We start from the raw sequence: 72089 nt of genomic DNA, 5'->3' as shown, positions 1-72089 counted from the left end.
TTTTCTTAAAGCTTCAAAATTTTTCATTTTCTGAAAAAGTGTAACTGGCATTTTTGCACATAACACCCCCCCCCCATTTCTTCATTTGTATTTGTGTGTGTCTTTTAACAACTAATCTAAAAGGGCATCTATGACAATTTTTCCTTTGTGATTACTGGTAGTTGCTTGTAAGTTCAGGCATCACTTAATCTCGAGCAACTCTAGCAGAACCTTTGATTACTCAGGCATGCCTGGAAACAATCTCATAGTCTGGTATACCAAACATTTATAATATCTGAGGTCAATAAAAAGTTTTGGTTGTTAAGAAAAATGCTTCTTTCATCCGGTCCGATAACATGTTTCTAATTCAACAGATCGTATGGAATTAAAAAAAAAAACAACTTTGCACCATTGGTGATTTTTGTAATTTTTAAAAATCTCAAACTTTCCATTCTGTGAAAGAATTGATCTTCTTCGGTCATCGGTCGGTTCTTTCTCTTATGCAATGGACAGTCTGAGACTTTGAGATTGTCATCTTTGTTTCTTAGAAGACAGTCTTAATTAAAACATTCAAATTGACCAAAAAGCATTTAAAATTAAAAAAACAAAACAAAACAAAACAAAAAACAAACAAACAAACAAACAAAACAAAACTTTAAAACGAAAATCTTTTTTAAAATCTTTATTTTGTTATGTTTGACCCGATTTCTAATCTCTGCAAAAGTATAATACTTGAAATTTGCAAAATCTTTTTGTTAAAGTCGTAAAATGTGAAGAAACGTTCAATTCAATCTCTCCGACATACAGGAATTAAATCCCAAAATATGGGAAAGTCTTTTTTGAGAGCAAACAATTAGTGAAAACTAAAACACCTAGCCGAATTCTCTTAGTGTGAGGAATGATATTGCGGCCAAGGACATAATTACATACGTATCAAGATAATGCAGTTCATGTACTTTAAATTGCTCCAAAAATCAAATTTATGTATGAAAGTTTGAAAGCTTTAAGTAAATATTAAATTCTAAATGTTTTCATGACCGAAAGGACATTGATATTCTATTGCAATGGTCTGATACGCTTTAATGATATGGGTTTTTTTCAGTTCAAATTGACAGACTTGAAACATTGAATGATGCAAAGATATTACAAGTGACTCAGTAGATTATGACATTTCTTCACACAACGTACAGGTTTCAGCAAATATCATGTATGTTTGGTTTATTTGGTTTCATCCGCCGCTGAAGCTGGAGGGTGCACCCTTCCATGCTCTACGAATGTATTCACCCAACGGAGTGAAGATCTCTCTCTCTCGTAAAGTACTTATATATGCATTCAGTGTCATCGATTGTTCATACATTTTATTTTTGCATATATGACAATTTTTGATTTCAGGTACATGCTTACCCATGCAAATGAACATTCAATTCAGGGGGATAAACTGTTAAAAATACGTACGTAATGTCCCCCTTAATAAATAATGAATTGTGATACAAAGAGGGCGGGGGTGAACATGCTAACAGTTTTCGGAATCGGTCCCTGTTCAAGTACTGGTAAATTATGTGGAAATCCTTCGGAGTTTTCGGAAATGGCGATTTTCCTTTTAAGGTTCCTCTGTGCTCAGTTTTATAATTACCTAGAGACTCTCCTGTTTAGAGGACACCAGTAATTGAAAAGATGTTTATTGTTTGCATAAAACTGGTTGTTAAATTAATTAACAGCAACATCTTCACAATGAAATGAATCCAAGAGTTGCAATGTGGACGGGGGTTGGGAGGTAATAATCTGTCGAATTACACCTTTTTCTATTTATACTTGTATACATATCTTGAATCTGTTCACGTGTCTGACCATAACCTTTGCAAATCATTGCTGTTTAAATAATTTGTGTATTTTTTGGTTATCGTTTTTGTTTGGTTATCGGTTAAAAACTATTTTAAAGGTCGTTCCATCTTTTTATAGCACTCGTTTGTGTTGGGTATTTTTATGCCCTAGTAATAGAGGATTAGGGGGCATATAGTTTTTGCTCTGTTGTCCGTCTGTTTGTGTTTGTCCTCATAAACTTTAGCCTTGCCCATAAATTTTGATTGGTTGGAGCTATATGTTTAAATTTCCACTGGTGTATTCCTTGTGACAAGACCTTTCCATGGGTACAAGGATTTTGACACTTTGACCTTGGAGTTTGACCAACTTTTGAAAAGCTTTCACACTGGCACATAACATTTGAACTTTTGCTGTTAGGTCTTTTATTTCACAGGTGTATTTCTTGTGACAATTTAAGACCTTGCCTTGCGCACCAACAGTTTTGATCTTTATCATTTACCTTGGAGTTTGACCTACTTTTGAAAAACTTTAACCTTAGCTATTACTTTTGAATGGTTGGTGATAGACCTAGGGCTTTCCTATTTCACATGAGTATTCTTTGTGACATGACTTTCCCATGGGTACAACGATTTTGACTCTTTGATCTTGGATTTTGACCTACGGGTTGAGAGGGATGCCATGCTCATACTGGGAAAAGATATCCTAATCCTCCCATTGCCCAGATTTGGCAATTTGTGACAAATGGATTATTATTGTTATAAATAATAACTTGCATGGTAAGAAATATGTGGCAAGCTATTGACAAACAAGTGGATGAAACAAGGATATCAACAGTGTCGTTTGAAGTCATCTTTTGGCAAGTTTTACGGTCGATACAATGGCCTTGTCAGCACATACAACCTATCATTGAGTCAAATGCTGACTGACGTTTTTCATACTAATTGTTAGGCCATTATTTATGCACCGAATTGTCTACGGATTTTCCGGTTTTTTTTCCCGACAATTACAAGGAGCACACGGCGGGTGTGACCGGTCGGCAGGGAATGCTCACTCCTTCATGGCACCTGATCCCACCTCTAAATTTTGAGGTCCGTGTTTGTTCTGCTCCAAATTTGTATCGTTTCATTGAACTTTCGAGATTGAATACTGTTCGTTATCTTCATATTTCATATCTTTGGGCTGCAATGAACAGTACGCTACGGAACATGTTGCGTGACCGCCTGGACCACGTGTTTCGTGAATGGGCAGAACGGTGACATATGTGCATTAAAACTGGAGGGGATTAATTTAAAATATAATAAACACATATCAAATTTGATTTCTTTTATGAAAGTTATTCAATTAGTTTGCGAACTTTTTGATCACCCCTCATACTTTTAAAAACTTTAATCCCAAGGTCATAACTGTTGGACCTTTGGTGCTAGGAATTTCATATTTCACAGGAGTATTCCTTTCCTTGTGACAAGACCTTTCTTTGGGTACCAACATTTTTGATCTCTTGACCTTGGAGATTCACCTGCATTAGAGAAACTTAACCTTGGCTATAAGCCACAATACAGAGGTATTAGTGTTTCACAAACACATCTTGTTTGTCTTTGATATAGGTTTAACCTTGTAAAGTTAATCAAGTGAAGCATATCTTGTTTAAATGTCTAACAATTACCATATTTTTCTTGATATTCTAAATTCTTTATGAAAGAGAATGTACATCATATACAAAAACACGTATTCCTTTCATCGATGAGACAATACCACTAATGAAAGCTGGCATTAAAAAGATGAATAATGACACGGTTATTACATTCGCAAATGGGAAAAAAGGTCCTGGGTACCCTAAATCTACAAAAACGTACATATACGTGCTATATATCGTTTGCCACTCATTAAAACTAATAACCCGTAAGTTTTTCGACTTGCCTAGATTAACTATCATATCGCCTAGTAGTCACCCAGTGCTGTGTTCATACCAGTACAAATAAGGAACACAAGCACAAAGAAAAAAAATCGAAATGTATTCCGCTTTACTAGGGGAAAATAGGGCTGTACGTAACAAAGGGAACTGAAACTCACCGTTTTTAAAGTATTCTTTTTTTATTTACAAATGAATCCTGTATAGAGTCCTTCTTGTAATGTGTGATACTGTTTATAGTATGTCTGTACAACGTTAACTTTTTCCTTGTTTATAAATAAGAAAACAATACAAATTAATTTGAGAGAGTAGATACAGCTAGCCCACACAGTGATATTGAAAGAAATATTGAAAGAAATTTAGTGTTGAATCATGAATATTCGGATATATTGAAAAGTGACGGAGTAATCCTAATTCTTGCATCCGTCATGACACAGGTGATGATAAATCAGGTCAACCGGGATTCGAACCCAGGGCCTCTGGTGTACCGTGCCAGCGCTCTAACTAGTGAGCTTATTGAGACCCGATATATTGACTGACTTTCACGCACCTGTGAACCCGTGACATACCCCCCCCCCTTTGTAGAAATTTATCCTCGAATTCTATGAGTTTAGAAAATGCTGTAAGGCATGTTCCAAGGGAGTAGTGGGTATTTGTACGTAGGCGCCAAATGTTACAGGTGGTGAAAAATTAAATCTCAACCTGGACTCGAACCCAGGGCCTCTGGAGTACCGTAGAAGTGCTCTAGATAACCACTGAACTATTGAGTCCCGATATATTGACTGACTTTCACACAACTATGAACCCTTGACAGTCATTTGTCACAAGTTCTTGACATATCTCTCCTTAATAATGATGCCAAGACAACAAGGAAATTGAATATTGAATATTCCGATCCAGGAATGAACTTCTCTGATGCAGGACTGTCCAGTGTTTTGCTCTTGTATATCTGAATTTCAAAACTTTTCATTTATTTCTTCAGAAATTGGACCAATTTAAAGAACTTTAGCAAAATATTTTAAATCCAGAAAAGGAAATCTGAGAACTGAAATTAAATTACCTTGTGATAAAGGGGGAAGGTTCGTTTAAATAAATAACACTACCGAGGACGTTTTGACCTATTAACACAACGAAAAAGTACAATTGCACTTAAATTGATATTGCAAAAAAGAAGTTTGAACGTATAAAGCATTTATAACTTATACCCCAATGGAGCTTAACAGAAAAAAAATCCACCCTCCGTCAAATTAGTCTATTGCATCATGATGCTATCGAAAATTTCCGTGAAAGCTTCGGTATGTTCATCGAAATACCATGTTAATTTCATCTTGTTTTCCCAGTCACATACTTTAAAAAGCGCAGCAGATAGAAAAATAGATGCAGGTAATTAAATAGTAAATTAAATGATTTTCAGACAAATATGAACATTTTGATACAAACTACATTGCATATCCTTTTGTACACATTTTGTTGGTTAGAGTCAGGAGAAAAGTAAAAAAAAATCTTCAAAATATTTTGCGTAATTTCAGTATAAACAACAAATCACAATGAGACTTGTAATCTGAATTTAAAAAACGATTGTTTCATTGTTTATTATGGTCTTGAAGACAATTTGTATTTTTACTACACTGGATTGAGATTTATTTTTAATATTGCTTTTTAAACTCCATCGCTACATGTGCCGTGGATGTTGAAATCATTTTTGTTCGTGTACTTCTTAATATTCAACATATAAAAATTGATAAGAATACTGGTTTTATCAATTAATATGCTCCATTGAATACATAATCAAATGAAAAAGATGAATTCAAATCTAAAAATACATGTGCTACTATGTGTATGTATTTAACCAAAGAGTCGATTTGCATCCTTGGTAAAAGGATTGCAAGGGGGTACATTGTGATAATTGATCTTATATTTGTGCACAATGTTATGGTATTGCATTGGCATAAGACAATGTATACCCAGAAGTGCTAATATTTATGTATACAATGCTATGGTATTGTACTTGCATAAGACAATGTAGACCCATATATACACTCTTATTACACTAGGAAATGTGAACCACAAACAACAAAAGTTACTATTTCAGCATTTATTTTAGAAATGTAATTTTTCATAGTATCTGTAATTTAATATCTAGATCACTAGGTATATCAGTTAATTATTTGGAAAGATGCATGTTTCTCATTTGCTGTTCATTTTATCAAGGAATCTATTTGTCACATCCTTTATAATTTATGTTATATACTGAAACATTAGGATACTATTACTCCCCTGGATTATATATCTTCAGTACAGGTCATAAGTTGGAAAATTTTCTAATACTGCGCAGATACCCACTGCAACTTGTAGACGATGGGAAGAAAAGCAAAAGCTTTTGAAAGAGCACAATACTTACGGCAAGTGCACATGTCCACCAGGAAGAGAAACAGATAATTACCCATAATACCCGAAATCAAAACTCAACACCAGTGGTGAAACAAGCTGACTACTAATTCAACAAACAAAAAACATATATCAAAACGTTTAATTTATAAACAGTAAACACCAGAAATGTATATCTGCAGTCAAGGAAAAGAACTGTTCTGTCACAAAATGTAAAGACCCGAGAAGAGGAAATAACTGCAAGCATATTCCAGAGGGAACCGGTTTTAATTACCATGGACAACATTTCATATGTTTATATATGCAAAACGAAGGGCATGATCTAGCTGTTATAATGTGCCTTGGCTGATCGGAAAAACAGAAAACACTTCACGAGCCAATAAATGTTTTTTAAGCAGCAAATAAAACTCTGAACATAGGAAATCTCATCTTAGTGACCACTTCGGTGCGGGAGCAGAAAATGCACCTTATCCAGATTCAAAGACAAGTCAAGTCACAATCTCACACAATACACAATGTTCCCATCACAGGATGTTTCCATCACACCGCTCGCTAAAATCACAAATGCATAAACCAACGTCTGAGGACAGAAGATGCTTTCATACATATTTTTAAATTCTACATCCGCAAGGACTAAATCAGAAATAAGGCTAATTAAAAGTAAAATTCACCAAGAGGAAAAATCCAAATAATCCAGGAAAACCGGAATCAAACAAAATGGACATTCACTGCAATAAATGTAAACGTATATTCAAAGAACTAAGCAACGTAGGGAGGCATTATCAATTTCTTCACAACCCAAACATCACCAGATATTTCTGTGACTTATATGGGTAAAAATGATACTGCCGCAAAGATGTTGCAAAACGACACGTAATTAAGGAACATCCAGAAAGGGAATTCGGAGAATCTCTAACATTCACTTGCACCAATCCAAGGGAAAATTAACAAAAACCCCCAAGAAATACATTCCTCCATTTGAAAGCCGTCGTAAGTCAACCAAGAAAAAAAAATAATAATAAAAACTCTTGCTCAACGGAAAATCATATATCAGTTTTAAATATTTTTAATATTCCCAACAACGGTGAACCAAAATGAATTTCAATTATATCTATACTAGATTCCGAGCCTTACAAACGAAGATAGATAGCGGGTTCCAGTAAATGTTCGACAAAGCCTCGCCGTCACGGTAGCTCAGTCGGTAGAGCGCTCGCTCCGTGATCGGAAGGTCGTGTGTTCGAATCACGACCGCGACTGAACTAAGTCGACAAAAAATAGGTAGCAACTGTTCCTTCGCCAAGCGCTCGGCACTTTGAAGTGAAAGGTACGGGTCCTTCGGATGAGACCTTAAAAACGAGGCCCCATGTCACGGTAGCCGTTGGCACGATAAAGAACCCTCACTGCTCAATGGCCCTGAGTACCGAGTAAAGGTCTAAATTTGAAGCCCTTCACCGGTATATGATGAAGTCTCTATATGAGTGAAAATTCTCGAACGGGACGTAAAACAATATACAATCAATCAATTTACCAAGCCTCTTTCTTTACTCCTCACTAAAAGATAAACAGCAGTGAAGGAGAAACTTCAGAAGGACTGTGCAACAATATATTCGAGAAGGGTAAATCAGATGGTTATTCTTAAACATTCCAGGGAACTTTTGGAAAATTTGAAATCACAAAATTTTACCAAAGTCAATAACATCAAGACTTACGACTTTTCAATTCTATATATAACCATTCCCCTTGATAAATTAAAGTGTAGGCTTTTTGACATCATTGACAGCTGCTTTTTCAAATAAAAATGGAACTCGTAAATATGACCTTGTCATTGATCATTTGCAAAATTATTTTGTTATAAAACATTCTGATTGTACACATAAGTACTCTGAAGTTGATATTAAAAAGATGCTGAGTTTCTGATTGACAGAATCTGTGAGACCAGGTCTTCCAACAATCTGTTGGAATTGCTATGGGTACCAATTGCACCCCTTTGTTAGCAGGCCTATTTTTGTATTCATATGAAGCAAAATTTATTCAAAATCTTATACATGAGAAAAAGAAACCTCTTGCTGTGGCCTTCAACTCGAAATTTAGATGTATCGACGACCTATTATTATCAGTTAACAATAGTTATTTCCATTCATATGTCGACACGATATATCCCAGTGAGCTTGAAATAAAAGCTAACACAGAGTCTGACACATCTGTTCCATATTTGGATATTTTTACTAGAAAAAGGCGTTAATGGTAATCTGACAACCAAGCTGTATGATAAACGTGATGACTTTCACTTTTCAGCCGTCGACTTCCCTTACTTATGCAGCAATATACCATTATCACCTGCATAAGGGGTTAATTTCTCTCAGTTGATTCGATACGCAAGAGCATGCTCTAAGTATGGACAGTTTCTAAAAAAGAGGTAAGTTATTGACAAACAAGTTGATGAAACAAGAATATTAACATTCTGGTTTAAAATCATCATTTCGTAAGTTTTATGGTTGATACAATAACTTTGTCAGCAAATACAATCTATCATTAAGTCAAATTCTGACTGACGTTTTTCATGCTAAATGTAAGGCCATTATTTACACACTGAAGTGTCACCTGATCCTACCTTTGATGTTTTAGAGGTTTGTGTTTGCTCTGCTCCTGATTTAAATTTTTTAAATGGACTTCTGGGCTTGAATACTGTCCATCACCTCCATATATTTCATATGAAGATAGTCAAATAAAGTAATTGATTTGATACCTTTTATAATTTCTTATTGTTAGCACTCTATAGTGCTCTTTTTAATAGATTTTTCCTCCTAAAATTTTGATTCATGGACATTTTCATTCTTTAAACAATACTATTTTTGAAACAAAACATACATTAAAAGATTTGATGAAATCATCCAAGGTGCAAAATGACCTGGTGCCGTCAATTCTGAAGGCAAACCCCTAAGGAATAATGGATGCCATGTTTTTAGATGAAATATGGAGATAACAAACAGTATTCAAGCTTAAAAGTCCATTCAAACAATACAAAATCAGGAGCAGAGCAAACACGAACCTCCATAAACGTCAGAGGTGGGATCAGGTGCCATGGAGGAGTGAGCATCCCCTGTCGACCGGTCACAACCGCCGTGTGCTCCTTGTCATGATCGAAAAAAAGGAAAAATCTTGGGTCTACGATCACACGTCAGTTCTTTCTCTTACTCAAGGAACACTTTGAGACCCTCCTCTTTGTTTTGTTGAAGGCGAATAGCTTTCGTAAAAGAGATTTCTTTCTATATTAAAGCTGACCCAATTTCTTTAGAAACAATTTTTTTGCCAAATTTAGATTGCAGGCTACAATACATGTACCTTTATCCGAAATTTAAATAAATGTTAGAAAATTCCTAGTTTAAGTCGAAGTCCAAGTTTAAGATTAAAAAAAATTGTTGGGAAAGATAGTGTAATTCAATATTTCCGACGAGTTTAATCACAAAATATCAGCTAGGAAATTAGTTTTTTTGGTTCTTATAAAGCCAAAACAAATTAATTCAACCCAATTCTGTTAGCATGAGAAAGGATATTTCGGCCAGGACGGAATTAAGTACATACAATGTACTTAGATACTTAATGCAGTTCATGTACTTTAAATTGCCCAGAAAACTAATATATGCATTAAAGTAAGGAAAGTAATGATGCTTATATTGTTCATGACCGAAAGGACATTGATATTCTATTGCAATGGTCTGATACACATTAATGATATGGATAATTTTCTTTTCAGTTCAAATTTACAAACCTTGGAACATCCAGTGATGAGAACGATATTAAGCAATTTAAGAGATTAATTACATTTCTTCAAATAACGTCACTAGTGTCAGCAAGTTTTGGAGCGTGTTATGCATTTATTTGGTTTCATCCGCCAATAGAGCTGGATGGGCATATATGTGCTTTTTTTGGCATGTTTGCCTTTTTGTTGTCACCAGAAAATCATAGGCGCTCCCCATGTAAGTTTGTAGATGACGAAATGATAGTCTACATAGGTCTATCCCTCTATACTATAAAATCAACAAGGCCTGCAACTACCCGCCATGTTGGCTTTCGCCTGGGACCTATTACCGACTTACTTTAAGGGTTTCTTGTGTCAGTGGGGCTGTTCATCAGCATCAGATACTGAAATTTATTGAAATAAAATAATTGCAAGCGACAATCCTGCAGCATTCCGCCGTATTGTCGCGTTTATTGATATTTCTCTGACATCCAGCTGTTAACTACGAAAGCCGGATAGGCTCAATTTTGACAAGATAAAAAAAAATTAACTCGTTATAACGAGATAGTTATCTCGTTATAACGAGTTAGGATCTCGTTATAACGAGATAATTATCTCGTTATAACGAGTTGGTATCTCGTTTTAACGAGTTAGTATCTCGTTATAACGAATTAGTTATCTCGTTATAACGAGATAATTATCTCGTTATAACGAGATAATTATCTCGTTATAACGAGTTAGTTATCTCGTTATAACGAGATAGTTTCCTGAATAAAAATGGCTGTAGTTTTTAATGCCATTGAATTTTTAGCTAGTAATTATCAGTCAAACTTAACTTGAACAATTTATAAATGGTAGAAAATTTAATTTGCTCTGGGGTTTACTTAGGATTAAATCTTGAACTATCTCGCTGTCAATAATCATATTTTGATAAGTATAGCAACTCTAAGGCGAACACATTTACACATTAATTCTGAACGCCTCCTCAAATTGTTGCATTAGGACGCGATATTTTTCTTAAAATAATATTGCCAAATATACTTGCTTCAAACTTTGGCAATTTATTTATGACAACTATTTCTGATGAATGACACTATTTCGACATGTTTTGGACGACTTATACACTTTCATATATCAATTTCTATTCCGCTAAAATTAAATATCAGGGACAATATAAGTACAACATATCGCAGGCGTTTATGCAACATATATATATACGATTACAGTGCGATACATATGTTGTTTTTGAGATTCAGAAATGTTTTGAAGAAGAAAGAGGGTGGTGAGACATCAGCAGTTAGATCATAGGCGTAGTAATAGGGGGGGGGGGGTAATGTCCCCACCACCACTTTTGAAGAGGGGGCGGTCAAGAGTATTTTTGTGCTCCTTCCTCCAGATTTTTAATATCTCCCGAAAATAATGACGAATACTCGTAGTTGGAATATCAAATCTCTTTTTTTTCTTTTTGCTTGTCAAATATTTTACTTGGTTTAACCCCCCCCCCCCCCCGAACTTTTTAACTAAGCTTATGCAGATTGTCCAAGATGATGAGGAATGATGCAGCAAAAAAGATATTACGTCCTTCTAAGTAATAAGACGTTAGATTTGATCTGCTGATATTGACATTTTATCTAATATTCTGTCATGATTCACTGTTCATATTTTTTGCGGGGGGGGGGGGGGATTCCAAGCTGTGCAGATTCACGTAGACCTATTTGAGATTCACGTCTATTTGGCGGATCCTATGTTTACCACATGGTGACAAAACATCAAACCAGAGTTTACAACACACCAAAAAAAAGTTTACAGAGTTTACAAAGCCAGTTCACTTTTATAATCTTTTTAATTAGGATTGATCAACTAATAGGACTAATACTATACATGTATATTATTAATAAAACATTGAAGCAATGTCGTTAATTATTTTCCTCATCACAATATCACAATATTTATTATGTATACTTTGCATGCAAGCATATAATTTTTATTTCAAAAAGAGATTGATGATTTTTTTGGGGTGGGGTGGGGGGTTATAAATAGAGGATATTCAATGTTTTGTAGTTGATATGGAATTTATTTCAAGAGTGGGACAGGATTTTTTTATATTTTCACGAGTGAAAATATAAAAAATCCTGTCTCACGACACAATACATATTTCTAGGCATAATTTATGCTTGAAATACACCTTAATTAATGCGTATCATATTGTAAACTTTAGATATTAAACTTTCATTCTATCACAAACATATGTTAACTGTTTTTACTATTGTCAAAGTGAGGCATGTGAATTTCCTACATGCACTACATTTCAGCCTGGTGACCTTGATCTTTTTATTGTGGCTTCCGTAGAATAAAGAGCCCCAAAAGTTTTTTTTCTATCACATTGATAATAACGCTTAAAATACATATTGTACATGAGATTTCATGCCAAATTGGTAAATTAAAATGTTTCTTTCTTTTAATAAACAAAAGAAATATATAAATTATTAAGTGATAAGTACAGTATTAGTTCTTGAAATTCATCATATTTATTATTGCGGGGAAGGAGGGATTGATGATAAAAACAACGTGAATTTATTTCTTTGTCAGACATTGAATTTTGATCTTGTCCTGCCCCTTTAAGACGATAAAAATGAACTGGTATTTCTTAATTGTTAACAGGCAAGGAATTTTCAAAATACGGATGTTAAAGCCTAACAAATGGTATCATATCGACATTAGTAATTCGGAATATATAAAATAGTGGGATTATTTCTATGCATTTTTTATTGCGACAAATATTACGCAAAAATTATCATAATTTTAATATAGTCAAGAAAGCTTGAACAGGCCAGTTAAATCAGCCAGAATATATCATTTTTTTCTGATCTCCTTGTACAAGTTGACAACATTTTGACGTTATATCCATTCCATTTGAAGATGACACTAATTCTATTTTGCAATTTTAAGGTATAACACAACAACATGAGGCGGTCATAAGTTTCCGTATATTTGTCTTCGGTCTTTTCAATGAACAAAACTAATCAAAAGCATAACATAAAAACTAGTATACTGTTGTTCCATAAAATCTTTATCAGGCACACTTCAAACAAATTTGATCGACTCGCTTCTGTTTATTTCCTATAAATAATAGTACATGTATATTCTTTACTTAGATATATCAACTCTTTAGATCAATTTTTATCTCGTTATAACGAGATAATTATATCGTTATAACGAGATAACTAACTCGTTATTAGGAAATATTAACTCGTTATAACGAGATACTAACTCGTTATAACGAGATAACTAACTCGTTATAACGAGATAATTAACTCGTTATAACGAGATAACTAACTCGTTATAACGAGATAACTAACTCGTTATAACGAGATACTAACTCGTTATAACGAGATAACTAACTCGTTATAACGAGATAATTAACTCGTTATAACGAGATAACTAACTCGTTATAACGAGATAACTAATTCGTTATAACGAGATACTAACTCGTTATAACGAGATAACTATCTCGTAATAATGAGATAATTATCTCGTTATAACGAGATAACTAACTCGTTATAACGAGATAACTAACTCGTTATAACGAGATACTAACTCGTTATAACGAGATAACTAACTCGTTATAACGGGAAACTAACTCGTTATAACGAGATAATTATTTCGTTATAACGAGATAACTAACTCGTTATAACGAGATACTAACTCGTTATAACGAGATAACTTACTCGTTATAACGAGATACTAAGTCGTTATAACGAGATACTAAGTCGTTATAACGAGATACTGACTCGTTATTACGGGATAATTATCTCGTTATAACGAGTTAAATATATTTTTTGTCTTGTCAAAAATGAGCCTATCCGGCTTTCGTAGGTTAACCTTTATGAAAATTAAAAAAAAAAAACAAATTCTGAAGTTAGAGTGAGATTGGGGGACTGAACGTACAAACATTTGTTCCGAAGTCAGTACAGATAAATGTAGTAATCCCTCGGAGATTGTTGGATTTTGCGATTTTCTTTTTCAAAATGTTCAACTGTTTAGTAGTCGTACACACTCAATAATATAATGTTTATTGCTTGAATACAACTAGGTAATAAATAAAATAAACAGTCAGATCGGTGGATAAATGCCTACACAATGTAATCAAGAATTTTAAATGCAGAGCTTGCCAAGCAAATTTATTCAGTGTTTCACATCAACGAGTTTTCATTTGATGCTTCAAATATTTTGCAATGAAAAATAAATGATTGAACATCTTTGAAAAACCGAGGGTGATTTAATATTTGTGACGGAGAGTATATATCCCGATATGATAGATAATCCATACTGCACCAGCATGCGTATGTAAAAAAAAATTAAAATAATATAAATTACGAGAATCAAGATTAAGAGCTTTAAAACTAAAAAAAAATATAGATATTCTTAAAAAGAAGATTTTAATTACTTAAAACGTAAAACAATCTTTAGGATAATGATAAGTTCGGAACTGAATTTTAAAGCTCCGCTTGTGATTGAAAGAATATCAACCAGTACTTTGAAATTATTGGCTGAATTGTAACGTGTTCCAATGGTGCTTTTCGTTCTATTGAAATTTACAAAACTTCGAATCTTGTAAAAAAGAAAAAAGGAGTTTACTCTGAAAGGTGCGAAAGGTAAAGCAAAATGAGATTTCATTTCATGCAGCTTTATTTATTGGCAAATGAAACGTGAAGAGTTGTTCATGTAATGTGCGAAAAGTAGCGGTATGTGCAGCATCAAGTTTCTCATTGTAAGCAATAAATATTAATCTAAGAAAATAAAAGCAAACAGCCCCCGTAAAATATTGAAAGAACCAATTCCTTAAGCATGAATATAACATTTGGACATTGAGAAATAATAAAGTATAATCCAAACTCATGCAATCGTGTTATACCACCATGTGGATAAAGACATTTTTACTCTTTATAGTTATGATACGAAGACAATAACTAGAGGTACTGTGAGCACTGAGCCCACAAAATGATACCCCCCCCCCCCCCCGCCTCTCATATGAATACAATTGCAAAGTCAATGTTTTGCTTTGTGAAACCTGAAATAAGCGTCAAATCAAAAAATAAGATAAGAGGTACATAATGGCACTATGTAATAAAGATTCTGTGAAAGTATCATCAAATTTCATTCAGTGGTATGATAGGAGTTGCGGATAAGAGATTGGTACCCCAAAGCGTAACGTACAGCACGACGGACGGACGGACACCCCCAGCAATATACACTTCCTGCTTTTCAAGCGGGGGTATAAATATTGATTAAATACATATTGTTTTTGCTCATTTAAAACACTATCAAACTTGGAAACAGAATTTTAAATGAGCTTTCCTGGTGTAAGTTTGTCCAGTGTTTTGCTTTTGTATATCTATTAACGTTTAATTTTAAATTTTTATAAAGAAAATAAGACCAATTTAAAGTATTTTGGCAAAATTTCTTACATTCAGAGAAGGAAATCTTTAGAACTGAGTTCAATTACTGGAAAATACGTAATGGCGATGTGGGATAAATTGTTTTTCAAAAAAATAATTTAAAGAGATGGTGATCTTATGATTACTATTTGTTGAATGAACACTGAAGGATAACATTGTTCAAACTCTCTGCTTAATGAAGGAAAACAAATACAAACCACCTACCGAATGACGTGTTTAAAAAAGAAGTACAGTTCAATTACTTTTGATGAACGTAGATGTCATAATGGAAGAAAAAAGTTGAAACGTTTACAATGCTTATTGAACTAACAACCACTTGAACTTCGAGGAAACAAATTCAAACCCCAATTAAATTGGTAAATGCACCGTGAAGCTTTTACTTTAAAAGGCGATAGAAATCTATACAACCTTGACGAATATTATGGTGCAAAATGAAGTTTATTCATGTTCTAAATCTTCAAATCTTCCGTGAACTCGTGGTTCTGTTTTTCGTGCAAATCATGTAAATTTCATCTTGTTACATCAATCAAAATAAAAAAGAAAAAAATCACTTGGTATGGTAAGTAATTTTTGCCCAAAAAAATATTTGAAATGTTGATAAAGACTTTATTACACATTACCCTCCTTTCATGAATTCATGACATGCTACTCTATTACCTTTAGTGCATTTTTTAATGGTGAATATTAACTTTAAGGAAAAGTTAATCGTTTAAAAATCAGATTACTCACTTAAGTGCAATGGATAAGTGATGTACTTTAGAAGTTTATTAGAAAACCTTTCTACCATGAATTGCTTTAATGATTATTCAACACAATTTTTTAAAAGTTCAAATTTGCTCCTTAAATTTAATGCATACTTTATCGGTTTACATGTCGAAATTAATATAATTTTTCTTGTAAAGTACTTCAACCCTATTTTATTTTCAATCATAAATCAAAAAGCTTGTCATATTAATTATAAGTTCAATGCTCCGGCCAAGGTGACTCTGCATATCATTATAAGCTAAAACTATAGTTGATGCCTGTTTAAAGTCTTTCTCAAAAAAATTATGACCAAAAGACGTACATGTTACCCCTTCTGACAAACAGTAAAAAGATACTGATCTACCATACTTTTTACGTCACAGGAAACATTTTTAAGGTCTATTACCTAATTCATTTTTATAATTTTGGTTCTTCTAATGCGCAATTATTGCTTTCTTCCTTTATATTACTGTTGGTGTTTATGTTGCATATCAACATTTTAATAACTTCAAATTCATTTTTTCACGAGATCATTTATGTTTTAAGTTTCAGAGAATTTGTGTCCACCGCATAAGGAAAAAAGAAGAGAGTGGAAGAACTGGAAACATTTTGAAGACAGAGAAAGAAAAAAAGGGTCAACCTTGACCTTTCAGCTTATGAACTTAACGAGGTTCGCTCCTGAGCTTTTGAGCAGATTCTTATCTTAACCTATATTTAAAAAATTCTGCATAATGTTTTAATTCTTACAATAAATTTGGATTCTACAATGCCAATTTAACTATATTCAGTTAAAACTCCATGATTAAATTCCATACCAAAAGCATTAAGTGAGGAACTATATTTTGTGGCGGAAGGTTTTTTAGAAGAAAATGATCATTTTTTCTCTTTTGAAGTATTTAAAGTATGTTAAGTTTGGATTCCTATTTTTACATGCAGGCTGCACACATAGTTATTTTGTGCAGTGGACTGTTTTATACTGGTACTAAATTATCTATTAAATAAACTGTCATGAATTCTATCATCATATTTGATAAATATAGCAAATATATTGTGGAAATGAAGAAAAAAATAGCCCTAATTTAAGCTTAAAATTAGCACTATTTTAGTAATATCTAAAAATTAACAACACAGACCCCCACTTTTAATTTTCTTTTCTGAATATATACGATACTTTTAACCATTCTTCTTAAATTCAGTAAAATGTCATTACTTTCAAATGATTTTTTTTTGCTTGTTAAATTTTAATGCCAGAAAAATGAGAATGTTTGAGTGCGAAAATTTCTTCGTTGTTACAAATTTTAATGTGTCTATTTAAGATGAAATAAGACTGTGTTTGTTCAGCATAATTTATTTGAACAAAAAATATTGAAGGAAAAACTTTAAAAATTGATTTATGTGTAAGACGTATTTACAGTGCAAAAAGGTCAAACTAAATGCTCTGTAACGCCAAAAGAAGCGCATTGACCCTCATTTTTTGTTTTGATTTTTAATAAAGCTATGTGTATGAATTCTAAAAATATACTTCATAAAAAATTCTCATTACTTTTGATGGCAGGATCCAACCTCCTTAAAGTCAATAGGAGTCTTTTTTTTAAAGCATAAAGAAATTCATGACGAAGTTTCAATGCAAAAGCTTACAGAAAAACTAAAATTATTATCTGAAAACTATATATGCAATATATATTTCCAATCTTGACCTCTGGGGTCATGGGGGGGGGTATAAAATTTCATTGTAAAATTCAGTGAGACTTTCACGGATTCTTCATTACTTTGTTTTATTGTGCACCTCCTATTTTACGTGTTCATTGAACAGATATTTTGGGTTTCTCATAACAAAATATAGACCTTGCCATTATACTGGATAAAGGGGGTATCCATTTTGCAATTCTTCCTAAACCCCTATCAGTGAATGAAATTAAATGGAAATTTCATCTTTTACAGAATCTTTTTCACTTACTGCCAAGAAATGCACTTTGCATTACACTCTGGGTGCGGAGAGGAGGCATTTTGTGAGCTCTGTGCTTACAGTACCCCTAGTTTATAATGATTATCATGAAATTTTGTTTAGGTCCAATATTTCAGCAAAAGATTTGCCACGAAATTATTTAATGTTTTATGTTTCTTGCATTTTCATTTATTTTATCTTTTTTCTTTTTGTTATTAAGTAATGTAGCTAACATAACATAAAAGTGAATGCAACGGTTGAAAAACGTCAGTTCTAGTATCAATTTCAAAAGTGCTTTGATTCATACCATTAATGATTATAAGTGACAGCTGTTAAAAATTTATTTAAAGGGTCTGGAGCTGTAAGAGATGCATTTTTCATTTTTTTTTTTATCAATGACTGGGTTTTAAAAGAAAGCATAAATCCCTATGATTTGTTTGTTTCTTTGTTTAACGTCCCTTCGAGAATTTTTCACTCATATTGAGACGCCACCACTTGCCGGTGGAGGGCTGCAAATTTAGTCTTGTACTCTGCACTTACGGCCCTTGAGCAGTGAGGTATCTTTTTCTTTTCAGAATCTAGTGCGACACGGGACCTCTGTTTATATGGTCTCGTCTGAAGAACCGGTCTCCACGTCACGCAATGGGATTCGAACCGGCGGGGTAAGGATCAACCCCTTACCCAGCGACTCTAGAGCAAACATTCTAACCACTGCGCAACGCGGGCGACTCAATGAGAATGTTTTTAAACATTCCTCTACACAAGCATTGATTCCGGAATGCGAAGCAAATTCAAAGTCAAATTTTGTATGTCAAAAAATTAATATTCTTCACAATATGCCCTGCAAATCTGATAGCGATTGCACTATTGACAATGCAGATTGCTATTCTGGAATCTGCAAGTGTAATTTTCCATACAAGCGTGATATGAATGGAGTTTGTAAAGGTGAATCACATTCGTGTTTGTTTATTCCTTTTTTAAACGAAAATATGTAAAAAATAATAAATAAATGAAATAATTAATTATTCATCACTATATACCTCTATAATAATCAATTGTTTTCAATATTCTTTTGATAAGCTGCTGTTGTATGAATTTATTCCGTCCGATGCATACAGCAAATAAAACCCTTTAATATGTGCAAACTGCTGCCAACTACTTGGATATGGATTTTGAAGGTTCTTGCTTATGTTTTTAAGCATTTAACATGTATTAGTGGGAAGATTGGAAGTGTCGTACCAGTGTCTCTTTTCCTTCTTTTTTTATTCTTTTTTTTTTTAAATTATTATTTTGTTTTATACAAATTATCAATTTATTATTAGAATTATTAATAAATTATTACCAATAATTAATTTGTTTTAACAATAAGTACTTTGTTGTGACAAATTACTAATTCTTTATCTTATGATTTTCAAGTTTAATACAATCCTCATTAGCGGATACATTGAAAGGGATTGTTCGGAAGATGGAACTCCATTTCTATAGTTTTACTAAAATCAAAATATTATAAATATTTTATCACAGGGAAGTCAGCCAGAACGGGCTGACCCAAATCAATATCCTCCTTCAAATCTTGCTCCCTTTGGGCAAGGGTGGGGTCACTACATGGAGTAAAAAAAATCTTGGGAATACAAATCTTCTGACATGTTAGCTCTAAATAAGGAGAATTTAAAGTTACCTTTAAATGATTCAACATTATCTGCTTCTTATGGCAGGACAACAATTGAATTATTACCAATCAAAGTTCATTTTACTTCCCTATATCCGTAATTCGTTATATATAACGAATTTATAAAGTTTACATAGCGAATTCGCAATAGAGATGTTTTTTCATCCAATAATGACTACCAAATGTCTTTAGGGATGTATAAAATACAAAAATTACATTTAATTTCAAGTTCTCGGATGATTTCAAATATTAATACTTACAAAATTAATGTCAGTTTAATTTGTGAATTATTTAGATGTTTGAAAATTCGCTATAAAAGATATAAATTTCGTTATTATTACTATTATTATTATTTTGCTATAAAAGATTTAAAGGATGATTGCACTTGACGCCGATTTTGGGGTCTTTTTCGGTCGCTTCTGTTGCTTTTATATCTGATTTCACTTTTGTATATTTATTCAAGAATCCTGTCAATTTGGAAATTTAAATCAAATTTAAATGTTAAAATGATTTTAGACTGTAAAACAATAAGATAATTCTATGCTTGCTTTCAAATATGGAGAATTTACACTTACCTGCCCTTGATTGAATATTGTGTATGCATGAGAGGTGGAGTTAACATTGCAAGAATGGTCTAATATTAGACTAGACAAATAACAATGACATATACTGTATATACTCGCCTATAAGTCGGTTTTTTGGGAGTTAAATTTTGGTCCAAAACTATGTCCTACTTATAGGCGAGTCATAAAATATTGGCATTATTTTGAAAGGCAACATGTAGTATTTTATAAACGTGTCCGACGATTATCGTTGAATAAAGTCTGGATATATTATATCATTTTTGCATTCTAAGGTTATGCATGAAGTACAAGTATTTATATATTTCAATAATTTTATTTTTATCTTGTGTGCATTACTTTTTTTTATGATTTAAAATTAAATATTGGCATCATTTATAAAAAAAAAAATTAATTAAACCAGGTTAAATCATTATCAAAACATTGATTTGAAATTGTCAGCCGGTTCTTGCAAAAAGTTGTACTGACTTATATGTAGGTCAATGGCAAATCCCTCCAAAATAACCTCAAAAATTACAACCGACTTATAGACGGACCTTTGCGAGGAGCGCTGACTTTTACAGTTGACGGCTTACTTTTACACTAGGACAATGTACGGAAGCTCTTCTACGATATAAATATTTAGGTCAACATTTAATTAAACGAAAATAACGGGTTATTTCAAAACACAAATAAATTGCCCTTGAAGAAAACGACAATCACCCTACCCTTAACTTCCGGCCTTCACATGTTAGTGCCCCTAACACCATACCCATGACCACTAGAAATATTTCCCCATCTATTATCAATTCTGTACCTCCATACATGATACAGGTTTAAATATCAAAGTAAACAGTCAACTGTAAAAGCAGTGCTTCTCGCAAAAGTCCTATGGGCGGACCGACTTGCAGGCGAATATATACGGTATTTAAAAAACGTGATCACTCTTTCCCTCTCTATTCCCTCTCTATTTTGTATGGCAAAGGTTTCAAAACGAAATTAACAATATGAGCACGTCCATGTGAGTAACGAAGATATTAAATCAATGCAAGTCAATCTCTAGTGTTCGAACACAATGTCATAGTTAACAAAACATGCCACCTTACAAGTCACGTGACGGAATTTAGTATTCACAGAGTTACCTGTGGTAAAAAATCACTTGCTGAATTATAATATTTAACATGTTTTTCTATTAATCTCTTTTTGACACAGCATTAGTAATGCAAATATACTGTCACGTTGATTTTCTCGTCTAAACGTGAACTTGTACAATATATTTTAATGTGGGGAATTACTCGCTTGGTGGGGGATAAGGATATCTTTATTCCGTATTTGGATTGCTCTACTCGTGGGCAACTTCCAGGTTTGGCTTGGCCTCTACGGTGGCTGTAAATATGCAAAGAATAAAGAAATAATATATTTTATTTACGAAGTTTATTTATTGAAGTCGTCGATAGAAGTGTTAATAATTTTATAAACAAACAGTCACCAGTTACAAAAATAATTCGAAATATTAAAAAGAATACGTTTTAAAGTTAAACACGGTGACTGTACAGACTGTTTCCCTCTGTGAAATGAAAATCTAAAACAACATAGATACTAAATAGTCATAACACCAAATTTTCTATTTTAATAAAAATTTGTGGGAAGACAATACAAACACTGATAAACGAAGAGCAATAGACAAACATGCGCTGACTATGTATGAAGTCAGTAAGAAAGTGGGGGTCCTCATTATCGTACTGAGATTCAATAAATTATAATGGCCCCGCTTTTGCAAATTGATTCATACTTCGTAAATAAATACTTTTATGTAATGTTATAACGTAAAGTTGTAGATTGGATGTCGAGCATTCCTGCAATTAAAAGAAAAATGTTTGTTTTTAAAGTTTATTTTAGAGCAAATTTCCTATGTCCTTACGTACAGTCGTCATTTCATTATTTTTTACTACTAGAGGACACAAAGTCAGTTCGCTATAACCGTAAATTGGCTATATCTGAGTTAGTTATATCCATACAATTTTACAAGGAATTGTTAAGAATTTCACCAGGGATTGCAAAAAACTTCGCTATGTCCGTGTTCGTACTAAACGAGTTTTAATGTATACTAATTTTCCAATGACGTTTAAAATTGAGATGTGTTACATGAGATTTCTTCCTTATAATATTTCCAGTTCTGCAAAGGAAGTAATATTTTTTTTAATTTTATTTTTCTTCTCCTGAATTTTGAGTAGCAGAGACAGATATGAGGAAGATTTTTTCACTTCTGGAGTACATGTAGCCTACTTTTTTGTTTATTTTGAAAAGCTAAGTTTTTGTAATTGTATCAGGGAGAATAACTCATACAAACATCAATGCTAGGAGAAAAGTAAATATATCCTGAGATTTTCTTAGTTTTTGTGAATTTATACCATGTACAGTTGAGAAGGAGAAACTAGATTTTCTTTAAAAGGAATACTTTCTTTAATTCGTGAAACATGTAAGCTACACGGTCGTCTCCAGTGCACTTTTTAATATTAAATGAGAAAAACTTTTTAACTTGAATAGCCTAATTCATTATTTTTGACAAGTTTATTTAAATAATTGATATAATCCTTCAATGCATACTATTTCAGTGTATGTGTTTATATAACTGTTCTAGAGAAAGTTATTTTTTTAAGTACTTAAATCTTATTTTACCTTCAATCATGCCAAAGTATGCAAAATTATTATGTATGTCTTATTAGTTAAATGCTCCACAAATTTGCATGGAATATGAAGATAGCGGACAGTAATCAAGCTCAAAAGTCCATTGAAGCAATACAAATTTGGAGCAGAGCAAAGACGGACCTCTAAAAATATCAGAGGTGAGATCAGATACCATGGAGGAGTAAGCATCCCTTGTCGCAAGAGCATGCTCTACGTACGAACAATTTTTAAAACGAGGCAAGATTTTGACAAATAAGTTGATGAAACAAAATGCCAACAGTCTCGTTTAAAGTCGTCATTTCGCAAGTTCTCTATAGTGGATACAATGACCTTGTCAGCAAATATAATCTATCATTAAGTCGAATGGTGACCGAGGTTTTTCATACTAATTGTTAGGCCATTATTTAAACACTGAATTGTCTGTGGATTTCTCCGTTTGCCTGATCATGACACGCATGATTGAGCACACGGTGGGTGTGACCGGTCGACAGGGGATGCTTACTCCTCAGTGGCACCTGATCCCACCTCTGATGTTTTTTAGAGGTCCGTGTTTGCTTTGCTCCCGATTTGTATTGTTTTAGTGGTCTTTTGAGCTTGATTACTGTACGTTATATCTCCATATTTCATTCCAATTAAACGCAGCTTCTTTTGCAAAGTACACACTTCATGCTTTCATTCATGCAAGATTATTCAACGCACAACTATTTATAAACTAAGGAGTTGTACTGTCCTTAAGGTGCTTATTTGATGTTTAATCAGGGACATCTTGGTTTCATGCAGTATTCTAAGCATAACTACTTATATGCATCTAATTACATAACATGTATTTTTTAAGATAGGGATTAAGGACCCTCTATACGCTTGTGCCAAATGTTTTTGGACATTGAGAAAAATGCCCTGTTCACACAGAGAATTTAATTCGAATTAAACATAAATTAAACATTCAAAACGTTTTTTGTACATCTGTAACCTAAACCCAGTTAATCCATATACGTAACAAAACAAAATTCTTTCATCTTATAAACATAATTTAAATAGCAAATAGTCACAAGGTACCGTGTCCTTTTGGACTCTGTCAAAGCCTTGTGACGGGTGAAATTTCCAAGCCCTTATTACATTTTTACATGTATATTATATCACAATTCATATGAACAATTTTTATTTGCAACCACAGAAAGGTGTTCCTGTATTCAGTTTAAAACACACTGTTTATTTACATATATCAAAAATAAGGCGGACCCTTCGTCAAAATAAAATTTACTCACATCTACATGACTAATTACATGCAAAGCGAAAATTTTGCCTCTCTTGAAGATGTCTATGAAATTCTTATTAAAAGAACGCATGACAGCATTACTTAGAATGGCTGGTCAAAAAGAGAGAGGAAAATTTGATAATTCTGTACACGGTTTCCCTGGAAAGAGTGATGAATATATAACAAAAACTACTTGTACATATCTATGAAGCGAATTTCTCCCACTTGGCACAAACATTAATACACGTATAAGGAAAAAGCATTTCTATAAACACATTATCATCATGATTACCTCTATATATAACAATGGACAGGACTATGTATAATGTTCTTTATATACGAGTTTGGTTCACATTTTTGATCTACGAAATCAAACTTCATGCCCCTGAAAATACAATTTTTATATTTTGTAGCTTTTAAATTTTATAAAAGACATTGTATTTAAACATAAAATATATTAAAAATCATATTAGAACATGATTTTCCTTGGTATTTACATGTACTATTGTTTGTTTACTTAACTATGAAGAGAGTTCATATTTCATAATAACGTTAACCTTACTAGGCTTTCGTACGTATGAGCTAATAGGAAGTCAACCACAGATAAGCACATCGAGTGCATGTTACTGTTTGGATTATTTTCTATTCCCTTTACAACATGGTTGTGTGAAATCGTTTGCAATGGCCTCTAAATCTACGACTACTGTTGACGATTCTGACAACAGAGTAGGTTTTGCTTTATTGCTGAGTTTCTTTTATGTAAATCATATACGGTACCAATTTAGATGCACCAGATGCGCATTTCGACAAATTATGTCTTTTATAAATAACCCAGCAATGGCCTCCTCGAAAACCTTCTGTGTTGTTGATTACTTTTGTTTCCATTACCGTTTGATAGACATTTAAAATAATTAGTTTTACTTTTTAATGAATAACTACAGTGCATGGATACGTAAGAATTATTTCGTATTACTTCTTTAATGAGTAAAAAACATTTCTAAACTTTTTAAAGGACAGAAACTCAACACAGAGGAACTTGGCTAAATTTAACATGCACTTAAACGAGTGTGCATGTACATGAACTATTGTACAATTCAATCGCTTGTTTCTTCTTGAAGTTTTCAGTCTTTTATATTGTGTATTTCTTTCGGAGATTGAAAGTGGTTAAGAAGTAGTTTAAGAGTCATTTGAAAAGTTTATACGAGAACCATGTTATCGTTATAATAAATCATAAGACTTTTACGAATTTTACCAAACTTTGGACATAACTTTTGAACGGTTGATGCTAGAGCTTTTAAATTTCACGTGTATTTCATGTGGTCAGACCTTTCTTTGGGTACCAACATTTTTTTTCCATTTTACTTTGACCTTGGAGTTTGACCTACTTTGAAAAACTTAACTTTTGTTAAAACGTTTGTTAGGCTTGTGCCAGGGCTTTCATTTAACACTTGTGTATTCCTTGTGACAAGACCTTTATTTGGATAAAACATTTTTGACCTCTCGACCTTTACTTGTGAGTTTGACCTACATAAGTAAAATCTTTATCCTTCTCTATATTTTTTGAACGATCGGTGTTAGAGCTTTCATATTTCAATTATGTATTCCTTGTGACAAGAACTTTTTTGAGTACCAATTTTTTTTAAACTCTTGACATTGACCTTAGAGTTTGACCCACATTTGATAACCCTTAACCTTGGCCTTGAGCTGCCATACGGGGGCATCAGTGTTTCCCAAATACATAATTTAAAAAAAAATCTACAATTTCTTCTGTAGAGAACACAACGACCAGAGTTAGAGAGGAGCAATTCTCTTGATCCAAAATGTTTGCAGAGAGCACCATCTTTCCAGACAATAACAGAATTTAAAGAAAGGGTCAAAGAATCAGAAGAAAGCAAGACAAATAGCAAAACCGAGCAAACTGTGAAAGAGGAATCCATGATGGAAAACCCTGATCTCGACGAGAAGGACAATGATACATCACAAGAATCAGCACAAGAAAATTCTGAAATAGGCAAATGCATTGAATGTGTGAAGGCCATCCCAGTATTTTCATCGGATGGAATTGAAGCTGGTGATCACGTGATCTTTAGTGGGGCAGTATACGACCATCATGGGATAATTATATCAAGATTAGACGATGGAGTAACTTTTGAAATCATAGAAGCAACAAATACATTCTCTGGAGTTGTCGTTGGGCTTTCAAAACTGTTTGGTGGAAAAGCCAAAATCCAATCCACTTTCAAAAAATTTGATTTTGAAAAAGAAAAGATATGTGTGGTAGAATACAGATATAGAAGATATTCGAAGAAAGAAACCATCCAACGTGCCATAAATATATATAATGATAAGGAAGAGAGCGTAAAATATAAATATGATCTCTTTGATAACAATTGTGAACATTTTGCTACGCACTGTGTTACAGGACAAAATTTCAGCGTACAAGTAACCAAGTTCAGATTGACGTGGAAATTGTTTTGGTCTAGAGGTTTTGTTGGGATAAGCAATGAACTAACAAGAAACGAAAAAGAGTTTGAAAACAAGATCATTTGCAAAGACTGTTATGAGATGAATAAAAAACTGCTTGCTGTCACATTGAGGCCTGTTGTTGGAGAACAGGATGTGGAAATGGGAGATATCATCCGATACTCCTACTATAATCTGTGGCATGAGGCAGTGGTTTTAGAAAAGAAAAGAACGACAGAGAAGTCAGTAGTGTGCACCATTGCTCATTACGCCTTCTGTGGAATCTTCTCCCATCGAACAATCAAGGAGGAGGAGTTGGAAATTTGTTATGACGGGAAATGCAGCAAACTGGAGTACACAGAGCCTTCCTATCATGTATATAACCCAGACAAAGTTGTGAAACGTGCGCGAACAAGATTGGGGGAACAAATGTTTGTTTTCTTTTCAAACGATTCCAGTCACTTTGCTAGATGGTGTAAACTGAAACTTACGCGAACTTAAAAGCTTGAGAATTATGTTCTTAACACACTTTACCTTTTCATTCATCATAGTCTACAAAATGTTTTGCAAGAAATGCTGGTAGTACGCTTGTATTGTATACATTTAAAATAAAAACGCATATAAAAAGAGACAAAATCTTCTTGTTCAATATAATGATATTTTTAATTTTTTATCGATTAATCATACTGTGGTACTGATCCGATAAAAAGAAATCATTACAATTTTAACATAAACCTATAAAATGTACACATACATGTAAAAAAAAAAAGGGGGGGGTTAAGACTGAGGGTTAAAGGTGGAATAGGCTGGAATCTATTATAAACCAAGGATGGGATAATTGAAAAAAATAATTGTAATTGAGAGTAATCAATTCAAAGTAATTGGAAGTTATTTATAATGAACAATTTTTAAATTACTTATAATTGTAATTTAATTAATAACACTGAAAAAATACCATGTAATTCCAATTTCTTTTCAATTACATTTCAGTTACTTTACATTAAACATATACATGTTATAACAGAAAAATATTTCCATCACAGTCATATTTTACAGTTCTTTTATTCATTAAAAACATCCTTCGTCCTTGTGTTTTTCAAAATCTTATGTTTACATGCTAATATATGATTTTCATAAATTGGCTTGTTTATAATAATATTTTTGCTTTATAATCATAACGCGTACATTTAGAATGAATACAAGTTTAATGTTTATCTAAAATGTGTGCTACCCTTCTATAGAGAGAGTGAGAGGGAGACAAGCAGTCAGGGTAAGACGTGTTTTTTACAGCTCCTGAATCTCTTATCTATACTTAGCTTTTACTATGGAATAATAAATAATTGATGATTCAATCTTTTCAGGTCACTTTTGAACTCATTTACTGGATTTTCAAGATCATTTATTGTAAATAATGATCTATCAACTGAATCTGTGAGACTAAGTTTAAATGTACCAAATTTATTGCAAGTTAAGGAAAATCAGAAGAGTTTCACAATAATTTTCAATCATTGGGGACAAGTACCCTATCATCTTGGATCTGCTAGAGAGGAAACTTCTACTCTTTAAAAACCGCGATGAAAAAAGACAAGGATCTTTTTATAAATCTCAGGATAAATCTGTCACAGTTACCATTTATGAGACAAAAAATACCCTACACATCCAAGGAGACTCGTATTACTCGTGGTATCAAGAGTTACTTAGGGATTTGAACAACTCGAATGGATACTTGGAGACAGGTACCCAAATAATTCCAAACAGGACAAAGCCAAAGGAAACATCAACAGAGGGACTTCATATTTCGTATCAGGGCTCCAGATATTTTTTTGCCTCAACGTGTATTTACTCCCTGATTTTCAAATCAATGCAGATTTTGCTTTTCAGCAAAATAATTAAAAAGTATTCTGTAAATCTATTGCTATTTTGACATCTAATGCAATTTTTTTTTTGAAATTTATTAATTAAGTTAATGAAATATATCTTAGGTTTTGGTATATAAATTGTTGGCATCGATCGAGGTAAAAGTTTTAGAGTTACTCCCCGTTTGCATTAAAAGTTCGTGTGGCGCTATTTATAGCAAAGGAGCCATATGGAAAGCAAATAAGCCATTATTTTCATACAATTAATAAAGGTTGTCGGCGGACTTTAGATGATATTATTGCTACAGAAAATGGTAAATATATAAGAACTGTTTAATAAACAGTGATAAAGGATAAACCAGACCCCATGCGTGTTTTGCGGAATTTTGAGAATATCGACGTGTACATGTGCGTGTCAAGAACCAAAATTTGGATGTTATATGAACAGTAGAAATCTGTGATATTTTCAGACAAAATTCGAGTATTTAATATTCAAATCTTTCTCCCGAACTGGAAATCGGCATAGGTTATTCGTTTATAAATCAGAATTTCCTGAGCTGACCTCAATTCACGTAATTAGTTAAATCGTACTTGTATCATTTAATCAGTGTAATGCTTATTTATGATGTCTAATGCATAATTGTACGCCCTGTTTTAATTTTTAATGTGTATTTTGAAAAATTCAATGCATATTTCTGTAAATACGCACCTTATCTGGAGCTCTGCTGTATTGTATTGTATTGTTTATTACCAAGAACCATACAGTTCATAGGTTTAAAGTATATACATAAATCAATTTGTACATTATATATATATAACATTTCATTATCATTTGTACATTAAGTAAAGCAGGATCATAGTAAAGGATCTTACATACTATTCATTCTTAGTTCACAAAGCAGACAAAAGCACAATAATATATATTAGTCCATAAAGCAGACAAAAGCACCATAATAAAAGTTGGTAATACATGTAGTAATAGTGAGGATAATCTCGTTATATCAATGTGAGTTAACTTGTACATTTATAAAGATATTTTCCTAGTTTACATAACTCTGTTACATTTTTTGTCGACAACAATTGAACAAGTTTAAAGTAGATGGTTTTTGGTGATAATATTTCTTAATATACTCTTTTCTAACATCGGAAAAAAACGGACAAACCAGAATAAAATGATACTCGTCTTCAACTTGTGACATTGAACAAAATTTGCACAATCTTTCTATTCTAGGAATATTAAAAAATCTCCCTCGTTCTATCTCTAGTTGGTGAGAAGATAGACGATATTGACTGATATGTTGTACATATTTTTGTGATATTGATTTTGTTAAATATAATTGTAAATTAAAACTATCGCTTAAATACCTATACAAAATACACTTAGGGGAAGCTTCAAAATTACTTCGTGCTTCTTGTATGAACATGTCATCCAATCTTTGTTTCACCTCAAACAAAAAAAGTTTTTCATTTAGGTAGTCTTTACAGTTCCATATATAACCAAAGCCTAAAGTATCAACAAAATCTTTTATATGTGACAGCCAACAAGGAAAAGTATTTGATTCACACACATCTAACATTTCTTGGTATATATTTTTAAAAATGCAATTATCACTATTTTTTAACTTTAACCAATACTTCAGCATTCTAATTTTTCTGTTCCATTGTAATGGTTTCCGACCTAGTTCAAAATAAACCATCATAGAGACAGTGCTTTTTTTTAACACTTAGTACTTTCTTACAAAAATCTGAGTGGATACTTTCTAATTCTCCTGCTGGGTGAAACCCCCAAACTTCACAACCATAATTTGCTATACTACTAATATATGTATCAAACAATGACAATTTAGTGCTTACATTCAAATGCATTGGTTTCATTTTTGTTATCAAAATACTTAAACTCTTTCTACATTGTGCTGCTAATACACTTTGTGTTTTATGAAATTTACCTTTATAATTCAAAGTAATTCCTAAGTAATTAAAATTTTCAACAATATCAATCAATTTGTTGTCATATTTCCAACAGTAATTTTTCTTCAATCTACCACCTTTTCTAAATACCACAATTTTAGTTTTATCCACATTAACCTTAAGTTTCAACTTTGTTGTATATTGCTGTAAACAATTAAGCATATCTTGTAAACCTTGTTCTGTCTCTGAGAAAAGTACAGTGTCATCTGCATACATTATCAAAAACATAGCAATATCTCTTATTTCTACGGGGATACACATATTTTCTATAAATTCCATTTCAAAATCATTAAAATTGGTGTACCAGGCCATAGTCAGTTTGACCTTAAAGTTCCACAATTTTTAGCAGTACTATGCCATATACCAGCGAGGCTTCAGATACCAAGATTTTTCCAATGTAAGCTGATCACACAAATTTCACGTGGGAAAAATCAGCTTGGAAGGAAACCAAGGGATAAATCTGTCCTGTCATTTGAAAATCGATATTACAAAAGATCCTTACTAGAGGATTGCATCCAACTGTACAGATCAGCACTAATGGAGGCGACCATCTCCAATATAAGAACGAAACTATCAAAAATGGATGTATCATCATATCACAGTATTATCATCCTGGCTGTAGGAAATGATGCATCAAGACGATGAGACGCATAAGCGATAGTACATGATTTCGCAGAAGTAATTGCAGATCTCCAAAATCGGAATCCCAAATGCCCGTGTGTTTATTTCAGAAGTGTTAGCAAGACGTGATACAGGTATCAGTGATATTAATGGAATTATTTAAAATATGCGTGAAATGTATGGTACAGTAATCCCAGCTTCAAAATTCTTTGGACATGGAAGGCCCAGGCAGGGATACTACTGGTAAGATGGGATCTATCCGTCAGAGGCACGACAGCACGACTGAAATTTTAGAATATTCACACTGAAATGCGAATATTCTGAAAATCGGTAATTTTCGAACAAATGTCAAAGATTCCTTCCGTTCAACCTTTTGCTACTTCTGTGAAGAAAGTGGACATATATCACGGCATTGCAGACATGGAAGAAAGCTGGACTGTTGGAACTGTGGGGAGCTAGGACACAAAATAACCAAGCTCCCTCCGCATGTCCATTAGGAGACAGGCAATGAATGTGTAGCCGTAACTAGTTCCCGAGCAATTATTAATAATAATATTTTTTTTCTTATTAGCTTATGTTCAGAATGCAATAAGGTCTATTATTCATGTCATGGCTATGGTGTTCTTTTGCATTTGTACAAAATTCTATTCTTAATTTAAATACATGTACTTCATCCAGTATTTCTAAATTCATAAATACTAACAGGAATCTTCATAGTACTCTTACCACCTAGAAGGTTTCACAATCTGATTATTCTACTTTAACTAATAATGACACTGTACCACGCAATAATGAATATGGTGTGATGAAAAAAAAGGCTTAAATAAAATTTGGACATCTTAAGGTATACCATCTAATGTACGAAATTAAAGAAATTAAAATGCTGCTCAAGAAAAGGGCAAACTCTTAATATTCTAAGACTTTGGAACCTTTTTGAATGATCAAATTAGTGATTCTGAGTTGTATATTGAGGGTTTTAATATGGAAAGAAAGGATCGCACTTTGAGTACAGGTGGTGGAATTGTAGTATATATTTCTTACCATGTAAAATACAAACATAGGTCTGATTTTTAAATCGGTTTTATTGAAACAATCTGGCTGGAATTAAAAACTAGTTTATTACTGTTCAGCATACCGTCCACCAGCTACTTCCTCCTGCTTGGCAGAAGACCGGGCCAGAAAGATAAGCTGTGCCTCCTGCTGTGACCTTACCATAAAGAAGGAGATATAGAAATATAAAGACTTTATCGGAACAAAGTTAGTCTTCTGATAGAAAAATCAAAATTGTCATACTACAGAGGAGCGATTGAAGAGAGTTCAAATCCCAGAGAAGTGTGGAACTATCTTAATTATAATGTAATTCAAAGAACATGACTCCTTCTCATGTGCTTTCTAATGGGGCAATTGTTGAAGATTTACAAGATATAGTGAATACTTTTAATACCCACTTTACAAATGTCTCCAACAAGCTTCTTTTGGAAATGCCAAAATATCAATATTACCCTAATATATTACATTATTTTGTTATGTCTAAGCTTAGAGATGAAACCGTTTTCAGAATTCAGCAAATTGAAAAAAGTGAAGTTCTTAACATATATATACTCTTAATATCAATAAATCAGCTGGAATTGACTAAAATGGACCACGTCATTTGAAAATCGAGTCTAAATGTATTTGTCAAACTGCAACTCATCTTATTAATGTTAGCATCGTTAATGGTATTTTCCCAACATATTTAAAACAAGCTGAATTTTTAAGAAAATTTAAACAATACCAATTTTTAAGAAAGGTGACAAAGCACACCTGAATAATTATCGTCCAATTTTATTTTACCAACGATTGAAAAACATGTAGCTAAGCAAATCATTAATGAATTTGACCTATTAACACAATCCAAATCAGGATTTAGAGAACTCCATTCTTGTTAAACTTACAAAACTAACAGAAAGTTCAACTTGGCTTAATACAACGGATAGTGGTGAATTACTTGGTATTACATTTATAGATTTTACAACAGCATTTGATTTAGTGAATCATGATATTCTTCTAGAGAAATTAACCCATTACAAATTTTGATCATACAGCTAAAAAGATGTTTAAATCATATCTTAACAGTTGGACGTAATGTGTAAAAATTGGAATGTAATTTAACATCAATATCACGGCAGCGACTGACCTAAGTCGATAAAAAAGGTAGCAAATGTTTCTTCGCCAAGCAGTAGCAGTTTGGAGTAAAAGTTGCGGATCCTTCGGATAAGACCTTAAAAACTGAGGCCCCCTGTCACGGTAGGCGTTGGCACGATAAAGATCCCTCTCTGCTAAATGGTCCTGAGTATCGAGTAAAGGCCCTTCACCGGTATATGCTGACGTCTCTATATGAGTGAAAAATTCTTAAACGATTCTTAAAAAAATGAAATAAAATGTGTTGTTGCTACCCCATTGTAAAATTACATAAATGCCATATACAGGTTGACTTAGCATCATACAGTAGCGATTTTTGCATCCCAGGTCAACGTTATTTAGTCAACAAACTTGCACAAAATCAAGTCAAAATAATATTGAAAAATTACATATATAATTTGAATTATTTTCGCTCTTACTATAGGTCCACCGGTGTTACATATTTTCAATATCTGATTTCGCCATGTTCCCCTACCATTGATACATAAATATACCACTGAAAAGAAGGAATAAAATTTTTGAAAATTGTTATATATATATATATATATATATATATATATATATATATATATATATATATATATATATATATATATATATATATATATATATATATATATATATATATATATATATATGGGGGGGGGGGCAAAAAAAAAATGAAAAAATTAATGTAAATGTAATTTTATTAATTACTTTTGCAAGGTAATTGTATTTTAATTAATTAATGCCGTACAAGCTTTGTTATTTAATTGTAATTTAATAGAAGAAAAAGTTAATTACAATAATTGTAATATGATTAATTACTTTTCAATGAAATTGACCCCGTCTCTGGTGTGATTATTATATACTATAAATCGTTTACTTATGTATTTGTAAGATTGATGTTTTATGAAGAAAAAGCACATCGATGGATTTATCGAGTGATTCAGGAACTTTTGTCTTACATGCAATAATGATAATGTAAAAAATCAATATTCTAACGTTTGTCAATTGATTTGTTATCTTGACAATATGCCATTGATGATGCCAATAAATTGAATTGAATTAAGGAATAACTAATTTTTTGTTTTCATGATGTGATCAAGCAATTGGCTTGGGTGATAATTTGCAATTTAATTATCACGCAAGCCAATTGCTTCATCATCGTCATGAAACCAAAAAGTCTGACAGTTTTTCGTTATATTCACATGCACTTGATTCCATTAATTAGCGTGCCACAAGCCCCACCTATTTCTGTCTCTCTCTGTCCCGCACCGCACGTGATTTTTTTAACCACGCCTATCGATGAACCAATAGCTTTATGTAGAAATCAAGTATTTTTACTATTTTTAGTTTTACCTCGGACAAAATTAAAAAAAAATGTGAATATTAAGCTATAAACAAAATTCCATTGCCGTTTTGTTTCCAATTTTAAATTTTTCTATTTATTTAAAAAACAACCTAAGTTTAAATGAATTGAACTTTCGTGAAAATTCTCAGTATCCACTGACAACAGCATTCTTGTTAACCTTACACCAAACATCTGTTTGTAAGCATCGACTCTAGTTCTGTTATTATTTATATCACACATCACTGACAAATACTTGTTTTAAAGGATAAATTTGATTTCGTGAAAGTGTAAGGATGTATGGCAATCAAATCGTAGTTTTGATAATTTTCAGAAAAAGGGCTAAAGTATCTAAAGGCTTTTATAATTTATAATAATTTATAATCTGATTTTGAAACATACAAGCTTTAAATCGATGTCCATGTCCCTTGAATTGGATTGAAAAGGGCGGATTTTGTCCCTCTATTTATTAAAAATAGATATGATTAAAGTAATATGTCTATACTTGAAGGAAAGATGATTTAAAGTTTTAACTCAGATGAATGATTTTTAAATAATAACGATAAGAACATTACAGAATAAGTGGTATAGTATTACTCGGGTGATAAACGATATCCATAAAATAAAACATTTTTCATAATTATAGTTCTGCATTTCAGGGCTTAAGACATATATATTACGATTATAAAGCCCAACAGGAAATGAAATCGTACTCCAGACTGGCTAATTTTACTCATAGTACTTTGTGACGAATAAACACATGAAATAAACGTACAATTTGATTGGATTGCCTGAAAATACTTATTATGCATAACAGGAAACAGAAATCTGAACAAACTGAGACAAAATATACATTTTCAAAAGGTAACACTGCAAAGGCAACAAAGCATTCGTTGGTAAATTGATTGAAATATGAATTTTAATAGCTTTAAAACACATTATTTTACATGATTCAAGGTTATAGGTAATGCAGTCTATTTTTTGTATAAAGGATGACTGCACATAAGGACATTTGCAAAAAAGTAAACTTTTCAAAACGAGCATTTTTCTTTCAGTTGCAGGAATGTCAACATCCAATCTGCAACTTTACGTAATCACATTAAATAGAAGTACGAATATGTATTTACGAAGTATGAATCCGTTTTCATAGGCGGGAAACATCACGATTGAATCTCTATACGATAATGAGGACGCCCTCTTTTTTTAACTGACTTTGTACATAGCGCGTGTTTTTCTATTGTTCTCCGTTTGACAGTAGTTGTATATTTGTGTCAAAAGGAGATTAGTAGACAAAAATGCGCTCATGGTTTTAAAGAGAAAACTGCTTCTTCTTATATTTTCTCTCCCTGTTGTAACCAAGGGTTGTAACATGTTGAATATTATAATGCACCACGTGATTTTTTACCTGAGGTAACTTTGTGAATACTAAATTCCTTCACATGACTTGAAAGATAGCATGTTATGTGAGAACATTGTGTTAGAACAAGTTAAATTGTCGGGCAATAATTGACAATCTTCTGAACTTACATGAGCGTGCCATATTATTTATTTCGTTTTCAAACCTTTGTAAATAATGTACTTGTGCCATAGAGAATATAGAGGGAGATGGGGAAAGAGTGATCACGTATTTTTTTTTTTTTATACATGTCTAATTTTAGACCAATTCTTACAATCATGTATTTTTTTTAAACAATTGTTCGTTCAATCAAGGTAGATGTAAATTACCTGCAAATTTGGAAAGAAGTAATGACAAAAAACATAGAAATTATTTTATTGTGTCACAGTCTAAAACCATTCTAACATTTAAATTTGATTCCAAATTGACTAAACTTTAAAAATATATTAATTCCTTTCTCAAATGAAAATAAAATTGAATTTGCAGTTAAATCTTTTATATTAAGAACGCTTTAACAAGCTTCTTAATATACATTGCTCAACATCAGTGCATATGATTTTTAAATGGGTACTTGAAAAAAAAAGCATCATTGTGTGGAATGATACTCTCTTGTAATAAAAAGATACCACGTGCAACTTACAAATCCTGTATTTTTGAACTTCAAACATAAATAAATCAGAAAATATTTCTTGAAATTTAAAATAATTTTATGGATACCTAGTTACATTTATCTATAATTTTACTTTCTTTGTTAAAATTTAATGAGAATTGTGTACAAGCCTGTACAGTTTCATGGATATATATTAATGGTTTAGAAAAATTATTGCATTTTTTTTAAATACTCAAATAAACTTTTAATCTTTATAATTTTAATTTAAGTGAAAAATAATCCTAAAGACGATTATTTATTAAATTAGTAGATGTTCACTTTATTTTCTTCCCAATCGTATGAGTGCAAACCCTAAAAAGTTTTAATTTGATAAACATTCTTCATATAAATAAACACAAATACTGTTCATGAGAGGGATGACAAATATCTTTACACTAAAATTTTTCTCCAATAAGAGTTAGCCATTTCTCTACAAAATTACCTTGAAAATGAATTTAGACAACATTCAAAGTCAACAATACACAGTCATACATGAAGGACAAAACGCTTTTCCTTGCATGGTACCATAAACTGATAATATGAACCCGGATACAAGCGGAGATTAATGCAGTTATTTTCCGGGAGGGAAATACTTTTGACAATTTCTCCAACATAAGTACATGTATTTTCCAGTCTTATAACTTCTCATTTGAAATAATGAAAATTTAGCTTTACTATACAACAAAATCCTGTTTATTTTCCAAATTCTATTTCAATTGCGATTTTTAATTTATGAATATGCTATTCAATATCCTGATATTAATGTGGAATTTATCATTCTATACATTCAATTAACCCAGAAACCCTTCGATGAACAGCTTGAGTTTATTTCTTGGATATTAAAAATATTCACCATGATCGGTATATAACGGAAAAATCTGTAGACAATTCAGTGTGTAAAAATGGCCTAACAATTAATAGACAGTATGAAAAACGTCAGTCAGCATTTGACTTAATAATAGATCGTATTTGCTGAAAGGTCATTGTATCGGCCAGAGAACTTACGAAATGATGACTTTAAACGCGACTGTTGATATTCTTGTTTCATCAACTTCTTTGTCAATAACTTACCTCGCTTTAGAAATTGTTCCTACGTAGAGCATACTCTTGCGTATCGAATCAACTGAGAGATATAAACCCAATATGCAGGTTATAATGGTATTTTGTTAGATAGGTAAGGGAAGTTGACGACTGAAAAGTGAAAGTAATCACGTTTATCATAAAGCCTTGTTGTTTGGTTACCATTAACGTCTTTTTCTAGCAAAGTATCCATATATAAAAAATATGTATCAGACTATGTGGTATCTTTTATTTCAAGCTCACTGGGATGTATCGTGTCAATATATGAATGGAAATAACTATCGTTAATTGATAATACGTCGTCAATATATCTAAATGTCGAGTTGAAGGCTTCAACAAGTGTTTTCTTCTTCTCATGTATCAGATTTTGAATAAATTCTGCTTCATATGAATACAGAAATATTATAATAATGGGGCGCCATTGGTACTCACGGGAATTCCAACAGATGGTTGGAAGACCTGGTCTCCAAAACCACATAAATATTGTCAATCAGAAACTCTAGCATCTTTTTTATATATACTTCAGAGTACTTGTGTGTACAATCAGAATGTTTTTGACACATACCAAAACAGATCCATCGTGATCTAAAACAATCCAAAAAAAAAAACAAGAGGCCCAGGGGCCACATCGCTCACCTGAGCACTATGGCTTGGAAAAAGCAGAAATCATTTCAATCTTGAAAGGTTGAAAAGTTTAAATATAAAAGTGGTTGGGGGGGGGGGGTGTCAGGAATTGAACAAATTTGAATCTACATTATCTGAGGATGCTTCCATTTAAATATGACCAATCATGGCTTTGCTGTTCTCGAGTAGAAGATTTTTAAAGATTTAACCTATGTATTCCTATGTAAAACTTTGATCACCCATTGTGGCCCCACCCGATCCCCAGGGGTCATGTTTGAACAAACTTGAATGTACACTATCTAAGAATGCTTCCATATAAATATGACCAATCATGGCTTTGCTATTCTTAACAAATTGTTTTTTTTAAAAGATTTTTACTATGTGTTCCAATGTAAAACTTTGATCGCCCATTGTGGCCCCACCCTACCCCCGGGGGTCATGATTCGAACAAATTTGTATGTACACTATCTGAGGATGCTACCATATAAATATGACCAATCATGGCTTTGCTATTCTTAACAAATTATTTTTTTTTTTTTTTTTTTTAGAATTTTTACTATGTGTTCCTATGTAAAACTTTGATCGCCCATTGTGGCCCCACCCGACCCCCGGGGGTCATGATTTGAACAAATTTGAATGTACACTATCTGAGGATGCTTCCATATAAATATGACCAATCATGGCTTTGCTGTTCTTGAGAAGAAGATTTTTACTATGTGTTCCTATGTAAAACTTTGATCGCCCATTGTGGCCCCACCCGATCCCCGGGGGTCATGATTTGAACAAATTTGAATGTACACTATCTGAGGATGCTACCATATAAATATGACCAATCATGGCTTTGCTGTTCTTGAGAAGAACATTTTTAAAGATTTTTCCTATATATTCCTATGTAAAACTTTGATCGCCCATTGTGGTCCCACCCGACCCCCGGGGGTCATGATTTGAAGAAATTTGAATCTACACTACCTGAGGATGCTTCCATATAAATATGACCAATTATGGCTTTGTTGTTCTTGAGAAGAAGATTTTTAAAGATTTTTCCTATATATTCCTATGTAAAACTTTGATCGCCCATTGTGGCCCCACCCTACCCCCGGGGGTCATGATTTGAACAAACTTGAATCTACACTACCTGAGGATGCTTCCAAGTAAATATGACCAATCATGGCTTTGCTGTTCTTGAGAAGAAGATTTTTGAAGATTTTTCCTATATATTCCTATGTAAAACTTTGATCTCCCATTGTGGCCCCACCCGACCCCCGGGGGTCATGATTTGAACAAACTTGAATGTACACTATCTGAGGATGCTACCATATAAATATGACCAATCATGGCTTTGCTGTTCTTGAGAAGAAGATTTTTAAAGATTTTTCCTGTATATTTCCTATGTAAAACTTCGATCGCCCATTGCGGCCCCACCCTAGCCCCGGGGGTCATGATTTGAACAAACTTGAATCTACACTACCTGAGGATGCTTCCACATAAGTTTCATGTTTTCAAGCACAGTGGTTCTTGAGAAGAAGATTTTTTAATGATGCCATTAATTTTTCACGAATTCTTAATTATCTCCCCTTGGAAGAGGGCGTGGCCCTTCATTTGAACAAACTTGAATCCCCTTAACCCAAGGATACTTTGTGGCAAGTTTGGTTGAAATTGGCCCAGTGGTTCTTGAGAAGAAGTCGAAAATGTGAAAAGTTTACAGACGGACAGACGGACAGACAGACGGACAGACGGACTACAGACAAAATGTGATCAGAAAAGCTCACTTGAGCCTTCGGCTCAGGTGAGCTAATAATAATAAAAAATAAAAATAAAAAAAAATAACAATACAATGATTGGCGGTAAAAAAAAAACAAACTATATAAATCATAAAAATGATTTTAATTATGATACACACAGATTTATGATCAACTTGTTATATAACAACATTGTTTACATAGTGGTAATCTTTTCTATGCCGCATTTGATTTGCAAAATACCTTCTTGAGTTACTGAGTATTTAACATACCAACTTTAAAATTTGTAACACAAAACAGAAAAAATTAAAATGAAATTACGGAAAATCAATAATGAACAATATGTTTAAAGTTCTAAAGTATATTGTATGATTAAAAATCATTCAAATAAATTTTATATATATATATATATATATATATATATATATATATATATATATATATATATATATATATATATATATATATATACGATACACTCAGGAAAAAAATATTTTTAAAACAGTTTATCATCGAAACATATTGTAAGTTATCTTAAATAGCGCATTCTTAAATACTACATGTATAACGATATGAAAGCAGGGTTACCACTTACAGTCTTCCTGTAACGGATATAAATATTTAACAAACTGTTTCCTATAAATATCTAACGTTAAAAAGAAGAGTATTAATAATTTTTGTTTTTCAAAAAATGCTTCATTGCAAAAGTGAAAGAAATAGTGAAACAAGGAAAGTTCTATTTTGTAACTTGAGAAACATTTCTCAAATTTTAAAAAAAAAAAGTTTTCAAAAGTATTTGAAAGCATGAATCAATATTTTGAATTAGTTACGGTGCAGGATTCACCAAATGACACAGGTAGGTACATGTACATGTGCAACCAAAATGCATAATAAAAAAAATTCAATAAAAATATTTTTTCAAATTATTTCCAACTAAAAAATCAGGCAAAAACAAACCTGACATTTTTTTCTTGATGATGTGACTAAAATTATGGACATTTTTTCTCCAATGAATTTCCTTGATTTTTGTATTTGCTGATTTTGCATTCAGCTGGTGTTATTTCAGACCTACTTATTTGTTTTCCTTTTCGATATTTTATATTGGGTCAGTAAATAAATGATCGGGAAGAACAGACAGGTGTCCATACCAAATATTAAGATCGCAATTGATAGACTTGTTCAATCACTTGAAATTAAAATGTGCCTCAGTAAATTAGCTAATGTCCTCAAAATTGTGGTCATTAAACACAGAGTTTTGATTTTTGTCCAATAGTTTGCAAATTATTTTGATTCAAGGTTTATATAATATACATATAATAATAGAGTCGTGTGTAGACTCTACCCTTGTCATAAATTATAACTACTTAAAATCCACTCAATATTAAACAAACATGTGAAAAGTAAAATGAATACAGGAAATTGATAGCATATTTTTACTTTAAATTGCAGATCATTTCATGTAAAATTCATTTCACACTGGTATTCAAAGCTTCTCATCAAAAAGATCCCTTTAGAATTGTAATAGTCGTTGCAAACTTCATCGGCAGTTTTCGCTGACATATTACTGGCGATGGAATTTGCAGCGATGGTTGCGATAACATCAGCGTGGGAGGTAAGTAAAAATGGAAAAAATAATAATAAAACTGTTTTCAAAAAAATGTTATTAAATGTTTAAATATTGTTTAATATTTATACATGGAAATAATAAACAATTTCACAAGTAATTTAAATTAACTAACAACAGATATTATGCATACTAAATTCATGGAAATTATTTGTGAAAATTTATGACACTGACACAGTTAACATATAACAAATATAACATATGCCGAAAAAAACCCACTCCATACTATCTTTTTAAAATAATAATTGAATACATGAAAATGAAAACATAGATGTATTTATTTGTATCATGATAAGCACTGACTTCATTATTTATTTATTAAGGTCTCAATAATTAGAAAACCAAACTTAAACAAGTTTTCATCTCAATAAAAATTAACATAATAATAGATTCATATAAAGGACAGAAATGATAGATAGTAAAATTGTTTTTAAAATATGGATATAGAAATTATATGAAACAAAACTTCATTCAAAAATAATCAATTTCAAAACAGTAATATAGAGGATATTCAATGTTTTGAAGTTGGATATGGAATTTATTTCGCAAGTGGGGCAGGATTCTTTGAGATTTTTCCGATTGCGAAGCACGAGTGAAAATATAAAAAAAATCGGTCTCACGAATGAAATAAATTCCACATTCAACCTACAAAATATTAGAATTTCTGTTTATTGCATTTTCTTTGATTTTCATTTTGCCTCTGTCTTTTCGTACCACAGTGTCATAGGCTGTGACGTCATAGTAAATGAGAGGTTGGGACGTCAAAACTTATGGATTTTGAGATTGATAAACATTGTATACATTAATTTCAACAACACATTGGAGAAATTTTGGCAGTTTAATATTTATCAGGATTATTAATTCACTCTTATCTTAAAACAGGCCTGGGGGTATTTTTTAAAACACTCTTTATGAAGGGAAGGGAAATCGCGAGTTTTGCCAAATTTCTGAAATTCTTTCACACTGTGACAAAATATCACTTTGGTATTTCACCGTTGAAAATGTAATGAAACAAAATACATGTGTGATTCATATTCCGGTCGTAAATTTCAACATACTTAAACAATTTTAACAGTATTATAACATAAACTCTCTCTCTCTCTCTCTCTCTCTCTTAATCAACAGTCGTTTCTAAGGAAAGTGTTAAAACTAAGCCTGTAAAGTAAAAATATAAATATATTAAAAACAAAACTATTCCTTGCGTTCATAGCATTAAGGTATTGATTCAGTGGCACATGATTCTTACTTACGACAATCTTATATAAAATAGAATATAAAGACATAGCATATGCAATAGAGAGTAAAGCATGTGAAGAGGGGAAAGCAAACTGATACCTGTTTCAGCACTTTTGATCTGCCTATGTATTGCAGAGAAGAAAGCAAAGGAGATGTTGAATATATATTGTGGATGTTTCATGTTGGAAAGACCTGCAAATTTTTTAAAAATACAGTTATGTAATTTATTGCAACCAGTGGAGAAAGAAGCACAGAGCAGTCATTTGTGGATTATAAGCCATTTTAAAGTCGATGAAATATAGGATAAAGGTTATGATGGTAAAATTAACGGCATTGATATTATTAACAATAAAATGAATATTTGATGAAATTTAGGATAAAGGTTATGATGGTAAAGTTAATGGCATTGATAATATTAACAATAAAAAAATATTTACCTTTAATTACAGTTTATCACCTGTATCAAATTGGCAATACTGATCATTAAGGCTATAAACCTCTAAAGGTTGCTTAATTCCATAATATTACTGACTCTAAAATATGTCTGAATACTGAATTGTCTGATTTTTTTTTTTTTTTTTTTTTTTTTTTTTTTTTTTTTTTTTTTTTTGCTTACGCTTTGCTTGTTATTGGATGCATTAATGTCGAAGCATCGGTGAATTTTCAAGAATCATATTAATAGAATTAAGTCGAAGGCATATTAAGTGATAATAATGCAAAATGGATAAAACGACCACTATATTTTGAATATATATAGAATTAAGTCGAAGGCATATTAAGTGATAATAATGCAAAATGGATAAAACGACCACTATATTTTGAATATATATAAATAAATATACATATAAGTACACATAACAATTGAATTTATATTAATGACAACTTTTCTATTCGCCAATTTTTGGTCGTTAATAATCAATCCAATGAATTCTGAGGTAGACCTTCACAACAGAGATCTTGTAAGACCTTTGAACTATTTCTGTCCTAGATAGTTTTTAATTTGATTGCCCCTTATGGTCCCACCTAAACCTGTGGGTTATGAATTGAACAGACTTGATTCTACACTATCTGAGAATGCTTCCATATAAATATGACTAATCATAGCTTTGCTGTTCTTGAGAAGATTTATAAAGATTTTTCCTAAATATTCCTATGTTAAACTTTGATCCCCTATTGTGCCCCCACCCTAACCCGGGGGTTATGATTTGAAGAAACTAAAATCTACACTAACTGAGGATGCTTCCATATAATACGAGGATGCTTTCATATAAATATATCTAATCATGGCTTTGCTGTTCTTTTGAAGATTTTTTCCTATATATATTCGTATGCAAAAAGTTGACGGCCTATTGTGGCCCCACCCTACCCCTGGGGCCATGATTTGAACACATTTGAAACTATATTATCTGAGGATGCTTCCATATTTCCCATGATCCTTTATTGCCGCCTTACCCTATCACCGCGGTCATGATTTGAATAAACTTGAATCTACTCTATAAAGTGAAGCTTTCACATATGTTTCATCTTAGTTTGGCCCATTGGGTCTTGAGTAGAGGATTTTTGAAAGATGCCACCAAAATTTGCACAAATTCTTAATTATCTCTCATTAAAAAAAGGGAGTAGTTCTTCAGTTCAACAAAGTTGGATCCCCTTCATAAAAGAATACTTTGCCCAAAGGAGAATAGGTAAAAAAAAAAGAAAAAAAAATGTTTACAGACAATGCACAACACACGACAGACAGACGCAGGACACTTCTCGATCAGAAAAGCTCACTTGAGCTTTCTGCTCAGGTATGCCAAAACAATCTAGTCTTTAACATTGTGAATTTTACGCAGCATAGTACAAAGTGTTGATTTTTATTGTGGATAATGAAAATTTTATATTGTCAAATATTCATTGAATTAAAAATTTACTTAAAATGATATTTTTAAGAAATATCAAGTAATTGCTCCCTTGTATGGAAACAAAAAAATTTTCGTTTCATTGTCCAATGAAAATTTTACAACCATCTTTTATTTATTAAATTCTTTCAGCTGTTTAAATATCAAATATGCAGCTAAAAAGAATTTTTCAACCTAAAATGTTTTAATTTAATGTATATTTTGAAAATAAATGTATTGCTATAAAAAAGGAGAAACAAACAGAAGAGTTTTTCAAATTTACAATTCTTGAATTCACGATTGTTCCTTTTTACGTTCTAGCCCTTCGTTGCTCCTGTTTTTCATGAATAACAGCCTTTAGTTAATACTCCTTGGTATGCTGCGAGGTAAGTTTTCACAGAACGTTCATGGAATTGAGCACCATTTCCTCTAGAGTGACTTCCATATATATTTTTTTAAGTCGTTGAAATGTTTTGAACAAAGGTCGATCTTCTTTATCAACTCTAGATGTTTTCAGTTGTCTTTAAATCAAAACTGTTTCCCGGCAACGGAAGTGTAAAAGCTGCATTGAATTGCCTTTGAGAAACTCGTGCTTTTGGCACGATGCTAAATACTAAGATAAAAATATTTTTTATAGGAAATACTACACAAGCACTACATGGTACATCATTCAGTATCTCTAGACTTGTGAGCACAAATTTCTCAAAGAGTGCGGTTTCGACGTTTTCGTGACAGGAAACAGTCAAGATTTTATACCTAGATGAAAAATCTGAGGTCTGAAAGAAGACATTTGGTCAAAACATGCCAACGACTAAAAAATATATGTTCAAGACACTCAAGTTTGAATTGTGCTCAATTCCTAAATTTGAAAATTTAATTCATAGCACACCTAGTAGTATTAAGGCTGTCCTTCCCGCAAAAGGGAGAGTTACTAAATACTACAAAGTAAAATGTAAATTATGAATATACAAATTATAATAAAATAAAAAAGAAATCATATTTTTTGTTTGTATTTTTGTTTAGTAGCAATACATTTCTTTCTAATATGTGCATTTGTTCACAACAGCATGTTTGTTTAAAAAAAATGATTTAACAAATTTCTATGTAACAGTCTTCCAATTTACCTTTGATACGGAAATTCCCATGGTCCATAGCAAAGGTTTGTCCGTCTCAATAGTCACACTATCTACTGTATCATCGCTCAGTGTGTTGGACGTACTTATAAGCCCTCCAAATTGCATGACCTCTTTTTCTATAACGACGTTCAAATAAATGATCACAGGAATGGTGCTTAAGATAAATTATTAAAACATAAGTGTAGAAGAATGACACCTGCTCAAGTAATGTAAGTACTAGCTAGATTAAAATAGATATGTGATATTACCCCCTAAACAATCACAATATCCTCAACGTCAAGTCTGAATATACGTCTTTTACAGACAATACTTGAAAAATCCGATCAAGTAAAAGATTTTTTTCTATATGTATCTTTAGGCTTGTTCCTGTTTAATGGTTATATTTATATTAATATTTTAACAACACTTGGATTTGTCTACACTGAAAAGTTCCACTTCAAGTAAGAAGCCTTTTAGATCAACATAATCGAGAAACAATTGGCCAGAACTTACATATAGTTGTCCGTATATTTGTCATGTTGTATATAAAAATAATCTATGATTTGAAAAGAATAAAGAGAGAAGGCTAAGGGAGAAAAAGTTCATATTACAGACATTCCATATTTGATATTTTGACCTGAATATGTGTTTTATCAAATGATTTCTATGTGGATGAACAGATATCTTTTCCTAAAAAAAATTTCCAATATCTATACAATGAACACTATATATTGTTGTACCTTTAAAAATTGTTTCTTGTATGAACCTATACTAAAAAAGTCTTACAGCTTAAGGAAAACAGTTTAGTTCTTGGGTTCGACGAAACACATGCTGCACATTATCACATCCCATCTTCGATCTAAGTAAATGATTTCACATACAAATTTCTATTTAAGTTATAAATCTTTATATGGCATAATTTTAACACGTAATCTACAGTGTAAAAAAAGGATAGGGGTACTTTAACCTTTCCTAATAAATAAGACTTAATTATTTTTATCAACAGTTCTATTATATCCATCCAAAACAATAAAAGCTGCACAATAATACACATGTATATGTATTGGTGTGTATGTGTGTCTGTGTGTGCTCGCTTTATTGTTAAAATAAAAAGAAAAAAAAATGTTACAGTAACTTGGTTATGTATATAAACTTTCAATTTATAGGTCTTGCTAAAAACTATTAATTTCATTTTATCACTGTTCAAAAGACTTGAGTTAAAAGAAACCTAATCACAAAAATCATCCGCCAAACTCTTTGACAAAGGAATAGAACAATAACTGTACATGCTTCATAAAACATATGATTTTTCCAAAAAAAATTTCAGCCATGTATAAGAAAAAAATCTGTAGAAGTGATAAGCTATGAATTATTTTTAATATAACCTTTTTGCATATAGACACAACAATAATAGGCATTAAGTGGACTCTTATAAAAAAGTGTTTTTTGACAGGAAAAAATAAAATTGTTCTGCTCCACTCATTGTTTTGTGTATTCCCTTCATTGACAATGACGGAAAATTTATAATAATTCTCAATATCTTTTAAAATATCACAAAAAAATCACTTAACATGCCACTTATAAGAGGGAAGAGATCCTTATTATCCACAAGTGTAGGGAAAACTCTTATATAATTATTTTAGATATACTTAAAATACATGACGATTTTCTACTTATTGTTTATCGCATCTCATTTACTCAGTGTGTGAAAACTTGAATATACATATATAGTCATACGAACGTGATCTAAATATAATGATGCAAACGTGATCCTGGCCAGATAAGGATGCAAGATCAATGTTGTATATTGCCTGCTTACTCTGGGGTTAAAATGATTGATATTTTAACCCAATGTAATGCATATGAACACGCAAGGGAAAATAACATGAAAAAAATCAAACCTTAATTGTCCTATCTTATTATAATTCGATTTAAACTAAATAAGAATAAGTTTCCATGATAAAATTTAAAATGCATTCACATTTTCAGTTTTTTTTATTTTACTGTTTATATATTATATTTAAGATAATTATTGAATCAACAAAATTTTCTTTATCCAGCTGCATTTACTTTCGATGTCACAAATAGTAAAACATACCCTGATTAAAGTCAGACATTCAAAACATAAAAACATATTTTAGAAAAGAAAAAAGTCTTTTATTATGAAGAATATGTTTCTACAATAATTTTTCAAATGATTTAATCAACTAAAAAATATTTATCGGTAAGACATAAATATATACTAGTATAATTGAATCATTTTAGGTAGTGTAAATATTCCCTAGACGTAGTTTTGTGAAGTGATACATCACAAAGATTAACTCCCTGCAAAAATTACCACGCTCACAACATTAAAGAGCTACAATGTATGTTCTTTTTTTTTTGCATAAAATTACCAGGTATATAGACTGTCATTAAATACAATCTATCATTAAGTCCAATGTTGACTGACGTTTTTCATACAAATTGTTAGGCGGTTATTTTCACACTGATTTTATCGTTTGCCCGATTGTGACAAGGTGCACATGGTGGGTGTGACCGGTCGACAGGGGATGCTTACTCCTCCATGGCACCTGATCCCACCTCTGATGTTTGAGAGGCCCGTCTTTACTCTGCTCCAAGTTTGTATTGCTTCAAAGGAATTTTGAGCTTGATTACTGTTCGCTATGTTCATGCTTTATACTAAATTCCTTACAAAGATCAATATAAAGTGAAGACGAGTGCTTAAGAATGACAATTACTCAGATGGCAAAAGAATTCCACTGAGGGCAATGAAAACAAGCTACTGAACATTGCAGACCTATGATTATTGAAGCTGTTTTCCACTTTCAAATAAGTAGATCAATGACCTACTTTCCATGCTGAAGGCCTCTTGAGTATTTCACGAAAAATCCCCATTAACATGATTAACATGCTAAAAATCTGCACTATGATCAAGACTTTCGTTTTCAGCAAAATATAAAACAAATGGAACACTCTGGATAATGAATTATAATGAAATAAAGGATATTGTTACTTAATAAAATAAACAATTAGATTTTGGACAATAAACTTGTTAATATATTCTAGTCCGAATGTCCTCTGTCAGTTTTCTAATTTATTATACCATTTTTTAATGAAAAAGGTGAAGATAACGAATAATGATCGATCTAAAAATATCCATAAACAATACAAATCTGTGAAGATGGTATAAAACACGAACTCCTGGAAATACCAGATGTGGGATCAGGTGCGTAGGAGGAGTAAGCATCCCCTGTTGACCGGTGTCGCATAATATTTGGTCCGCCTCGTTTAAAGGTCCGGGGGGACCTAATACGATAACATATAAGGTCCGGCCTGCCTCTATAATAAAAGGTCCGCCTTCGGTTTAATATGCAGATTTTTCTCCTTTATTGATTCGAAATTAATTTGCTTTATTAATCTTTTTAAATTATTTAAGGTATAGTTGTTATAAAGTGTCCCTCCCAGCAAAATGGAGTTCCAGGGACGTACATGTATGTACATTGTATATATACTAAAAGGAGCAAGTCTTGCGATATCTCGCTAGTTGCTGGATTTTGTTAGCCAATTTTAATTAAGGAATGACTCTAATTCTTGGCCAAATTATTCGAGTATAACCTGGTTTGGGTCAGTTTACGCTTTATAATCCGCGAAGCGGATTATAAAACAGCGTAAACTGGCCCAAACCAGGTTATACTCGAATAATTTGGCCAAGAATTAGAGTCATTCCTTATAATTTAATTTTAAAATCATTAAATAACTATGGGTGTAAAATTTCGTTACTTTTTATTAGTTCAAATTTGCCGCTCAATAATACAACCGTAGTAACGGAAGTAACGGAAGTGATGGGAAGCGAGGGGAGGTAAAAACTGATACATAGGCCTAGCAGCCATGTTGTTTGGTTACATGTGGTAAGATCGAATTATCGTTTGAAATTAAAGGTACATTTATTAAATCTGGAATTTTCCATCAATCCCGAGGACTGGAAATGAGAGGACTGTATGGATACAGATGATTCAGCTGGTTGTCAAGGGGGTGTGTCCCCATACCAAACCAGGTTATACAGAAAGAATTTGTGTTCCTTTTTGGATATTAACCAATCAGAGGCTAGAATACAAACAAAATTAAATTATTTAATTATATTTCTAATACTATGATATATCTCAGTACAAAACCTCAAATTATCTATCAAAAAATTATTCAAAATTTGATGTTAGCACTGATTAACTGTTAGCTCCTTATCGTAGTACATACCTTCCAGGTAGTGCACAAAACAAAAAATATAAAGATGCAAAGATCTGTTGATCGAGTTACCTTATGGGAAAATCATGTACGAAATGTGTCTTTTATAGTTTGAGTGATATCAATATTATCATTACAAAATAAAAAAAAAAATACATATATATAATACGCATACCTTCACTGGCACATTGTTCAGTATATGGTGTTCGTAAGTCCAACAATGATCAATTCATTACAGTCTCTTTCCTAACAACGTTCGACTTCCACTTCCCAAAAAGAATTTTCATATCTTTCGAAAGATATTTCATTATATCATTAATAATAATTATGCATAATTTTTACGATTCATACTGTACCTACATGTAACTATAAAATCATTGGAGGGTCACTTTGACAGGGACTTGTGTTAAGGTGTACTAGCCTATCCCGTTGTTGTTAAAACAACATGTCTGTGCTTTGGGGGGTAGGCCTATTGTCTCACCTGATGAAACTTGAAGTCGCATATCCCCCGTGTTTTTATAACCATCGTTTCTTATCCAGTTAAAGATTAACGATTATTTCATTCTACTTGATATTACCCCGGGGTTAACACTGGTTAAGGAAGATGTGCATTAATTGGCAAAATCAAACCAAAGTCAATCGAGTTGAACATTTTAAGCAATAAAACACCCCCTCCCCCAAAAAGGAAAAGATTATAAATGGTGTTGTTGTATTTTTGGTGAGTGGGGTATAGCAAAATTATGCTGATACATGTCAAATAGTTTAAAAAGTTTTGATGTTGTAGACTTTCCTCCCGCATTAATATTTTTTTCCGGAAAAACGAGCTTGGGTTTAAAGACCTCTCCCCTTTTGGAAAATGAGCCTAGCATAGGATTTTATTTCGGGTTTTTTTTTAAATATTGTTTATTTCATTCCCTACATTTTGTAGTTTTCATTTCTGACGTTTTAAAATTTTCATCTCTGACATTTATCATCATAAAGTACTTTTCCGGCAATGAAAACAAAATTGAAATTTCCCTTATAAAAAAATTAAAGAATAAATCAAGAATAATTCATTGATTTCCAAATAATAAGTTCTGCTTATATTTAAAAGAATCTTATGACGATTTTATCCTCGGACACATGTAAGTGTAAGTTGTGAATTTTTGTTCATCTTTTCAAATCAAGATAATCAGACTGAATTTGAGATCAGAAAGGTTTAGATAGAATTTATGACATACAGAAACTATGTTTGACGGAATAAAGTAATCAAAGTTGAGGAGATTCTGTTTTTCGGTGCTTTCAAACACATATAATTCAGTGGGCATTAAAATTTGGTGATCAAAAATTGCATGTTTTATTATTGAAATTATTGCGTTTTATTACTAAACTTTGTATTTTTACTAGACTTAGTGTTGATTGTATTGTAAAATGAAAACAAAAAATGTCGGAAATGCAATGCAAAATTTCGGAAATGACATGCAGCGAGCTTGGAAGAAACAACCCCGGCTTTATTATCCACCATAGGAAATACTCAGTACGCTTCAGTACAGAATTTTCTCCTTTTCCACCTTCTTACTAGTGAGAATCTTATCCACCCATACTATTTACAGAGGGGTTTTACAGAGCAACTTGACATGTATTTCCCCCTAAAATAAAAAGGAAAGTGTCTGTTGAGATCGTGACTGATATAAAAATTCATAAAACACCACCAAGTCGTGTTCTTTTGTTAATATTTTTTATGTTTATTTTGATTTTGGTTTAAATTAGATTTTCTACGACTTTAAGCGGCTATTTCTTTTTTATTTATGTGTGTGTGATGGGGGGTGGGGGTGGTTATAGTTCTGTTGTTGCACGTCATCAACATTACTAATTCAATAATAATATATATCCTTGGTCCCTTCAGACAGATGTTTATGGTTGCATATAGATATACAATACAGTAGACACTTCTCCTGCAAACGTACATAGAGTGGATAATTAATTGACATTAAAGCTTTGTCTTTTTGTCAGCATATTAAATGAAAAAAAGTACACTACTACATGTAGTATATATGCAATTCTTATGCACAATTAGGCCATTCCAAGAGTTTTCTAAGTTAATTTAGCGTCCATCCTAAAATTAAAAACCTAATTATCTTTTTACCCTGGAAAAACACACGAACCAACAAAGAAAAAAAAAACAATAGGAACTTACAGCATTTTCATAATTTTTGCTTTGTAAGTGAGATACATGTATGTGGGAAAAAAGAAAAACAGAGGGCGGACCTTTTATTATACTGCGTTTTAAGGTCCGCCCTGCCATTTTTTTTAAGCTACGGTAACTTTTAATAAACTCTGTTCAAAATATTCGCCTTGTAATAGTAAGATATCTGAAATACAGAGGGCGGACCTTTTATTATACTGCGTTTTAAGGTCCGCCCTATCTCTAGTTTGTATGCTACGAAAATAAACCCTGTTCAAAATTTTCGCCTTGTAATAGTACGATATCTGAAAAACAGAGGGCAGACCTTTTATTATACTGCGTTTTAAGGTCCGCCCTGCCATTTTGACTAGTTTTTATGTTACGGAAATAATCCTTGTCCAAAATGTTTTCTTTCTAACAGTAAGACATCTGAATTATAGAAGGCGGACCTTTAAATATACTGCGTTTTAAGGTCCGCCCTGCCTCTTTCTCTAGTTTTTATGCTACGAAAATAAACCCTGTTCAAAATTTTCGCCTTGTAATAGTAAGATATCTGAAATATAGAGGGCGGACCTTTTATTATATTGCGTTTTAAGGTCCGCCCTGTCTCTTTCTCTAATTTTTATGCTACGAAAATAAACCCTGTTCACAATTTTCGCCTTGTAATAGTAAGACATCTGAAATATAGAGGGCGGACCTTTTATTATACTGCGTTTTAAGGTCCGCCCTATCTCTAGTTTGTATGCTACGAAAATAAACCCTGTTCAAAATTTTCGCCTTGTAATAGTACGATATCTGAAAAACAGAGGGCAGACCTTTTATTATACTGCGTTTTAAGGTCCGCCCTGCCATTTTGACTAGTTTTTATGTTACGGAAATAATCCTTGTCCAAAATGTTTTCTTTCTAACAGTAAGACATCTGAATTATAGAAGGCGGACCTTTAAATATACTGCGTTTTAAGGTCCGCCCTGTCTCTTTCTCTAGTTTGTATGCTACGAAAATAAACCCTGTTCAAAATTTTCGCCTTGTAATAGTAAGATGTCTGAAATATAGAGGGCGGACCTTTTATTATATTGCGTTTTAAGGTCCGCCCTGTCTCTTTCTCTAATTTTCATGCTACGAAAATAAACCCTGTTCAAAATTTTCGCCTTGTAATAGTAAGATATCTGAAATATAGAGGGCGGACCTTTTATTATATTGCGTTTTAAGGTCCGCCCTGTCTCTTTCTCTAATTTTTATGCTACGAAAATAAACCCTGTTCACAATTTTCGCCTTGTAATAGTAAGACATCTGAAATATAGAGGGCGGACCTTTTATTATACTGCGTTTTAAGGTCCGCCCTGTCTCTTTCTCTAGTTTGTATGCTAAGAAAATAAACCCTGTTCAAAATTTTCGCCTTGTAATAGTAAGATGTCTGAAATATAGAGGGCGGACCTTTTATTTTATTGCGTTTTAAGGTCCGCCCTGTCTCTTTCTCTAATTTTTATGCTACGAAAATAAACCTTGTTCAAAATTTTCGCCTTGTAATAGTAAGATATCTGAAAAACTGAGGGCAGACCTTTTATTATAGTTTTAAGGTCCGCCCTGCCATTTTGACTAGTTTTTATGTTACGGAAATAAACCTTGTCCAAAATGTTTTCTTTCTAACAGTAAGACATCTGAATTATAGAAGGCGGACCTTTAAATATACTGCGTTTTAAGGTCCACCCTGCCGTTTTGACTAGTTTATATGTTACGGAAATAAAACCTTGTCCAAAATGTTTGCTTTCTAACAGTAAGACATCTAAATTATATAGGGCGGACCTTTAAATATACTGCGTTTTAAGGTCCGCCCTGCTTCTTTCTCTAGTTTTTATGCTACGAAAATAAACCCTGTTCAAAATTTTCGTCTTGTAATAGTAAGATATCTGAACTTTTATTATACTGCGTTTTAAGGTCCGCCCTGTCATTTTGACTAGTTTTTATGTTACAGAAATATACCCTGTCCAAAATGTTTGCTTTCTAATGGTAAAATATCTGAAACACAGAGGGCGGACCTTTTATTTTACTGCGTTTTAAGGTCCGCCCTGCCTCTTTCTTTAGTTTTTATGCTATGAAAATTAACCTGTTCAAAGTTTTCGCCTTGTAATAGTACGATATCTGAAATACAGAAGGCGGGGCTTTTATTATATTGCGTTTTAAGGTCCGCCCTGCCCCTTTCTCTATTTTTCATGCTACAGAAAAAAACCTGTCTATAATTTTCTCTTTGTAATAGATAGATCAAAACGGGGGATTAAGGTTTTACATAGGAATATCTAGGAAAAAATCTTCAAAAATCTTCTTCTTAAGAACAACAATGTCATGATTAGTCATATTAATATGGAAGCATCATCAGTTAGTGTAGATGTACGTTTGTTCAAATCATGACCCCCGGGGTAGGGTGGGGTCACAATGGGGGATCAAAGTTTTACATAGGATATATATATCGAAAAATCTTCTCCACAAGAACAGCAAAGCTATCTTTAGTCAGATTGATATGGAAACATCCTCAGGTATTGTAGATTCAAATTTGTTTAAACCATGATAACAGGTCATATAAAATTAATTTTCCGCCGGAATATGGCTGAAATATAGCCGACTTGGCGTTAAACCCTAATCAATCAATTAATCAAACCATGACCCCCTAGGGGTAGGATGGGCCACAATGCACTATCAGGGTTTAGCATGTGAATGTATAGGAAAAAAATTCTAAAACCTTTTTTTCAGGAACAACAAAGCCATGTTTAGTCACATTGATGTAGAAGTATCTTGAGGTAGTGTAAATTCAAGTTTGTTTAAATCATGACCCCGAGGGGTAGGGTGGGGCTAGCGCTATATCTATAAAAATCATGACACCTGGGGTAGGGTGGGGTCACAATAGTGATTAATGTTTTACATTGGAAGATATGTTAGAATAAATTTGCTGATGAAAAACAGCAGGGCCTTATTGACTCAGGTGAGCGTTGTGGCCCATGGGCCTCTTATTTTATGTCAAGGTCTTGGAAAATCGTAGGACGATTCTTTTATAAAAGGCAGTGACGAATCTGAATGTATAATGGTAGTACAATGTATATTTATCTAGAATATATTCACCACATACAATCAAAAGATACGTTCAGATTTATTATCCATGTATATCACAAAAATGTTATGTTAGAATGATCATTAGTTGTACTGTATCCGTATCTATAGACTTTGATTCATATAGCATGAAAAAGAGGGACTATTTGTTTCTGTATTCATACAATGAATTGGGAAAATAATCACCTTAAAAATAAGAAAGGGGTTCATCAACACTACGTACATAATGTATGTGGTAAATGCCTTGTGTGACAAGTAAAAAGAAATCTGTAATACACCAGATGGTGTTTATTTTCTACGTACTTGATACGCAAGGAGCAGATGGAAATTTAAAGAAGGTGTTATTGCCACCCCTCCCCCTCTTCCTCACCTGAGATGCAATGTATTACCGGAAATTTCTCCAGCCACTACCGAAATTATTCATATAACATGCGCAGATCGGGGGGGGGGGGGAGTCGGGGGGAACCCCTCCCCCCATCTGGAATTTGCAGAGTTACTAAAAGTATATACTGAAGTAAATAAAAAATGACTTTGGGTCCCCTTAGAAAACGTGGACCCTACCATCACCACCACGAAATAGGTGATTTTTAAGTTTTTGAAATGGAATTGGATTTTACGTTTTTTTTTTCTTCCTTGACAAGAAATTTTTGGGTTAGAAATTTTCTTGACTGGGATCCCCCCCCCCTGGAAAAATTCTTGATCCGCGCCTGTATATTGTTATGTAATATCCGAAACAACATATGTGCAATGGATAGCATTTATGAAAATCGAACTTCAAAAATTCTGTCATGACTACATGAGACCGATTGTATTTTTTCCTCCATGGTTACCACGGAGAATGACTGAGGACTTCGAAAAGGATAATTTAAGGAGATTGGCAAAGTTCCTAGCTTTTGCAAAGAATTTTTCAAAAACTCTTGAGCAGGTGTAGTGGTACTAAACAATACACTTTATTGGTTTTCACCGCGTAGAAAATTCTACACGGGAGATCACTCTAAATCAAGCTCCAGACAGCTCAGTATTACACCATATCATTATTCGTAGGGAAAGAAGTCCCGGAGAGTATGGAGTATGACTCTCAGTCATACTCCATACAGTGTCAATTCTCCGGGACTACTTGGTATGGAGTTGTAGCGTAACGTAATACTGAGCTGTCTGCAGCTTGGACTCTCATGATGGAAACCCCATGAATTGCCTTTTTTCTCCGGATAACCGTGAGTTGCCACTTTCCATAAATGAATAAAATAAATAATCATAAATAATCAGCGTTTTATAAAAGAAATATATGTTTGATTTAAAATTAGACTGAAACGCTTCTAGTCGACATCACGAAAATGTACATATCATGTAGCTTAAAATGGGAAATATGACGCACGCTTGACAACGTCCCCAGAAACAATCAGTCAGTATATTTCTGGGTGCATTTGGGGGGGGGGGGTTATAGCACAAATTAATGTAGAAAATAGAAATTCCTTGATACGCAAAAAAAAGGAAGAGGATCAACTGATGTTCCCTCCCCCTTCCCCCGTTCATACAGACGTGAGATACATAAATGACTTGTATATAGAACTGGACATTCAACTTTGCCCAAAATGCTTCATGTCGGTAATAAAAGAAAATATTTTACAATAATGATTTCAAATTTTAATCGGTCATGCAATACAGCCTGCTAGATTATCCCACAGTCTGTCTATTATAGTCACAGTAAAATGTGTAATTTCTTTTTCTTCCTTTTTCTTTTGGCAAAAAAAAAAAAAATACAAAAATGAAATATTATTTCATATGTAGTTCATTATGACGAGGAAGAGTGATATTTTTATAAGAAAGAATTAAATCCCAACCATGATTATACATGTACTTTAAATCTGATGTATATGTTTTCAATATTGAATTACCTGTTTGAAGCTTTAACATTACATGTATTTTGTTTCTGCAGTAGATACAGATCGAATACAACATTAGGCTATATATTACCCTATCCACAAATAAAGGGCAAAATATTATTATAAACTGAAAACAAGTTAATTGTTAAAACTAAAGGGAAACATATACATACTTTTATTTTTTATCGGTCTTAGTATTAAACTCTACACTTGGAATAAGAAATTTCTTTAAATATTGTAATAAAAATAGACTATATATAATTATATAATTATATCACAATTTTGATGTGTACGCATGAATATTATAATAGTATTATAATTTGTTCTTCAGCATAATTTATTAAAATAGAGAATTCATATCTATTGATTTAAAGCAAACACATGACCATTACATTGTCATTGCTCTCTGCCGCGGGCTCTACCTGCGGGTACCTGTCAGGTATACGAATACTTCACACCCCCATTGTTTTATTGCCTATACACACCGGCAGATTTCACACCTTTAATCGTCCTAATTTACACAAAGCAAATGCTGGGGAAAAACAAACACAAGCCCAATAAATGCGACATTTTTTTTTAAATCATTGCCCTAAACGGTATTGCTAAAAGCACACTAAACATGGAGTAGCAATTCCTGCCCTAAGAGATATATAGTACAAAAAATAAACACAACAGCTAGGGCAAATCCTTAATCTTTCTTCATATGATGTAAACAAACTCTCTTTAATTTTATGTGTTTAAGTCAAGATTAAAACATTTTGCACCACCCGGACCTTTAAACTTAGGAGGACCTTTTCTTATACGAGCCGGACCTTTTCTTATAAAAGGCGGACCTTATATGTTATCGTATTAGGTCCCCCGGACCTTTAAACGAGGTGGACCAAATATTATGCGACACCGGTCACACCCGCCTTGAGCCCTATGTTTTGAACAGGTTAATCTAATATTACAAGACTAAATGATGAGAACTCTAATTCTTGATTTAAGATTTTTTTAAAATTTATATCAATCCGTTTTTGTCAACTAAAACCCGATTAAACGTCATCCTTAATTAATTAACTTTTAAAATATTTCAAAGAGCGTCCTTGTATTGGAAAATACTACAATAGCTTTGTGACACAGAATTCTTGATTTTTACAGAAAAAATAGGTTTTTGAGGCACATTCAGCAAAGACCTTAAATATGAACAAACTCCTTGATCCAAAAAAATAAAATTTCATGAACAGTTCCATTATAAATATTTTTACTTTTTGTATCCATGTTTTGCTCTTTAAGGAATACTTAAAAACAGCTTAAAATATTGTCCAATTTCAAGACGTACAAGGAATGGGAATAATGACATAATTAATGACGCCACAATACATTGAGCAACAAAATTACGTCATTTTTAATATACATATATGTAGTCCTCATAATATTTGTCAACTGAAATTGAACAGGATTTTTTTTCAGAATTTTACATGACCTAAAATGCTTTTAGTGAACTTTGCCTTTTTCTTTTAACTTTATAATTCAACAAATGTAATAATGAACCAGTTTGCATTTTATTATCTCAATTAAAAATTCTACCAAACCTGTACCATGTTAATCTTTAAAATGTCACATATGACAGGTTATCACACAGCGGTCTGTAAACTCAGTGAATTTTCAGAGATAGGGATTGAAAGAAGTATTATATTCTTATTGCTGACGTTTTTCAAAAAAAAAAAAAAAATATTGGGACAAAGTAAAAAATTCATCCGTAATTATACGTAGAAACAGTTTACTTATACACGTATCTATAAAAATATTCTGTATTTATCACATATTTACAAAATGACAAATTAATGACAAAAACAAAAAATGTTTGAGAAACATGTATGCACCCATTGTGGCAATATTAAAAAGAGTCACCTTTAAATTTAGAATGTCTATAACGATAGTGAAGTAGATGGGTAACCTACTAGTCAGGGGCAAACATAATTCATAGCTTGATCTCTATCAAACCTTGACATCACTACTTAAAGGGTACCAATGTACCAAGTTTGATGACTGTCAAGCAAATGGTTCTCAAGACATTGTGCAGTCAGTATCTCTGCAAGTCCAGTTTTACCACTGACCTTTGATTTTGTGACCTCAAAATTTAAGGGGCACCAATGTAACAAGTTTGATGTCAGTCAAGCAAAGCGATCTGAAGAAATTAATTGGATAGTATCTATTATTTCTTTTTTGACCTTGTCCTCTTGAGATCAAAATCAATAGGGGTTATCTACTCTTTAGAGGGAGCCAGTGTACCAAGTTTGATGTCTGTCAAGCAAAGGGTCTCAAGGTATTGAACGGTCAACATCTTAATATGTCCAATTTTACCTCTTGACCTTTGCCTTTGTGACTTCTAAATCAAAAGGGCTCATCTACTTCTTAAGGGAAACCAATGTAACAAGTTTGATGTCAGTCAAGCAAAGAATTCTGAAGATACTAAGTGGACAATATCTTCCTATGTCTTGAGTAGTTTGAACCTTAACCTTTGACCTTGTGACATCAACATCAATAGGGTTATCTACTCCTTAATGGAATCAGTGTATCAAGTTTAATATTAGTCAAACAAAGGGTTCTCAAGATACTGAGCAGATAACACTTGTTCTACCGACTGAAATACATATATACTGACCGACTAACCAATCAACCAACCGACAGGTGTAAAACAGTATGTCCCCTTATTTAGGGGAGGGGGATAATAAAATATAATAGAATACCCTTAAAACTGTGTATTGTTTTTCTTCTATAGATCTTAGAAGAAATGAAAATGTGCATCAAATATTTACAGCCATGCAGCATTTTAAATATTGAAATATATATAACTTCTGTGGTACATGTAGGAATAAGGAAAGTGAATGTCAAGTCTGGACCTAGAAACTTATGAGGCTCATCCTTGATAAAAAGGTACAGTGTAGCTTATGAGCTGGGCTATATCTTGACTCTATACAAAAGTCATTTGAACAAGGTTAAGGTCACAGGCTTCAAAAGTAAAAACCAAACTTTGAAATGAAACAAGAGGCCCAAGGGCCTTGAATCGCTCCTCTGATAAACTGTACAACCTTTCACTTCTATTTGAAGCCTCTAAGTATCCTGTATATTTAGATAAATCCTTGAAATTCCAAAGGTAGGTCATCATGACCTACATTTTAGATAAAACACTCTGAGAACCCAAGATGACTCTTAGCAAATTAGTACCTGAGAGTAGGTCATGGTAACCTACTTATCACTTGGCATTCTCTGAGGACCCATAGCCATATAAATTGAAAAGTAGGTCATTGTGACCTACTTTTCAGTAGACATACTCCGAGGACCCAAGATGCATCAACTGACAAATTTTGATGATTCTAAGCCAAATAATACCCGAAAATATTTAAATACAGCCATGAAATTTCAAAAGTAGGTCATAGTGACCTATTTTTCAGTTGTCGTTCTCCGAGGAGCCAAGATGCATCAACTGATAAAGTTTGATGATTCTAAGCCAATTAGTACCTGAAATATTTATATATAGCCATAAAATTTCAAAAGTAGGTCATGGTGACCTACTTCTCAGTTAAAATTACTATGAAGACCAAAGATGCATCAACTAACTTTGATGATTCTAAGCCAATTAGTACCCAAAATATTTAATTATAGTCATATAAATTGAAAAGTAGGTCATGGTGACCTACTTTTCAGTTGACCTACTCTGAGGGCCCAAGATACATCAACTGACAAAGTTTGATGAATTTAAGCCAAATTGTACCCAAAATATTTAAATATAGCCATAAAATTTCAAAAGTAGGTCACAGTGACCTACTTTTCCGTTGACATTTTTCAAGGACCCAAGATTCATCAACTTACAAAGTTATATGATCATAGGCCTTAAAATGTCCAAAATATTCCTCTAAAATGCTTTGAAATTGAATGCCTGCAAAGTTCAAAATGTAGGTCACTGTGACCTACTTTTTAATAAATATGTTTTATGGCTCCAAGATGCATCATCTTACAAGATTTAATGATTCTAAACCTCTCAGCATTCGAATTAATGACCTTAAATGTTTTGAAAAAGATTAGCCATAAAATTCAAAGTAGGTCAAGGTGACCTACTTTTTATTTGACATACTCCGAGGACTCAAGATACATAAACTGACAAAGTTTGATGATCATAGGCCTTAAATGCATGATGGCAGCTGCAGATCCCACTTCCCATTACTTACCACCCATCATGGTCAGGCATAAAATCAATTACTCAACTGCAAAATGCTATCAAGTACATGTAGGGTCATCAATAGTTGCTTACAATGTAGCTCTCTAGGAGTTTACTATTACTGTTACTCCATCTATACACAATATATGAGCTAACATAAGTTGCAGTCTCCTTGGTCAAAAAAAAAAAAATCACAACAAAGATATAATCTTTTGGTATTCTTGTCAAAATTAACTTAAAGCAAAAAGCTGGGGAGCTTAAGACTGGCAGAAACAATAATGGCAAGGATGTGTATCTGGCCAAAAAGTTGTTTGTAACAATCTTGCATTCTTGAGCCTGTACATTGGCTGTCACAAACAGTAGCATTACTAACATATTGACTGTAAAATATTTGCTACAATTAGAGACACAATTGTTTGGTGCTGCAATATGGCTGTCACTGATGAGAATTTGTAACTGTATAAAAAATCATACTTTTATCTTAAAATATGTTGATTCATACTGAAAGAACTAAATCGTTGGTACAACTAGTGGTGGCACCTGTTGTACGTCCTCATTTGTGGTAGGACATTTCAGATGTTGAATGGTGATTTAGCCTCTTGAAACCAGTTTACAAGGAAAATCTTTGAAGGTACATAAAAACTTTATCACTTCGGTCAGAGTACAGGTACCACTAATGAAACTTAAACATATGTAAGATCATTTAAAGACAAAACTGCTCCTGCTCCAAAAGTGGTTTTCCTGAAGAATTTGGTCACAACTGATTCCAATGCATGATTTTAAGTCTTAATTCACATTGATGGGGTGAATGACCACACAACTAATTGTGATTAGCTGTGATCAAAATTAAGAAACAAGACTGAAGCAAACATAAGCAATTGGTTAACCTCAATCAAATCATCACAAATCAGATTATTGTATTATCCAGTTTGTCTGATGTTTTACCAACCTCTCATCTCTCACACTCGTATCACTCTGCATCTTAACTGCACTGAATAAATGGATTTTTTCAAATGTCACAAAAAATATACATTAATGCAGACATCAATAGCTTATGGTCATCAACAGCAGAATTACTGTCCATGGATTATTTTAAGTAAAGTACATAGATCAGAAATATATGGGGTGTTGCAATTTTGAATCAGAGCTAGCAGTATTTCATTGTAAAATACACTTTGGCTGTATCTTATAAATCATTGCACCAAATGTGCCAAGGTGAAGATGGAACAAAAATAAGTACTAATACAGCATATATGCATATTGAGCCATCTAGATGAATTGCTTTGGGTGAATATTAACCTACCTAGATTCCACTTGAGTCCCTGAGTGGTGACACATCTACAGGGTTCACCGATAGGGATCAAACCACACCACTCCCCACAAAGTGCTGGATCCACCAATATCTTATGTTTACCCTGTAAAATTAAGAACTCTTATGTTAAATATATGTGTTCTGGTTTAACCATGGTGAGTATTTGTTTTTTTTTCCATGCTGTGTTCTTGTTTTGCATGTTCAGAATCTGACACAAAAGAAAGCATAGTTTGTGAATTAAGTAAATGTATGTGAATTATAAATAGAAGTTAAAATATTGGATGTTTTGAAAACTTTTTTATGTAACAATATGCAAACAAAATTTTAAATGAGTTGCAGTCATGAAAAAAAGATGTCTATTACATATCTGCCAATGGCCAATCAAAAGACTAGATGTTTTGAAAACTTTTTTATGTAACAATATGCAAATAAAATTTTAAAAGACTTTTATGAAAAAAAGATATACTTGAATAAAATATATTTTAAATCAAAAAAGATGCCTAATACATCTCTGCCAATGGCATGTCTTACTGTCTGTAGTAGGAAAGCTACAGTGTCCTCTGAGAAATGCATCACATTGGCACTAGTGTACTGACTGGCTTCAAACAAAGTGTTCACATTGGCAAACACATGGTCAAGTCTGCCCCCAAAGGTTCCATACACATAAATATTGTCTATCTGCAAATTGTACAATAATTCTTTTAACACCTTAATAAGTTAAAAAAAAAAGATTACATCTACAAGGACAAGGTGTGAAAACATTCAAACCCATAAACATTAATGTTCCTCATTATCAGCAAATATAATTGTATATTGGTACTGTATTTTTAATTTCATTCTGAGATAGTTACATAGGTCTAGAATTGAATTTTTTCTATGGTATCGATCATACCTACAGCTTTTAAACTGTTAACTATATATCTGTATATACAGCCCAAATTTACTATGCCCTAAATTAAAACACAACCATACGGCATGCATAAGAATTGAAGGAATACATCAATACTGTAAATTTCTAGGTCTAGTTACAGCTTTTCACAATTCTGGAACATGAATGGTTTTCCTTTTTTTTCTCTTAATATCTATTTGGTGAATAAACAGTTTCAATGTCATATATTTCTCTTACTTGTTTGTCCTTGTTTCTTTTGCCTATCTCCATTATGGCCTTTGTGAAATCTGTGTAGTTTTGATCTTGGGTTGGCACAATCTCTACTCCCTGTTGAATCATTTAAATTTATAGTTAACTTTATTATATATAAACACACACACACAGATATATATATATATATATATATATATATATATATATATATATATATATATATATATATATATATATATGATCATTTTCCAGTTTTATCAACATGTAAAAACATAAGAGCTATTTTGCTGATTTTCACATTTTTATGTTATGATTTAAGTTCTATGCTGAACTTTTTAATGCTTAAAGAAACTGGGGGGATAAACCGAGCCATATGCCTACATAACAATCGATAAAAAATCAATAAATTCATTTTACAAAGATTTCACTATTTGTTGAATTAATGTAATGCGTATTACCATTTGCATACAAATTTCACAAAACCTGAATACTGTAACAGCGAAAATGATTCTGATTAACACAACAAAATGGCATCACGCTCAATTTTCACAAAAACTGACATAAATTGGATGATATACCTACATTTTTTAAATAGAGTGGGTCATCGTACCATTTTTTTGAGAACGATTAATGAAAGGCAATGGAAAGATGTTGCTTTTTACACTTGCAAAAATTTGGTATGAAGACCCACTCTACATAAAAAATTAAGTTAACATACTTAAATTTTCACCCTGGTCTTAAAAAATTCTAAGTCCATATACGCTTGCTAAATGTAGAGAACTGTATGCTATTTAAATGGGCATGTATGTGTGACTCCGTGGTCTAGTGGTTAGCGAAGTGCTCTTTAAAGGAACGTTTATTGAGGAAAGTGTTCGAATCATGCTCTGATTTTTTAATTTTTTTTGTTTTTTTTTTTTTGTTTTAATTTTGTTTTACTTTATAAAAATGTCTATAGGAATAACATATTTTTCACTGGAAATAAAATATATGTATGTAGTAATGAATTCATTTACAGTAAATTATTTAAAATGCAGGATAAAAATTATAATAGATATTTGAATATTTTATTTATTTTTACTACAAGCACTTCTAGATCACCACTATCATTATATACAATGTTAACATTTTTATAATATCTCCACAATAAGTGTTAACACTCAATATGCAGATTAAATAATAGAAGTCCCTACCCATGTTAGACACTTGTGACAGTAAATGAAAGTCAACTGTTTAGCTTGGTTAGAATATAAATATCATTTTGAAAACTACTGTAAACATTAAAATGATTAAGTAAATTCAAACAATTGAGATATTTTTTCCAATAAACGTTCTTGCATAGCCGAAAAATGGGCATGGGCACATGGCTCGTCTTATCCCCCCAGATTCTTGGCAAGAATATTGGTTGTATGACCATGTTATATATCTCAGCAATTCTTTCTATAGTATCTTTCATGTCATACAGATACATGTACATGTAATCATTATTGTGTAGATAAATAATTAAAATCATCATGATTTTGTAATCAACAAATGACTATTGCGTACATGTACGTTGAACACTATATTGTCTATATATGCACCTTCACTCAATAAACATATTCCCCAATTGAAGAGGTGTGGGTTGGGGGGGGGGGGGGGGAGTGAATCTATATCAGACTGTTGTCCATTTCATGAATTTAATATACTTTTTAAAAATTTTGTAATACCTAGCTGGAAGTTTAGAGAGAACATGTGTCTCCTGAAATTTTTATGTGTGACCCTCTCAGGACAGACAGATGAAGGGACAGATGATGGACAAAATGATCTTTGGTTATCTGCAAATTTCAACATATGATTCAAAAACAAGATAAATATTTGACAAATCTATCAGTGCACTTACTTTCTCTTGATAAAACTTCTTGACAGATTCCTGGATAGAATCAAAATCTCCTGTGATTAAATCGGGGAGAAAGGCTGGAGCATTATCCCTGAACGCATTGTGTAGATGGTTACAGCCGCCATCTACTGCCACTCGAAACAAGGCTAAAACACAGATACATGTACTCCTTAATTTTACATTTAAATTCAGGAAACATCTTACTTTGTCTATAAGCAAAAGTAGCAAAATTTCAAAATGATTATTTTAAAAATTTGAAAATGTTCAAAATAATTATTTCAACAAAAAAAATATTTTACAGAAACTGGGAGGAACATGTAATCTGTAAAAATAAAGTCAATTGCTTAAATTTTTATCCTCATTAGTCAAATGTAATATATGCATAATTCTTGCCTTTATTCCATAAAGCTGTAAGAAATGACTTGTTATATGGATTCGGCTGATTCAATAGCAGTAGGGATATCCTTGTTTCTGAGAAGGGAAAAAGAAAAAGAAAACATCTCATCACCCATTTGTTTAAATTTATCAGCATAAAAAAGTTTTCTTTCATTATGTAAATTGTTCATTATCTGATAATTAAGTTTTAATAACATACAAGAGGCCCAAGGGCCTTAACGGTCACCTGAGTATAATACAACAATTTACAGGATCCATAGAGTATAAAATAAACTGAAATGTGAAGCTTTGTTGCCCAAAAGCAAGAAAAATAGGGTGATCAGGATCAACAAAATAATTAGTCTACTGTTTATTAACAGCTAGTTCATAAATTAGGTTCTAATCTGTTCCCCATTTATCATTATCACCATACAGTATATTAACAAATGATCAGTGATTCTGCACTATTTTTAATTCCTTGATGAAATCTCTTGCATAGGACTCTCTTGGTCTTTGATGAACATTGAATAAGACAAGTTATTTTTGTCTCATTTTTATTTATCTATTACTTACAAGTCTACTGATCATTTAAACTAAAAAAGTACTTTTTGTATTATACAATAAAAATTCTTGCATAATTCTCTTATTCTATTAACCTTTCAAGTACATTATTTAAAGTGATTAATTATCAAAAGTAAATGGCAAAGGGGAATAACTCCTCTCAGTTGAATACAAATTAATAGAGCCCTGGCCAGGACCAGAACACTTGACCAAATGGTCCAGATGTTTAAAAATCTGGTTAAAAAAACCCCTTCCTTATTAAAACTTTTACTCTTTTTGCCTCTGATATGCCCAGGTGCAGAGAAGATTTTTAAAGAAATAATGCATTTTTACCACAGATTCACTATATTATCAATAGAGCCCCCCCCCCCCCCCTTCTGCACCGAGAAACACCAGAGCCTCTCACCCTGGGATCAGAAGTTTGCTCATCATAGGTAATCACTTTGTTTATCTGCTTAACACTAAGGAGCAGACAGGATTATTTAATAGAATTAATGCATTTTCACTATATTATCAACAGCCCCACCCTTACACCAGCACATCTGACCCAGGGGTCATGCAATTCACTACTCTGGAAGAAGCACTCTTGCTCATCATAACTATATACTTAGCTTTTTTGCTTTTTAACCAGAAGCAGAAAAGAATATTTTCAAAGACATTTTGCTTTTTCATTATATAATCAATAGAGCCCCCCACTTTTTCACCAGAACCCTTCACCCTGAGGCCATGAAATTCACAATTTTGGAAGAGGCATCCTTGCTTATCATAACAATGTACTTAGTTTGTTTAAATAATACCCAGGAGCAGAGAAGAAGATTTTTAAAGCATTAATGCATTTTCACTATATAATAAATAAAGCCCCACTCTAACATCAGAATCCCTTATCCAGGGGCCATGAAATTCACAATTTTGGAAGAGGCATCCTTACTTATCATAACTATGTATTTAATTAGTTTAGACAATACCCAGGAGTGTAGAAGAAGATTTTCAAAGAAATAATGCACTTTTACTATATGATCTATATAGCCCCGCCCTAGCACCAGAACCCCTGACCCTGGGGCCATGAATTTCACAATTTGGTAGAGTCACTCTTGCTTATCATAACTGTATTTAATTTGTTTCAATAATATCCAGGAGTAGAGAAGAAGATTTTCAAAGAAATAATGCACTTTCAGTATAGGATCTATATAGCCCCACCCTAGCACCAGAACCCCTGTCCCTGGGGCCATGAAATTCACAATTTTGGAAGAGGCATCCTTGCTTATCATAACAATGTACTTAGTTTGTTTAAATGATACCTTGGAGTAGAGAAGAAGATTTTCAAAGAAATAATGCACTTTCACTATATGATCTATATAGCCCCCCCCCCCCCCCCCCAGCACCAGAACCCCTGACCCTCGGGCCATCAATTTCACAGTTTTGGTAGAGTCACTATTGCTTATCATAACTATGTATTCAATTTGTTTCAATAATACCCAAGGGTACAGAAGAAGATTTTCAAAGAAATAATGCACTTTTACTATATGATCTATATAGCACCGCCCTAGCACCAGAACCCCTGACCCTGGGGCCATCAATTTCACAATTTTGGTAGACAGCTCAATGCTTATTACAATCATGCCAACAGTTTGACTGCTTGAGGTCCAGGAGTAAAGATGAAGATTTTTAAAGATTGCATTAATTTTGGTGGTTTTAGCCCCACCCCTCAGGCCCAAGGGAGGCAGGGACCATGAAATTCGCAACTTTTGTTCCCCTTCACACATATATGCCATATGCTAAAATTGGCTGAAATTGGTTCAGCGGTTTCAGAGAAGAAGCTGAAAATGTTCAAATGTTAACACACGACGCACAACACATGACGACGGACGAAAACAGATTGCAATAGGTCACCTGAGTGACTCAGGTGACCTAATAATCAATAGAGCCCCACCCTAACACCAGAACCCCTGACCCTGGGGCCATGAATTTCACAATTTTGGAAAAATCATCCTTGTGCACCATTATCATGCACTTAGTTTGTTTAAATAATACCCAGGAGAAGAGAAGAAGATTTTCAAAGAATTAATGCATTTTCACTATATAATCAATAGAGCCCTGCCCTAACACCAGAACCCCTGACCCAGGGGCCATGAATGTCACAATTTTGGAAAAGGCATCATTGCTTGTCATAACCATGCACTTAGTTTGTTTAAATAATACCAAGGAGAAGAGAAGATTTTCAAAGAAATAATGCACTTTCACTATATGATCTATATAGTCCTGCCCTAGCACCAGAACCCCTTACCCTGGGGCCATCAATTTCACAATTAGGTAGAGGGCCCAATGCTTATTACATTCATGTCAACAGTTTGACTGCTTGATGTCCACGCAGGAGTAAAGAAGATTTTTAAAGATTGCATCAATTTTGGTGCTTTAAGCCCCACCCCTGGGGCCCCAGGGGGGCAGGGACCATGAAATTCATAATTTTTGTTCCCCTTCACCCAAAGATGCTATATGCCAAAATTGGTTGAAATTGATTGAGCGGTTCTAGAGAAGAAGTTGAAAATGTTCAAAAGTTAACGCACAACAGACGACGCACGACGACGGACAAAAACGGATAGCAACAGGTCACCTGAGTGACTCAGGTGACTTAAAAAAGGCAGAATTCTTGAAAGAATTATAATTTTATTAATCTATAATTTTATAATTTTCCACTAAACATCATTAAAAAATCTGCACATTTAGGGTATCCACAATTTCTTGAAACATTTCAGTAAGAAATTTCTGTGTAGTTTTATAATATCAGAAATGATCAATATCATATAAGTACACGTATTATCATAATTCTGATTATCTTAGTTTATTTACATAAATCCCTATATACATGTATTTACCAGCCTTATCTTGAAAACAGTCCAAGGGTTTCCATACTGTAATCATATTGCTTTACTGCAAAAGTCTTAAAATAAACAAGAATACATTTTAATACATGAATGAAATATGTAGAAATAATTTGATAACCCTGCAGGAATAATTAAACTTAATTCCTTATATCTGTAAATTTAGTACTTGCAATTGAACTTCCAATGCTTTATGATGCTAATTGACTTTTAGTTTTATGTCTAGATCTTATATTTATCAGTTACTTTCTGAGAAATTCAGTGTGTTTTGACTGACTTGATCCACACACTGTAACTTTACAATTGTTTTTAATGTCTGAGTTATCACCAATGTTAATTTTGAGCATGATCAGATGATTAATATATAGCCCTTTCTCAACATATGTATAGTGTACATATGATTAAAAAAAAGAACATTATGGCACACCAAAATCACATAAACTAGATAAACATAGTTTCACAGTTGATAAACTAGGTTTATCGACTGTAAACTATAGTTTAAGCCAAAAACAATAATAGTCTTGTTTCCTGCTACCCGACCTACCCTATTTTTTTGCACCCGACCCTAAAGTTTTTTTTAGTTTTGGAAAAAAAAATTGTGAATTTCAGGAATTTCATGTTCCAAAACTGAAAAAAATATATATTCAATTGGTATTTCATGAAATTCTATGTTTTAAATATGGACTTTCATAAAATACTACTTGAGTTGTGCATCAAAAGACATGAAATTTAATTTTAAAAGATAATATTGACCTATGACATGTTTAATTTGGTTTTGTATTGGTTCATATCCAAAAAATACCGTCGAAAAAATAAAATAAAATAAAAAAAAATAAAATAATTTTCCTACCTACCTACCCTATTTTTTTCAGGCTGGTAGCAGGAAACAAGACTATTATTTTTTTTTTTTTTGGCCTTACGAACTGTAAACTATCATTAATATTCATTAACTATAGTTTTCATCTATAAAACTATATTTAATGGTTGTAAACTAAGTTTTTGCTGATAAATAGATTTTGCTGATAAATATAGATTCTCATTTGTAAGCTATAATTTACACTTGTTAACCATAGTTAAGAGTCATAGTTTCACAAATTATGTAACTATGTTTATCAGATAAAGTATGTTTTACATTCGATAATTAAAGATTTTAGCTGTAAACTATAGTTAACTGTCATTAATACTCATTAACTATATTTAACAGATGTAAACTATAATTATCCATTGTAAACTATAGTTTTGAGAGACAGACTATGATTCACATTTGCCAATCATAGTATATCCTCATAAACTATAATTCACACTCTTGAACTATAGTTAAGAGTTGTTAAACATAGCTTATGAATCCAAACGATAGTTTTCAATTCAAAATCTCATGGAACAAAGCGTGAGAGGCAATACTAAATGTTTGTCATTTCTGTAAGTTCTATATAAAAACAAAAAACAAATCTTGCTTCATTTAAACAGAATTACTGGAGTAATTCATCTTCTTGATAATCTTAAATTTATGTCAAGCTTTCAGCAAATCTTTTGATACCAGCAGTGCTCAGTCAATTTTATTTGATCAACGCAAAAGGTTGGTAAGACAATTGGCATGATTATATAAATGTGAGTGATTTATTTTGTTGCTGATGAAGAAAATTTGCTTTAAAATGATTGATAAAAAATTACTTTTAAAGTAAAAAAAAAAATATAATAATATATTTTTAAACCCAATGAAAACAATCGTTGCAAAGAAAAAAATTATCATACTGTAACTACATGTAGAATTCACCTATCTTTAATTTACGGACAAAACTATTGTTATAACTATTGAGTTTTGATCGTAAACAATACTTTAATCATAAAATATAGTTTTACATAAAAATTTGTGCATCTCTGATACAAAATCAGATATTTATTTGTCACTCAGGGGTTCAGTATACAATTTGAAAATAAATTTTCCCATGGCAGCTATGTACAGCTATATCTTATGATTCTGACAATCAGAGAGACAAGTGTGATAATGCCCACAAGGCCCTGAACTGCAGTATAGGAAGACGAGGATTGATTGATTGATTGTATGTTGTTTTACGTCCCATTCGAGAATTTTTCACTCATATAGAGACGTCACCATATACCGGTGAAGGGCTTCAAATTTTGACCTTTACTCGGCACTCAGGGCCTTTGAGCAGTGAGGGATCTTTATCGTGCCAACGCCTACCGTGACACGGGGCCTCGGTTTTTAAGGTCTCATCCGAAGGACCCGCAACTTTCACTTCAAAGTGCCGAGCGCATGGCGAAGGAACAGTTGCTAAGACGAGGAAAACAAGCAACTGTATAATAGTTGCAAAAACTAAAGGAGTTTTCAATATCAGGAAAACATAAAACAAAGTGTTTGTTTTAAGAGAGACAGAGGAATGAATCTCAAACAGTTACAAGGAGAGAACAGATGGAGTAGGATGTCTGACAGTGGGATGGTGACCAGAGGACACGG

At 32.6% G+C, this 72089-nt stretch overlaps 2 protein-coding genes across 2 annotated transcripts; one reads left to right on the top strand and one right to left on the bottom strand.

Moving 5' to 3' along the window:
• The first annotated feature begins 24782 nt into the window (after positions 1-24782).
• Positions 24783-27207, top strand: LOC133172683 (uncharacterized). The gene is made up of 2 exons (XM_061307634.1): positions 24783-24882; positions 25930-27207. The coding sequence occupies exons 1-2, from the start codon at positions 24838-24840 to the stop codon at positions 27118-27120; spliced, it is 1236 nt and encodes a 411-aa protein (XP_061163618.1). The 5' UTR covers positions 24783-24837; the 3' UTR covers positions 27121-27207.
• A 14889-nt stretch (positions 27208-42096) lies between these two features.
• On the bottom strand, positions 42097-69672 carry LOC133172688 (thiamin pyrophosphokinase 1-like). Its single transcript, XM_061307639.1, has 10 exons — positions 69608-69672; positions 66192-66269; positions 65802-65944; positions 63947-64036; positions 63352-63498; positions 62812-62923; positions 45928-46055; positions 43361-43380; positions 43023-43115; positions 42097-42842 (listed from the first exon to the last, which is right to left on the bottom strand). The coding sequence occupies exons 1-8, from the start codon at positions 69651-69653 to the stop codon at positions 43363-43365; spliced, it is 762 nt and encodes a 253-aa protein (XP_061163623.1). The 5' UTR covers positions 69654-69672; the 3' UTR covers positions 42097-42842; positions 43023-43115; positions 43361-43362.
• Between the last annotated feature and the right edge of the window lie 2417 nt (positions 69673-72089).

The sequence above is a fragment of the Saccostrea echinata genome, unplaced genomic scaffold (assembly GCF_033153115.1).
Source record: "Saccostrea echinata isolate AGI-Se365-2 ecotype Australia unplaced genomic scaffold, CSIRO_AGI_Sech_v1 ptg000054l, whole genome shotgun sequence".
NCBI lineage: Eukaryota > Metazoa > Mollusca > Bivalvia > Ostreida > Ostreidae > Saccostrea > Saccostrea echinata.
Note: the sequence above shows the minus strand (reverse complement) of the source record. Positions and strands in the feature narration are given on the sequence as shown.

What these genes read in the sequence shown, in the direction of transcription:
- LOC133172683 (XM_061307634.1), top strand. Translation starts at nt 24,838, where the DNA reads ATGGCCTCTAAATCTACGACTACTGTTGACGATTCTGACAACAGA. An exon ending in TTGACGATTCTGACAACAGA is followed by an intron (nt 24,883 to 25,929) that starts GTAGGTTTTGCT and finishes TTTCTTCTGTAG; the next exon opens with AGAACACAACGACCAGAGTT.
- LOC133172688 (XM_061307639.1), bottom strand. Translation starts at nt 69,653, where the DNA reads ATGATTACAGTATGGAAACCCTTGGACTGTTTTCAAGATAAGGCTG. An exon ending in AAAGAAACAAGGACAAACAA is followed by an intron (nt 63,499 to 63,946) that starts GTAAGAGAAATA and finishes TACAATTTGCAG; the next exon opens with ATAGACAATATTTATGTGTA. An exon ending in GGGACTCAAGTGGAATCTAG is followed by an intron (nt 46,056 to 62,811) that starts GTAGGTTAATAT and finishes ACGTCGTTATAG; the next exon opens with AAAAAGAGGTCATGCAATTT.